This window comes from Tasmannia lanceolata, unplaced genomic scaffold (genome assembly GCF_043159265.1).
Source record: "Tasmannia lanceolata isolate RefF3 unplaced genomic scaffold, GAP_Taslan_0.1 ptg000013l, whole genome shotgun sequence".
Lineage (NCBI taxonomy): Eukaryota > Viridiplantae > Streptophyta > Magnoliopsida > Canellales > Winteraceae > Tasmannia > Tasmannia lanceolata.
In genome coordinates this window covers 15,280,822-15,352,910 of record NW_027518690.1, presented here as the reverse complement: position 1 = coordinate 15,352,910, position 72,089 = coordinate 15,280,822, and the positions used below count along the sequence as shown (strand labels likewise).

The 72,089-nt window shown below is 39.7% G+C and overlaps 3 protein-coding genes, 1 long non-coding RNA gene and 1 pseudogene across 4 annotated transcripts; 3 read left to right on the top strand and 2 right to left on the bottom strand.

The window, feature by feature from the left end:
- Positions 1–7,463: 7,463 nt before the first annotated feature.
- On the top strand, positions 7,464–8,911 carry LOC143891010 (uncharacterized). Its single transcript, XM_077395670.1, has 2 exons — positions 7,464–8,279; positions 8,372–8,911. The coding sequence occupies exons 1-2, from the start codon at positions 7,464–7,466 to the stop codon at positions 8,909–8,911; spliced, it is 1,356 nt and encodes a 451-aa protein (XP_077251785.1).
- A 30,180-nt stretch (positions 8,912–39,091) lies between these two features.
- LOC143891009 (uncharacterized) lies at positions 39,092–41,796 on the top strand (annotated as a pseudogene).
- A 7,350-nt stretch (positions 41,797–49,146) lies between these two features.
- LOC143891397 (MATH domain and coiled-coil domain-containing protein At1g31390-like) lies at positions 49,147–53,270 on the bottom strand. Its single transcript, XM_077395969.1, has 5 exons — positions 53,198–53,270; positions 53,056–53,103; positions 50,398–50,511; positions 50,124–50,317; positions 49,147–50,030 (listed from the first exon to the last, which is right to left on the bottom strand). Exons 3-5 carry the CDS (start codon positions 50,502–50,504, stop codon positions 49,525–49,527), a joined length of 807 nt encoding a protein of 268 aa, XP_077252084.1. The 5' UTR covers positions 50,505–50,511; positions 53,056–53,103; positions 53,198–53,270; the 3' UTR covers positions 49,147–49,524.
- Positions 53,271–63,335: 10,065 nt separating this feature from the next.
- LOC143891008 (uncharacterized) lies at positions 63,336–64,708 on the top strand. Its single transcript, XM_077395668.1, has 2 exons — positions 63,336–64,092; positions 64,206–64,708. The coding sequence occupies exons 1-2, from the start codon at positions 63,336–63,338 to the stop codon at positions 64,706–64,708; spliced, it is 1,260 nt and encodes a 419-aa protein (XP_077251783.1).
- Positions 64,709–67,717: 3,009 nt separating this feature from the next.
- LOC143890879 (uncharacterized) lies at positions 67,718–69,127 on the bottom strand. The gene is made up of 2 exons (XR_013255269.1): positions 68,393–69,127; positions 67,718–68,316 (listed from the first exon to the last, which is right to left on the bottom strand). It is a non-coding gene; the product is annotated as an uncharacterized LOC143890879 (long non-coding RNA).
- Between the last annotated feature and the right edge of the window lie 2,962 nt (positions 69,128–72,089).

The window sequence follows — 72,089 nt, the reverse complement described above, 5'->3', positions numbered from 1 at the left end:
TATGCCTTCGGGAGGTGTTGAGAGGGGTGAAGTTTTCCTCCCTCCTTTGGGGGGACTTGTCTCTTCTGACGGTCTTGTCATCCCTACGCTGCTTAGCAGGGTACCTGTCTGGGTTCTTGTCGTCAGAGGTTCTCCTCCGACTCGAATCCAGAGCTGCCAGTGTCTCTTCTACTGATATGTACTCCTCCGTCCCGGCCATTAGATCCGTTAGGGAGTGAGGATTCCGGCGGGCCACTGCTCGGCGGAAATCATTTGATCTAGCACCTGCGAGAAGCGCGTTCGTAGCAGCCGAGGGGTCTAAATTTGGCACTTGGAGTGCCTCCCTGTTGAAGCGGCTGACGAAGGCTTTGAGAGGTTCGTTATCCTCCTGCCGCAAGGTCATCAGGGATGCAGTTGTGTTCCTTGGCCTGCGGCTACTCATGAAGTGGCGAACCAGGTCTTCCCCGAAGTCGTCGAAGTTGCTGATGGAGTTCGGTCTGATCCTTGAGTACCAGTCCCTTGCCGCACCTGTCAGGGTCGTCGGGAATGCTCTGTAGAGGAAACCGTCTGACTCACCGTGGAGGAGCATCATTGTCCGAAACGTCTCCAAGTGGTCCACGGGGTCGGTGGTCCCATCATACTGCGGGATAGTTGGCATTTTAAATCCCCTGGGTGCTGGGGCACCCATCACGTCGTCGGTGAACGGTGTTCTGCTTGAGAACGCCCTAGACACAGGCCGGCTTTGATCCTTAGCCAGCTCTTCAATTATGTGGTCCATCTCTTCTATTCTCCGTAGCATAGGGTCAGTTCTGCGGTCTGGTGACCTGTTTCTTTTCACAAATTGGCTCGCCGCGGAGCCGGAGTGGCTCTCCGGACTCCTACGACGGGACCAGGATTTTGCCTGTGGTGCGCGCTCTTCATGAGCTCGGCGCCTTTGCGTGGAGTGAGACCGCGACCTCCGACGGCGGTGCGGATTTGTCTGTGCATGCCTGGCTGTGGGGTGACGGACTCGTCCGAGGGAATGGTGAATTCGGTCCTCACCATGGCGCGACGACTCTCCCCTGTGGATTTCTGGCCTTTCTTGGACAGGTCGTGGAGCTTCCGGAGGAGGTTGGGGAGGCGCCTGGAGTAGCTGCTGGTACTGACCAACGAGAGTTGTCATTTGCTGAAAGAGAGCTTGAACTTGATCTGGAGTGGGCATGGGGTTCAGGTGTTCCGAACGAGGTTGGCTCTGTTCGGCCGTAGCAGAAGCTGCCACCACCAGCGAGGCGACTCGCTCGCTCCGAGTCCTGCGAGGAAGGACGGCTCGGGTAGTCCGCGCGGTTGGCACCCGCGCACTCCTGCGCCCTGTCATTTTTGTGTGTGAGGTATCTGGGAACAGCTTTTAGTTCTGGGGTCCCACGGATGGCGCCAATCTGTTAGGCCCAAAATCGGTTAACAGATATGACAGTGACGTAAGAGCCGATCTGGAGGGCCCGAGGAGCTGAAGTGAAGGAAACAGAGTCCGGACGAACTGTGTTCTGCACATAAGAGAACGAGGTCAGTATGACCGACCCGGAGTGTACTCCGGACAGGCCCTTCGACACTCAAGTCAGTATGAGCCGGAGTGAAGAGGGAGTTATAAGAGTGGTGGGTGAGAATTCAATATCCTGAATTATGAGCTTTGGAAGCCCTTTTATAGAGGAAATTTGGGGTAGGTGGGGAGTTAATGCTCCAAGGCAGGTGTCCACCAGCTATAGGTTCGGGTTCACCTACTCTGTGGTAATTACCGAACTACCCTTGCTGACGCAGGGTCTGCAGTGGGTCCCTCTCAAGACACGTGTCGATAGCTAATAGGCTGGTCTGTAGGGGGCCCTCCTCTAGCCACGTGTCGGCAACGAACAGGCTGCTGTTTTTACACCCCATCAGGAACAAAATTAGAATTGGGGGCGGATAAAATTACCTTACCAGGAAGGAAATGAAAAGTGATGGAGAGACTGAAAGAAATAAAAACAAGGGAGAGAGATAAAAGACGAAGAGAGTTCAAATGAGGAGGGAAGCGTACTGCTCGATAAGCGGAGATTTTAAAGTTAATATTTGTTGTATAAAAATATGGGATTTGCTAGGGTCCATTGCAAAAGGCAATTCGCGCATAGTCTGTTGCGTGAGAGAGCAGCCACCTCATGAATAATGACAAAATCTATTAGAAAGTGAGCCCATGTGGCTGTTCTCTCATCCAACAGACATTCCACAAAATGCCTTTTGCGATATCAAATCCCTAAAAATATAAGAGATACAATAACAATAAATACTATACAGAAGAGCGCTAAAGTAAAGGGCACCCTTGCAGAAGCTTGCCCCGAGCTTGCCCCCATTGGATCCACGTCATCAAAGTGCATTTATCCTAGTAGTACTGAAAATGTAAACAGTAATGGAATAATTAATACACTTTCATGAGGTAGATACACTCGGGTGTCCCTGCAACTGGTTTTTGCAAGGTTACCCTTTACTTTAGCATTCCTCTACAATAAATATAGCTAAATATCTCTTTATGGAATCATGGGTGACCCTAGAATTGATCTAAATCCAAAGCAAACAGGGCCTATAAAAACCCGAGCCTGTTAGCTAGACTCCTAACAGCCACTCTCTAGGGTATATACACGATCGGAATCCGTTGATTCAACCGGGGACACCACATATCCTGCCAAATTCTGTCGAGAATACCTTGAGTATCTTGAGTATTATAGCAACCATGAAAAATGAAACTAAACAAGTAGTATCATTAGCAAAAGATGATAGGTCATACATCAGTTTTCTCTCTACAGTGAAAGAAATAAATGAGCACTTCTTGTTTTTATGATATAATGACCCTTCTATTTTAATATTTGTCTGTCCATGAAAGTTAAGACATTTTATTTTTGTTCCATTTATGTTAATGTTGAAATATATGAGTAAAAGGATAATAAGACGATTACGCTATGGGGGTTATACATTATGGGCCTTCAAGAACATCATGCATGGTTTTGTAACCAAGATCTTATGAATATGGTATATTGCATATTTTTACAAAATAAGGAAGAAATGATTTAAGGACTTAAGCATCGCAAAGCACTATGGAATGTCGTATAGCTATGAAAAGGGCGGGTTCATTCCGCGTCCTTAGGGTGGCACCCTTAAACCAAGGATATGAGGGCATGCGCAGTGTCCGCCTAAGTCGCTTCCGGTAAATCGGTTGGACTAGGCACCCATTTCGCACACCGGTAAATCTGGTGGACTGGGTTATGTATGATGAAAGTCGCTTCCAGTAAATCGGTTGGACTGAGCTCCTTTCGCACACCGGTAAATCGGGTGGATTGGGTATGTTATGGTGATTAGGGGGTATTGGCATTCATACCTCTCGACTAAGAAAATAAGTTTTCATGCATAAAAAGGAAATAAGTTTTCTTGTACGCATTGATCATGACATTTTAAAGTGAAACTGGTAAAAGAAGATACACTATACGATACTAGTAATGTTGCATAAAAGAAAATCCACCATAAGAAGTTAGTAATGATGTTGTGTAATTCAATTTCAATAAGTATTAGTAATACTAATATTTATAAAGAAGATGAATTGGATTATATATGTTATCACTTTTCTTCCATGTTTTTAGATGATATAAAACCTTCTTTTCTCTACTGGGTTTCTGTGGTTGAAACTCACACCAAAAATAAAAATTTCAGATGTGGATACTTGTTACATTCAAGAGGACCACAAAGAGGATAGGAACTAGCGAAGGAGCGACGCCTTAGTAATTTCTGGTTTAGTTTCCCTTTATTCATTATTGTACATTTCTACTTCCATGTTTTGTAAGTCTTAAATTATTTTATTCAATGATTGAGATTACTTTTATGTTGGTTTTTTTTTACTTCAAAAAAAAAATACTGATGTCTTTTAGTTAACGGGCCGTGTTTCGGGACTCCGAAATTCGGGTCGTTACATATCTACTATCTAGTCTACTAGTTCAATGGAAAACACTTGAAATTAACTAGTTATGCACTAACAAGTATGAAGATTTTATCTTCATAGCCATATCAAAGTATAGTAAATGCTTGTATGGAAAGAACAAGAAGGTAAGATAATCATTTTAATGAATCTAGGTTATAGATGTGGGTCATACAAGTACATCTTTATAGATTCACCTATATAAGTGAAGGAAGTGAGGCCGCTTCTGCAAGGTTAAGCTTTCCTCTAAGTCACTTATGAAATCCTAAGATGTAACACAAGGCCATAAATGTGTTGGTTTTCTTGAAACTATAGGAAGATATATTATATGTCCAATAGACCAGGTTGTTGTTGTATTAAAGAATACTTATTTCAAAGCTTCGGCTACTCTGGATTCTTACTTCTTGGAAAATAGACTACATAGAGGTTTGAAGTCGAAAGACACCTTTACTTAAGTATAATATATCAAAGTATAGAGAATGATTGTGAAAAATGGGGGGGAATTGTTAGGATTTTTCAAAATCTATAAAGCAATATTTCTGAAAAGTTGCAATCTTTAGTGAACAGTCATGATTCTATACCTAAGCATTGCAATCTTTGGTGAATAGTCATGGTTTTATACCAACAATCACAATTGTTCTGAAATGGTGCATCTATTCGAATGAACAGGCACATCTGTTCTAAAATGGTGCATTGATTCAAATGAACAGACACATCTGTTCTGAAATAATGCATTGATTCAAATAGACATGTCTATTCATTGATGATCTTTCGAAAAAGTCATGTCTGTAGAAAGTGAACAGACACATCTATTCCATAAAGATGTATTGATTCGAATAAAAAGACAATAGACATGTCTATTCATTGATGATGTTTAGAAAAGACATGTCTATAGAAAGTGACTATTGATTGGTTATAAATATGTGGGCTAGGATTCAATTCAAAATACTTTTTCAGATTTGTTCTCTCTTCTTTATTGCTTCTGTAGTTTTGCTTCAATTACAAAACTACAATTTGTAATTGAAACAGATTAATTTCTGGGCCTAAATTATCTTGGAAGGTAGATTTGCTGATTACCTATTGCAGATTTATAAGGGTAAATTCTATCTTAAGGAGAGAACGAATTACGTTCAATTTAGGCATTAATTTTCTTCATTCAATTTTCCAACACATCCTCTTTAATTCTTTTTAATTCATGCAAGTGACAATATATAGCATTACCCACGAGGACTCTTTCCCCTTATCAATTTTTTTTTCTTTTTCTACCTTTCCGATCACATTTCACACAATCCTAACCACATAATATAAAACATGGAAATAAGAAGAGGAAAATTATCAATCTTTTAAATGGTTCTCTTCCACAATAAGAAAAGGAGAAGTGGCCAAAACTAGTAACACTCGCGCTTTATCCCATTCCCTTGTTTTTTTTTGGGAAAATTACACTTACAACCCCTATAGTTTTTGACACATACACTTCTAACTCTGCATTTCAAAACATGACAAGAACACCCCCTGAAGTTTCTTTGGGCTTTTTTAATGGGACGGAGCTGACGGCGACAGTGAAATGACCAATTTGCCCTCCATTTTAATTCAAGCAAATGACGAAGAGAAAAACAGAGGTAAAAAGTAAGAAAGTAATTTCCCTTTTCTCGTTCTCCTCTTCATCCCCAACTCCCCATCCCTAAGAAATCTTCATCACTCACCTTGGTTTAACATCTTCAATCTTCAGGTACCTTTATTCTGCCCTAATTTCTATTTTTGTGGCATAGTTTATGGGTTTTTTCATGGAGTTGAGGTTTTTTGAACTGAAGATTTTTGGTGTTTTTTAATGTTTCTGTTGGGGATGTGGGTTTTGTTCCTTCGAAACCCTTTTATATCGGAAAAAGTTGTTTGTTTCTTGTTGTTTGAATAAATTAGGTTTTTTTGTTGCCGTTGTTTGAAAAAATTAGGGATTTCTATTCGAATAAATTAGGGGTTTCTGTTTTTTTAGAATGAGTATGGTCCCTTTCCCTGTTATTTTATATTTGATTTGCTGTTGTTAGTGGACTTTGTTGGGAATGTTGCTTCTTTTGTAGCAAAACCCTAATTTTTCCCCCAATTTCAACCCTTTATGCATAGAAAGCCCTTATAAATTAGGGGTTTCTGTTTGTTGTGTTTTTTTAAGGGCATATGTAACAACCATAGTGGGTTACTGTACCCACGGGGTGTGGTCCCCCTCTATAAATTCATATTATGTGGTCCCCCTCTGTAAAAGCAATGTTTTTCAATTCAAATTAGTGGGTTATTGTACCCATGGGGTGTGTTTTATATTCTTTTGTACCACTGTGTATTTTAATGACATTGGTGGGCAACATTTACCTCATTTAACTTCTGTATTTTAATGACATTGGTGGGCAACATTTACCTCATTTAACTTCTGTTGAGAGACAATATAAGCATAGTAGAGCAACATTTAATTACATTTAGCTTCTGTTGGCCCTTTGTGTCTATGTACAATCTAACTCCTACTTGTGTATGACAGTGATGGACTATGTTACTTTCGAAGTCCACTATGGTTGGAAATTTGAGAATTGTAAGAGGGCATATAAGGGGGGATCTGTTACCCACATTGATGATGTCGACCAAGACAAGCTCCCCCTTTTTGAAATGCAAGACATGATGTTGGAAATAGTAGGCACCCCTATCCACTTGTTCATGTATCATAGAATTGAAGGGAGGGGTAAGAAAGGTGGGTTTCTACTGATCAATTCTGATAGAGATGTGCTGCAAATGATGGAGCTTCATCGAGGGAAAAAACTATCCATATATTTGTTGACACCCTCCCATTGCCACCAGATGTAGTTGATGTCTTGGGAGTGAGCTCACAAACTGATGTCTTGGGTGGGAGCTCACAGAGTGTCTTAGGAGCTGATGTTGGTCTACATGGGCAAGTAGAGGTCCCCATTGAACATGTTGAAGTTGATGTATGGTTGGGTAGGTCAGTGGAGACCCCGACTGAACAGGTTGAAGTTAATGTAAGCTTGGGTAGGGTAGTGGAGACCCCCACTGAGCAGGTTCATGAAAGTTTGCCTAGGAGAGTGGAGAACCAAGGTGATGATAGTTTGGCTACGCCACGGGAATCCTCAATTCAACAGACTGAAGTTGATGATTGTTTTCTTCCCTCATTGGTGACCCAAATTCCTAGGAATATTGGTGAAGATTATGAAGGTTATGATGATTGTCTTGAAGATGACTATGATGTCTCTAGCTTTTATGATGATAGTGACAATAGTTGTAGACTCAACTCGGAAGTGAGTCTGATTATGATGATGATTTATTGGGGGGAGATGAAGATGTTGTTGAAGAACAACCTATAAATGAGAAGGATGATGTACCTGATGAATGTCCAGAGGAGGTTATATGTTCTGATCCTCTAAGGTCTAATGTGCATGAAGAAGATGAAGATGACTATTGCATAAGAAGTTCAAGGTCTTCCTCAGATGAGTGAGAACCTAGAGTAGAGTTTAATGAGAATGTGGATATGCAGAAGCCAGTGTTGGTTGTGGGGATGATATTTAGTTCCCCTCAAGTTTTTAGAGCTGCATTGAAGGATTATGCTATCCAGCATGGGTTCGACTATACTTTTGTGAAGAATGAGAGTTCAAGAGTGACTACAGTGTGCAAGAGTAAGTCTGGTTGTAGGATACACGCTTCTCCTATGCAGATGGGTGAATGTTTCCAAATCAAAAGCTATGTGGCCACTCATAAGTGCCCAAGATCATATCAAAACCACATGGTGACTTCTTCTTGGTTGTCTTCTAAGTATCTTGAGAAGATCAGGGATGACCCCAACTGGAATATACATGCAATAAGAAAGAGTGTGAAAAGGGATTTCAAAGTTGATGTTTCCAACTCAAAGATATATAGGGCGAAGAGGAAGTCTATGGTATGCATTGAGGGTGGGTATGTGGAGCAGTATGCTAGAGTCTGGGACTATTGTGACCTTGTTAGGTCTAGAAACCCAGGTAGTTCTGTTAAGCTGAAGGTCGAAAGGCCAACTTTAGTTGTGATGCCAACCTTCCAGAGGCTTTATGTTAATCTCCATGCTATGAGACAGGGTTTCTTGGCCGGTTGCAGGCCCTTCATTGGTTTGGATGGGTGCCATTTAAAAGGACCATGGGGACGACAAATTTTAAGTGCAGTTGGGAAGGACACAAATGAACAGATGTTCCCTATAGCCTATGCAGTGGTTGAGGCTGAATTGAAAGAGTCATGGACTTGGTTTTTGAGGACACTACTCAATGATATTGGGTCAGTTGAGACTTATGGGTGGACGTTTATTTCCGATAGACAAAATGTATAACTCATTAATTTACAGTTTACAATACTTATGTGACAATGTAGTTGTTATGTTATTATATAATTGTTCCTTATCACCTTCTTTTGTAGGAATTGGTTGAAACCTTTGAAGAAATATTACCAAATGCCGATCATAGATTTTGTGCGAGTCATATGTACAATAACTTTAAGGCGAAGTTCAAAAGGAAGCTTCTGAAAGACACAATGTGGTCAGCAGCCTATGCTACCACTCCCATTGAGTTTCAGAAGAAAATGGAAGAGATGGAGAAGCTAGATAAGAAGGCGTATGCATATTTGAAGAAAATTAATCCTACTTTGTGGTCACGATCGGCATTCAACCCAAAGCCGAAGTGCAACCTTCTTTTCAACAACTTGTCTAAGACATTCAATGGCTTCATTCTACCTGCTAGGGACAAACCTATTCTGACATTGTTGGAAACTATCAGAAGGCATCTAATGAGGAGGTTTCAAAACCAAAGGTCTAGGATGGATAAGTACGAAGGCCCAATTTGCCCAAAAATACAGGAGAAGTTGGAGAAAATGAAGATGGGAGCTTGTGATTTCCACATTGAGTGGTCGGGTGGGGAAGAATATGAGGTGCAGAGACATGGAAAGCAATATGTTTGTTAATTTAGCACAACAGTGTTGTGGGTGTAGGAGTTGGGATTTGATTGGCCTTCCATGCATACATGCGATTGCTGCCATCTTTTACCACAAGGAGAATGTTGAAAAATTTGTCCACCCATACTACCATACTGATGCCTTCCGAAGGAGTTACAGAGAAATAATTCACCCTATGCCGAGTATTGAGGAGTAGCCTCGAGTAGACATGGATCTTGTTCAGCCGCCTCCAGTGAGAAGGCCTCCAGAAAGGCGAAAGAAGTTGAGGAGGAGGGATGCAGATGAGCCCCGAAGAGCTGCTAATCCTTTCAAGTTGGTAAGAAGGCATAGCTCTCTAAAATGTGGTAAGTGTAGTCAATTTGGCCACAACACCCACACTTGTAAGGGGCCAATCAAAGAGGAAAGAAAGGCTCCTTTTAGAGGGACAAGGGCACCTACTTCCCTGGATGTTGGACATCGTAAAGGCAAAGAAGCAGTTATCAGGGATAGAGGAGGAAGAGGTGGGAGAGGTGGGAGAGGTGGAGCAGAGGCTAGTAGAGGTGGGGGAAGAGGTGGTAGAGGGGTTGGGAGTAGCACAGACCTGGTACTATTAGTTCAAGCAATACATGTTTTGTGCTTCTTTAGAACAATTACTATTATTTGTTTCCCTAATGTTTTTTGTTTCATTGTTACACATAGACTACTGTTTCTATTGGAGGAAGAGGTGGGAGTGGTGGAACAGAGGCTACTAGAGGTGGGGGAAGAGGTGGTAGAGGGGTTGGGAGTAGCACAGACCAGACACTATTAGTTCAATCAAATCACTGCTTGGTGCTTTTCTAGAATAATTACTATTATTTGTTTAGCTAATATTTTTTGTTTCATTATTACACAGGCTAATGTTGATATTGGAGGAAGACGTGGAGAGGTGGAGCAGAGGCTACTAGAGGTGGGGGAAGAGGACGAAGAGGAGGAAGAGGTGGCAGAGGTGGACCCTTATATCAAGGGCACTATTTCTCATATCCAACTAGACAAGTAAGTCACAAACTTTGTAGTTGTTATCTCACCTCAGTATATGAATTATAGTATATCACCTAACTTGTTTTTGTTGGAACATGTCTGGTCACCCTAGAAATCTAGTGGAACACAAGGTACTAGTACTTCGTGCGTGGGAAGTACTTTTGGTGTTCAGTTAGGGGGACCATATTTTTGGACTCAGCAATCTGCAGCTCCTGGTGGCAACTGATTGTGGTATTTGTAGACTCTTTGGTGTTGGAGCTGCTTGCTTGTGGAATTTGGAGGTGATTGGAGTTGGAGCTGCTTGCTTTGGTGCTTATTTGGTGCTTTTGCTGCACAGTTGCTTTTTTTGGACAATGTCATTTCAATTTTGAATGATGTATAGAGGTCTTCATGCTTTTGCACAGTGGGTTGTAATGAAACACGGAATGAATCAAGTGATGGTCATCAAGCCTTCGCAGGGAATACAACTGTTATGTAATGAATGTGGGATGTAATGAATGTGGTTGTAGACTTCAGGCTTTAGACTTTAGTAATTTGTCTCAATGGTAATGTTATGTAATGAATGTTGGATGTAATGAATGGGTTATAGGCTTCAGGCTTCAGTTGCAGGTTCATTTTGCAGGTTCAGTTTCAGTGCTTATGTTAGATTTTGCTGGTTCATTTGCAGGTTCAAACAGGTTGTATTCAAACTGGTTGAAAATGGAATAGATTTTGCTTGTGTTCGAAATAGGTTGTATTCGAAACAGGTTGTATTTGAAACATGTTTATTCAAACAGGTTTTCTAATGAGTGTGTAATCACAAATAGTTATATTCAAACAAATCTTGCTTGTAATTCACACTGGTTATCCAAACAACTCAATTGCCATTTACCCATCTACTAATGGGTTTGTAAAATATGGTCCCCAACTGAATTGCCATTATTCACACTGGTTATTCAATATAGTGCATGGGTTTGTAAAAATTCTCCCCAATTGCCATTTACCCCTACCAATGGGTTTGTAAAATATGGTCCCCAACTAAATTGCCATTACTCACACTGGTTATTCAATGTAGTGCATGGGTTTGTAAAATTCTCCCCAATTGCCATTTACCCATCTACCAATCCCTTTCTAAAAATTCTCCCCAATTGAAACCTGAAATGCTCAAACTAACATCACATAGAAAATCAAATGTCATAAACATAAGAATTGTAAATTGATAATAACATAACTCTCATTACTCAAAATGCACTACAATTGCCTCCTCAAACAGAACAATTGTAGCAGATTACAAAAGTACACCAATTCCACCATCACTTCCATTTCAGATTTCTTAAATTAGGTCAGATTACAAAATATTCCTAACATCACTACCATCTTCCTACATCCCATAAAGTACAACCACTAGAAAAACAGCAAAGAGGAGAGCTCCACCCCATGAAACTGCAAGTAAGGTCCGAAAAAACTTCTCCCATCAACGATACATTTCAACATCGGCCTGATACATTGCAATATCGGCCTCAACCAACTCCACCCTTTCAATCTCCTCCATCAATTTCAAAAACTTGTCCATAATCTTTGGTACAATAGCTCGTCCATGAAGACAAATTGGCGGATCGACCCATTCGAAGAACCCGCACGCAGCATCCATCTGAAAACAGAGAAGCTCATTTAGGGATGTCAAAAAATAAGAGGCAAAAAACACCGTTAACCACATTGATCACCTCAAACCCAGAGCACCCCAAAAACCTTCTCCCAAAATTATTGCTCATCCATGACGTTTTGAGTGGTGCTCGATGGCCGCAATGGCAAGTTGTAATTGCCTGACTCGAAGAGGAGCCTCTGGATGTGTAGACACCCCATTTTGACCGGACCCTAAATCCCGAAATCGAATAAGAGTCCCGAAATCGAATAAAGTTCCGAAACCGAAGCCCAAACTTTCTGAAGAATTGAGCCTTAAAATGCAAAAGAACCCGAAAGTGCCCCTTTGCATACCATTGTTGAAGCCTTTGTGGAGCCCGAGCGATCCCTGAACCTCAGTGATATCCTCCGATCAATTGCTCCAATCCTTCTCTTTCATTTGTGCAAAAATTAGAAAGCCTACAAAAATAGCCCTCTGTTTTGGTATCGGCACTCTATTTGAGACCTCCGAGTCCTAATGATTACCCGCACACCATATTTTGATAGCTACACTATCTCATCTTGTCTTAGTATTTAAAGAGCTATTAAAAGGTTATCACATTTTCCAAAATAGCTCTTGCAAGCTAATTAAAGAAAAAAATGACAGATGAGTTAGTGCTATTATCAACACATGACTGCTGAGATCATTTTAAAAAAAACCAGAGAAGATAGTATATTCCCACTGCCCTTGTACCAACCCCTTTTGCAAAGAAATAGTTATAAATATGCTACAAGGGGCTGTCCAAGGAAGACAAAGGGATTAAATATTTCATTTCTTTCTTTTTCTTATCCCTTTACTTTTACTTGGACCCCCTTGTAGATTAAAAGAGTAGTCACAAATGCAACATAGGGGCTGTCCATGGAATAGGAGGGGCGAAATATATCATTTCCCTTTTCACCATAGACCACCCCTTTTGCAAGGATAAATTGCATAAAATACACGCTGGGGGGCTGTCCAAGGAGCAAGGAGGGGGCAAAATTTATCACTCCCCTATCTAAAACCCAAACCGAACTAGGGCTTGAGAGAGGAGCCTATTTCATAGAAAAGCAGAGAGTTAAGGAGAGAGAGAGAGAGAGAGAGAGAGAGAGAGAGAGAGAGAGGGAGGACTCCGGTTATCTTCTCCGGAGCTCCCACCGGAGATCAAACCATCATCTTCCTCTCGCCCATTCGCCACCGCCACATCTTCAAGCTCAGCAACCCTCTCTCCTTCCCTTGCTACTAACCCACACCATTCTACCATCATCCCCATCGATTCCGGCAATCTTGCTGGAATCCGACCAAACCACACCGGAATCCGACCACCCTCCCACCAGTCAAGCACCACCATCACTACCTTCTTCTACCACCACCTCCAAAACCCAAACCCATGTCCACCATTCCCTCTTCTTCACAGCCACATCCACCACTTCTCCTCCATCAAACCCATTTCATTTTTTTTCCATTTGCCATCACAAATTCAACCCCATCCGACCCACACTTCTCCCTTTCCAACATATACATCTCTATCTCCATTTTCCCTACTCCATCTCTCAACCAACCCTCAACAGACCTCATTTTCTTGTTCTATTTCCTAGCCCCCATCAAACCCACCTTGCTATCAACTACGACCTCCATCAGTTTCTGCGATCAACTCCGGCGAGCTCCTCCGCCATCTTTGGGTCCAAATTTGGAAGACCTCCGTCCATCTTTTGTTAATGCCATCTCCTTCTTTCTCAGCCACTCTGGTAATTTTCTTATCTCTTCTTTTTATCTATGATTAATGTGAAAATCATGCTTGCCATGACAATTTGGGTTCTGTGATTAATCCTAATATCTGATCTGAACTTGATGAAATTGGTTTGCTATATCAGATTGTGTGTTGAGATGTAGTGAAAATTTAAAGGGATTGAATCACTCCCACAGTCTAGGTTCTCAAACATTCTCTAGGTTCATATTTGATTTTGATTTGATTTTCTAGGTGTATTATTGTTTGAACCAGCAGTCAACTCAAGATAATGCTTGTTTCTTTGATCAAATTGTAATGCCTAAATGCACTTTTGGGATGATGTCGCTCCCCTTCATGCAAGCTTTACATCCTTTTTATATATCAGATGGTTTTTGAATCTTTGGTATATGTGTTGAATGCATTTCTAATGTTTTGTTGGGTATCTGTCCTTCATGATGGTGACATCATAATCAAATAGAAAATGAGCTTAGTGTATTCCGTGTCATATCTTGCCTGGTGCAGAGTTCCTTCTAAATTGGGCAACATGGTCTAAGAGTCTAGCACTCAGTTTTGTCCCTCCATGATCTGTCTTTGAGATTTTGGGTGTGCATGTCCAAACAACGTAGAGGTGAATTTTGCCCCTCATGTCAATTGAACCTTAAGTTCTCATGAGCTTTTAATGTGCATTCATGTGTCTGAGTTGGCTTATTTGATATTAAATGTTGAACTCTTGTTTTCTTGTTAGCTTTGGGTTATGGGCATTTGAAGCTTTGATTGTGAAATCAATAAACCACCCTTAGGCAACTGTCTTGTTAGGAAGACCACTTCAAAATTTTGATTCTTTACTTAGGCCCAATCCATTTTGAAGTTATTTGACGATGTTGATCGAATTGGTTTTAATACAGTTGGATTCAGGCTTTTGTTTCTGCCGTTGAGCCTCATATTTCATCTGGACTTGGATTTGTATGTTTGAGTGGCATGAAGAGAGGACATGATGTGTACGTCTCACCCTTTGGATTTCTTTTCCTAAAACTGAGATCTTGGGTCGCCCTTGAGGCTCATTTTGAATACATTTTCCTCCTTCTCTTAGATTTTAAGCAGCGGGTTTCTTTTCAGTAGAATTGAGGAATTTATCCTTTCTGCCTTGCCATGATCCTTATCATTTGCTCTCTATGATTGATAGGAAACTAAAGAATGGCCTTATTCTCTCCTAATCCCAAGAGCATTCTACTGCGGTGTGTCTGTATCAAAGCGTAGGGCGTAGAGGGAATTTGGATACAGTTTCTTGTTATAGCTTTTCATCGTGGTTTGGGTTCCTTAATGCGAATCTTTGAATTGCATGGACTTTTGGGTTTGACCCTTTAGATTCTTGGCTCCCATGATTTGTGTTCTTATCAAGGTAATAAGATAAAAAGGAGCATTTGGCCTTGTAGCAATTTTCGCGTGGCCTGCAATCCTTAAGTACAGTTAGGTGTCTGAAGGTAATTATGATCTTTACAAGGTTAGGAATTCCAGCTTCCTGAGAGTCATTTCTGCATATAGGGTTTAGGGATTCTCCCCTCTTCGGGTTCTACTTTTCACATGTTCCTCGGGATTCTCTTTGCATTTCAAGATCCCATCGATTTTGGGAACGCCTCTTGTCGGGTTTAGGCGACGACAGACGGAAACCTCTTGAGCTAAACCCCCCTTTAATAAAAAAGGATAAACAAAAACACACAAAAATCAAATAACAAAAATCCAAAAACAACAAAAAACATAAAAAAACACTAAAAACATTTTCAAAAAAGCTGTTTCGAACTACGTTGACTTGATCCCCTCCCACGGGGTACGTAAGCAGCTTAGGATTCTTATCCTAAGTCCAGTCAAAGCTTCAAAAATAAACATTTCAAACCTTCCAAAAATCCTTTAAAATAATTAATAAATTCAAAACCCTAAAAAAAATGAAAAACTCTTTAAAACCTTTTCAAAAAGATCTTCCTCTAGAGTTAGGAGTATGTCCTACATGTTTAGGGTGTCTTAGAGTTAGGAGTCTGTCCTGGTTATGTTGATGCTTTGTGTGTCTTGTCGTGTAAGTGTCTCTAGAGTTATGAGGCCTCGAGTCGTGGTCGGTTAGACACTTAGTCTAGCCGATGGCTAGATTAGGATGCACTTAGTTAGCACATTATTTTCCTTAGGACATACAGCCTAGTTACACATAGGATGTAGGGCCCACCTGCATTAGACTAGGTTTATTTGCATTAGTTTAGGACCATATAGGCGTGTCTAAAATACTTAAACAACTTAAACATGAGTTGAGTCGTGCTGTGTCGAGTCTAGTGTCGTCTAGGCACATTTAGGCATTGTAGATTAGAATAGGCACCGAACTACATTGACTCTGATTCTTCCCGAGGCCGGGATACGTAGAGCAGCAAGGATGGCCATCCTGGTCCGAGTCAAACTTCACATTAGAGTCTAGGATTTGTCATGTTGTATCATGTGTGGTGTCGAGTCGTGTTGTGTGTTTTGTTATGTTTTCTTATTTTCCTGTATAAACATTATACCTTTAGATGTAGTATGCATGTGTTTGCCCACCAAAACTTAGACACCAATTAGGCATGACACTCATAACCTAGCTATGCTTAGGTGACACTTCTTTCATTTATTTTGTGTGTGCTTGTTATTCCCATCCCCGAGACTTGCATGCTTAGGTAGACGTTTTCTCAGGGATATTCATTCCCATTTCACATGATTTTCGCCCAAAACTCTTCAAGGTTAATAATAAATGGCATAAGAGACCTGGTGCTTGCACTTGGGCGAATTGGGGGCGCGGGGCGCCTAACACCTTCCTCATTCGTCATTAGGCACCGACTTTTGTATCTCTGGTTATCCGTTGTAATAGAGTATTTCATGGGATCCAAGGCCGTCTTCTTTGGATGGCGACTCTTCTTTGTTATATGTATGTCTTGGTTCCGGGCTAGTCCCGAATCAAGAGGTATCTCACTTATATCGCTACCCATCCTGTGAGTGGCATCTTTCGAGAGTTCCTTGGTAGAGCTCTCCTTCACGTGCGGAGATCTTAGAGGATTGACGGGGATCTCGTATCCTTCGCCGCCATCTTGGGATCGGTGTCCACAGGCTGGTGACTCTGCTAGGGATCTCTTGAAACACTGCCTAACTCTGTAATAAATGCCATTTTAATTAATTTTGAAGAAATTTGGGCCAAAATCAGGTTAAATGGGAACCTTTTCGTTTAGAAATCCAAGGGCACCAAATAGTTGGGTAAAACAAGGGAATCACACACCACATAGAATGCATTATCATACTCTTTATTTCTTTCCTTATTGTTTTCATTATTGGCCCCAGGGATAGATACAGCGCGTACCAGATGGGATGTCATTACCCTGATGGAACCGTTGAATCTATTTTCAAACTATGCGCCAGTGTTGCGGCCGTAAACGATAGGTGTACTTGAGTCTACAACAGCCAGTGAGCAATGAACATACTCTGTATAACGATAGGCGTACTTGAGTTATAACGCACGAGTATGGTCATATGCATAGTGCCTGATAGATTGAGTCTGGGGCCCTACTTTCATTTCATATATAATACGTACATAAATATATTTGTTGACTTAGAGAGACCCAATTAGGAGGTGCATGTGTTTATATATATATTGCATTCACATAGGGACGAACATGTGTTGCTTACACATGTAGAGCCTAGAGTTAGGAGTCTTGTCCCATTTATAGACTAGGGTAGTTCACCTTGTGTGGCTACAAATACGGTCCTAGTACACTCATCAGTCTGTCAAGAGTCGAGACTTCCATGAATCCGCTAGATTAGACTGGGACTGGTGCCCCTGGTTAGGATATATATATATATATATATATATATATATATATATATATGTATATAGATTTATTATTAGATTATGGCCTACTTCTTAGTTATATTTTCCTTCCTAATCTAATTAATTCTCCCCATCTATCCATCTTTTGGATTATGATCAGATCATTGGTTTCACATCATTATCTTTATAGCCATGATCTATCTTCCATGAGCCTGATCCTTTGATTGATCCTGATCAGATCATGTTCCATATGCCGATTGTAAGTCTATCTTGCAATTATCACTACTAGAGTGTGTACTTGCTGAGAAACCTGCTTCATCTTGACCTGGTCGACATATTTTCTAGATTTAGTTGTTTAGACCCTTTTTTTACCGTCGTCATGCTGCCGGATTTTCTCTAAAAATCTTGAGCGTAATCATTATCCTTATAGGCTTGTTGACAAACCATGTACTTACCTTACCACATCTCCTTATATAGTCGTTATGCTGCTAGATTTATCCAAGGGAATGATGTGTTTGTACTACCTTTTGCCTCAACTTGCTGTGGGACCCGATCCCGCGAGAGGGTCGTGAGCGCGCGAGGTGCTACGCTCTCTCTTGGTCTCTCGTACCCACGCGAATGGCATGTGCTTTTTATTATTGGTTTTAACTACTCAACCAAGCAGGCAACAACCAAGCCATAGGGTGCAAACAAACGTGCAACCCAGTACCCATAAGGGCAGGGGTAAGCGATCGAGCCTAGCAAGGTGTGATTTAATTCGTCTTTTTCGTGAACTTGAGATCACTAAGGCAATCTGAATTCCACGCAAAAGAGAGTGATAGAGTCGCCACCTAGATGAGGGATCTAGGACCCATAATTAACCAGAAATCTAGACTCGTTACCTGGTTACGAGAATGGAAGGTATGGGGAGTTACCACCACATGCACCATTCTTGCCTGATAATCGGTCTTCAATTCCAAAAGTTAACTCTTTTAAATTTCTTTTAAATGGCTCATTTAACTCTATATCAATATGCGAACTACATGACATGCATCCTAAGATCTAATTTCAGTATAATTCCTAAATGTGTATCTTGATTTTCTTAATTTGTTTGAATTCAATCTAAGTGAAAGTTCTCCTAAAATTCTAATTTCATGGAAAGTCCTAAGTGATTTAATTACTTTTAATTTAAGGATTAATATACAAAACCCCACCACTTACGTGTGGAGCCGACTCGGGCTTGGTATGCCACTCAAGTATCCAAGTTACCTACGTATCCCAGCCTCACTGGAATCAGAGTCGATCGTAGTTCGAGGCACCTGTACTAAGCTACTTATGTCTAACTCATCTAAGACACCGATCTAGACTAGATTGACTGTTTTACAGTTTAAGAGAAATTATTTAGTTCAAGTTGAGTAGATTTTACTATCGTAGGACTCCATCTAAGATGATATATGGTCCTATCTAAGTGCAAGACATCCCTTTGACTAATGCAGGTGAACCTACATCCTAGGTAACTAGGCTTGTCCTATGGGAAAAAAGGGTGACTAGTGTAACTAGATCTATTGGCATAGTTGCTATCCGTAGCAAACGACCGTGATGAGGCTGGACTCCTAACTCTAGGACTCCCTAAAACTTAGGACACAATGAGACGTAAGTGTTCCTAAGGGGCCCTAAAGGTTCCTACGATAGGAGACCGTAATCCAACGGTTCCTAAGACGCGGATCAAGTTAATTCCATTTGTTAAACTTAATGATTTTTAATTTTTGAGAATTTTTTATTCCTAAACATCTAAGGAATACCAAAGGCTCTATGGTTCGCAAGTTTCGGCCTCGAATCGCAACCATGGAAGGGAATCGTGCTCTCAACACTTGTATATTTTAGCACGTAAATTATAGTATCTTATTGCCTGGCATATTTCTCAGGATTTTCGTGGACAGTGGACCTTGGAGCCAATATCATACTATAATTTACGTACTCCAATTATGCAGGATTAATCGCAATTAGTATACGATTACGGTTGCGATCTCGGCAGTTAGACTATCGCGGTATAGCGAATTTACAATGGAGATCTACGAACCCTAAGGTTTCTGTTTCAAACAAGTTAGGGATTAAATTCATGATGTAAAGTTAAGATTTGTTGGAGGTTTTTATTGACTTTTGTGCTGATTTGCTATTAAATTATGATTTATTAACATTAAAACCAGATTGCTAAGATTACACAGAAACCAAAAGCAATCAAACCCCAAATCAGCTAAAAATTTTCCAGTAACAAGATATGGATGATTGTGGCTTACTAGAAAAATTGCATGAATTATCATTAAGATTTGATATCAATTTCTGATTTTCCAAAATTTAAATCAGATTATAGATTAACACAGAAACGTATAGCATATCAATTTCAATATAATCTAAACTTTCACAGAATAGAGATCTAGATTATTATAGCATATTGGAAAACTTATATGAATTTTCATTAAGATTTGATATCAATTTCTAATTTCTCAAAATTCAAATCAGTTCATAGATTAACACAGTAACTTATAGCATATCAATTTCAAATTAATCCAAACTTTCACACAATAAAGATAATCATGAGATTAAAATACGGTATGACTTCCATAGACTTTTATTACGATTTGATGTCAATTGAAATTCACACAAAAATTGGATGAAACCAAAGAATTACTTAAAAAGCAAACTTAATAGTATCCTAAAATCAAATAAAAAATTTCAGTAGATATATAGTAAATTATAAAATTTTCCATCAAAATTTCAAAACTTAAAAATTAAATCTCCTCTATAAAATCGATTTTTAAACAGAAAAGGGGAATTTGTTTCCTGGGAATTGAAACTCATTTATTAAAATAAATTACAAAACCATATTAAAACTTTGCAAAACCAATTGAAATTTTTTATCTAACATTCCAGTAACTAAAGTTACTGGTTTGTAAAGAAAAATTTCAAAAATTTACTAATTTAATACGAAAACGAATTACGGCACGTAAAACGAAGAAGTGATTAGAAAACAAATAAAAAAACCTTTTTTTGAAAAAACAATTTCATGAGAAATTCAATTTATTATTGACCATTAATTTTGGAGAGTTTCTAAATTTGTAAAACATTCTGATATTTATTAAAAATGGCCGAGATTTAAAATAATTTAAAACCAGATTAAAAAAATTAAAAAAAATCTGAAACTTTTTGGGTGTTCTGAAAATTAAAACATTGGTTTGGAAACAAGATTTCAAAAATTTTGGACATGGTTTGATATACTTTTGGATTCGTTCATCAAGAAATAACCCCTTTCGGGGTTATTGTTTGAAAAATAAAATAAAAATTAAAACGGCCAAACCGCGATTGCAAATTAAGTTTCCAGTAGTATTTTATTTTATAAAAATTCCAAAAAATATCAGTTTTTAAAGAAACCCACGTTTTCTAACACTTGCTTTGATAATCCGATTTAAATCCATATTGAATAAAAAACGAAAGAAAATCATTATTAAATGGAGAAAATTTAATTTTTTGGTGAAATTTTGAATTTTGAAAACTTATAATCTGTATTATAACATACTGGAATTTCAAGAAAAAATTCATTGATTTGATCTATCAAAAGTAAAACCCTAGCATGTTTTCTACTTTTGATATTACAAAGATAAAGATCCCACCGTTGATCGCGCTCCTTGTCTCTAGGGTGCGTAGATCCGAGGTATACGCTTTGTCGCACCCTTTTATATGATGAAGAAGACCCAAAGAACAACCCAAAGATCCTTGATGTGTGATGTGTTGAAGAAGAAAAGAGATTTTAAGAATCCCTTTTGTGAAGAACCCTTGAGAGATATGAACACACTTCAAGCGAGAAGAGGTTTTTTTTTTTTCATGGGAGGAGAGAGAAAAAGGACGAATTTTGATTTTTTTCCATCTCTTCTAGGATTGTTTGCTTTGATTTTTATACAAAAAGGTTAGGGTTAAGAGAGAAATAGTAATTTTCAATGTGAGAGCTCCCTTTTTGGCTTGTTTCCAATTTTCCCCTCTTGCTTTCTTTCTTTCTTGTTTCCAAATTGGATTTGATTCTAATCTTAATTTCTTGTTAATCAAGACATGCTATTCTCATTCCACATTGCTTCTTGGGAAGAAAACTTTTTTAATCAATCATTCATCTTTTCCTTCTTTCCTTCTTTTTATTTTTTATTCTTTTTATTTTTCTTTTAACAAATATGATAACATCATCAAGGTTGAGTGCTCAACTCATGTGGGTCAACCATGTGGGCCGCCCACCATGGTGGTTGACCCATATGGGTGAACCCACATGAGCTCCATCTTTGCGGGCTTTAGCCCAATGGGTCATTTCACACGGGTTTCGGATTTTTCCGTAAAAAATCAATAAAATCTTTCTAAATTCAACATTCTATATATGGACCCAACCCATTTGACATTTATGGTGCATCCCTCACACATGATCGGACCATCTTTTTTGGAAAATAACTTTTTGGACAAAAATGCCCCTATTTGACTGTTAGACATCCAAATGCGACCAAAATACCCTCAGATTGGTTCACCCCTAAAGGGAAAAATTAAAAATGGAAAGTCTTTGTGGTGAAACTTCAAAAATAGAAACTTTTAAAATTGGGTCCTTTCGGTGAGCAATATTAAACAGGATCATTTGGTATCCCCTGAAAATACCCAAAATGCCCTCAACACTTAGAATTTCCAAATTAAGCGAAACTCCTGAGAAATTCTAAATTTAGTAGGTTTTCCAAAATTCAGGAAATCATTCATAATCTCTCATACATATTTCGGGGATCAAAAGAATTACACAGGAAAAGACCAAATTACCCCGAGATGCTAGAATTTGGCGAGACTAGGGAAAACCCTGAGAAATTCTAAAAATAGTAGATTTTCGAAAATTTATGAACGGACTCAAGATTTCTTAGACACAACTTAGGGACCAAATGTGATATGTTTAGAAATGTCTAAAGTACCCTCGAAGTGCAAGACTAAGAGAAAATCTTGAGAGATCTAAATTTAGCAGGTTTCCCAAATCTTACGAAATTACTCCTAATCCATCAGCCGTACCCTCGAGATGGTTTTGGACATATGAGAAATGATTGAAATATGCATAAGATGGTGAAAATATGGAAGCCCCATGAGTTTATAAAAATAGCAGCCTTTTCAAAATTTGTAAAATCACTCAAGATTTCTCAAATATAACTCGGGGGTCAAACGAGACACATCGGGAATGACCAAAATACCCCTGCAGTGCAAAATAAGCAAAAATGAGGGAAACCCTGAAAATTCTAAAAATGGCAGGTTTTTTTATTTGCTTGAAAACTTGAACTTTCATCTTCCAGAGGCCAAAGGAACCCCCTAGAGACCTTTAGGATCGCGAATCAACTTCAAAACTCCCATAATGTACCCTAAAATGCATGGATGCCTAATCTAATGCTGAATACGGATTCAAAACTCGATGATACTACCGAATCTTTTGCTTTTTAAAGCGTAGCAAAATTGGGGTATCTACACTGGCGCATTACATTACCATGTGATTACTTCTCACTGAGCCTAGTGTTTATGGTGTCTATGACAGGAGTCTACCTCCTAAACAAGCTTCTATCTATAAACTCACTTGGTTTCACCAGTCCGCTGCACCTATTTCCTCTCACCTTGCCCAAATGGTTGAATCTACTGAGAGTCTTGTCCTGGCAGAAATGAGAGAGATGATGATGAAGTTCAGGACCTGATAGATGGGGATCCCCTTGTTCTTCTCGAACTCAAATGCTTCCGAGAACCCTGCACTTAACCATTTCACACCCCTTTAACCCATCATGAGAACCATTCCACCCATTCAACCCTTCATAGATCTTACCACGTTTACCTGTACCACCCCAAGCTGGGAAATAAATGGGAAGGAAAAGGAAAGATGTCATAGGTTGAACTCCTTGAAAACATCATGCCAGAGAAAATCCTACCAATGCCCATGGATCAGCTTAAGCCAAGTTGACAAATAAGGCCGCCCCTTCTGAGATTCCTATTCCAAGGTCGAACTCCATAATCATTTCCATCATTGAAGGAGACATGTTGTCCATGAACTTTCAGCGCTAGTCCATTGCCTCAAAAAAAAGTGTCACATCTCTGAAATTTGTCGTGTGTTGTTTGTATACTAACTCTCTTGTCAAAGTTGGTATGCCTAAATAATCATGTCAGTGTCAAGTCTGAGTATATTGCGTCTGTTGGTTTCCCTTATTGTGAGCCAGTGTCCAGTCCTTTGTTGAGTTGATGTAAAGCCCATCGTGGCATGTCAAAAAGCATTGATGAACTTCAAACTTTCAATGCAATGAACATTTGATTTCAGTGTTGTTAAAATTCTCGAGTATTCACTCTTGGATCTAATGTTAACAAACTAGGACACCCTCCTCGGAAGAGGATGCAGATGAAATTCCCCTCGAGATCTGAAAGATGGTCAAACGAGAGGAAGAGCGTCAATCATAGCCACTTGAAGACAAAATCAAAACTGTGGATAGTGGGAACGAAATCAAAGACTTGGGAAAATACGGATTGGCAAAACTTTATCTCCTGAAGAGCGTGAAGGATCGATAAACCTATTTAGAGGGTTCAAGGAAGTCTTGCTTGGTCCTACGAGGATAAACCGAGAGCATGCCTTGGCACTATTCAATGTAAGTCTCCCTCAGCTTTAGACATCAGGTTGGAGAAGCGAGAGAATTTCAGAAGGACAAATATCCATCATCAAGTGAAGATAATGAAAAGATTGAGAGAAGACTTTCGGAAAAAAAGTCAAAATCATAGAACACGAGTCCCACAAGAATACTTGGGCCGTGCATTCCGATGGAATTTGAAGTTTGAGCATTCAAAGAGTAGGGCCATTCCAGCATTCCAAGTGAAAAAAGAAGAAAAATGAACAAAGGAAAATAAAACAAAATCCAAAAGAGAAGAAAAAAAAAGATGGGAACATGCCCCTATGTCAACTCCTTAGAAGTATCGAAATCACAAGAAGCGGAGTTGATAAAACAAATTGAAGATTTGAATCATCTTCAGCATCCAAAGAAGACCCAGAGTCGTAGAATCCCGAATATCAGTTCTTGATCATGGAAACAAGTGTGAATTCAATCAGACGAGCTTGTGCATCATAGTTGAAGTCTTGCCTGGAAATGCCGCCAGACTCCTCGAAAAAAAAGAGAGAAAGAAAAGTTCAAAGCTATTGAACCTCAATCATTTGAGAAAATCTCACGCCAAAACACCAGAAGGCCATCCTTGGTCGTTTGAGCCTTAAAAGCCAAAATCCTAAGTCTAAAAAAATCCATTTGCAAACCCTTTTGAGGCGAAAGTTAAAACAAACATTTCTTTCATACACACAACAAACCAGGGGCACTTTTGCTCTGAACTACGCAGACCTGATCCCTTTCTACAGGGTACGTAGGCAACCTGGTCTTCCAGGTTCGGTCAACCTTTGAACTAAAAGCCAAATCATTCTTTTCCAAACCCCAAGCGACCTATGTGGACCTGATCCTCCATTTTTTGGGTACGTTGGCAACCCGGCCAATTATGGTTCAGTCGAAACCTTAAAATCTTAAAAACCAAAGAAATATCCAACCCTCTTGAACCCAAGCCCACCTAGAAAGTCCTTCTGGTGAACAAGCAAAGGTTTGAGGGAAATAAAAGAGAGAAAAAGAAAAGCGATGGAGTTTGAAGACCCACTTGGCTGAAAACCCAAAAGGGTTGTCTAGGCAAAAGTTAGGGTCATTTACCTACTAAGACGAAAACCAAAAGGTCATCTTAGGCAAAAGTTAGGGTATCAAGCCCGCTGGACCGAAAATCCGAAAGGACGATCCAGGCAAAAGTTAGGGCAAGCGGTCTGCTGGATTGAAAACCTAAAAAGGCAATCTGGTCAATGACAATGGCTACCCACAATGAGCGAATCTGAGACGGAGAAAGAATTTTCAGTCGAGGCAGAATCTCGGAGTCCATGTAGTACCGGCAAGCTTACTTTGACACTCCTCTAAACTAGGGGCATTGAAACTGAGCAATCCGAAAGGAGAAGGAGGAGATTGGTGCCTCTTGACATGGTATTCGAAATACTCTAAGCGTGGCTAGGTCCTACCCTTAACAAATAACACATAAGATCCAAGAGTGAGTCACAAAAAAAAAGAGTTAGTCGAGTCCCTAGAGAAATAGGAGTTTTCTTTGGTTGAGTCCTTTGAGATTTGTTCCTCCTTTTTGTTCATTTTTCCTTTCCTTCGAAATCAAAGTCACTGGCGTTGGAAGAATGACAACATGCCCTCAAAAAATATTCAGAGTAAGTCCTGGTTTAGGTATCAGAAGGGACAATAGACATCCTATTCCAACCTACGAGAGACCTTAAGCCTCCATAAGTGGGCAATGCAAGAAGGAGATTCTCAGACTCAACCATCATGGTGATTGTCCTACTCTCTCCATTCAAAAAAAAAACCTGTGCAACCTCAATCCTTCACAGAACGAGGCATCTTTTCTTCAACCATCATTGTTCTACTTCCCTAAGACTCTTGTCATGGAAGCACAAATACATTAAGGGCATCTTTTATGACTTGCGTCATAAAAGATGTCAAGCACATAAAGGCAATCAGTGCAAATATCCCAGCAAGTTGAGATAAGAGAGGTACAAACACATCTCGGGTCAAACCTCCAAATTTCTCACCTGTGTCAACTCTCCAAAAGAGTCAACTCTTCAAAAAAAAAATCTAGTCCCCAGTGGAATCTAGAGTCTACTTCCCAGAGAGTCCGTTGTCAACTGCTCAAAGCCTTCAATTCCTAGTAAAGCATTCAATTCCTAGCAAAAGCCAATTCTTTCAAAAAGGGTAAATAAATACCCAAAATCCCAGCAAATCACTTGAGTTCGGTCTTTAGCAAAGAACTCGCACTCCCATTTTTTCCGCAAGAGACAAAGCAATTCCCGAAGAAATCAATCAAACATATCATGTTAAAAAAAAGGTCCCCGCTTCTTTGGAGAGAGAAAATAATCTCCAAAGAAATCAATCCAAATCAATCATTCAATCAAAATTAAGAAATTATCAATCTTTTCAAAGAAATCGCCCACCTTCGTTAGCGCGTGATGGTTCCGCCTAACTAATCATGAATATTTTTTGAGTCACCTGTGACGTCCAATATTTTGAATCCCCTGTGGTATCCAGTCATTTTGAGTCCCCTGTGACATCTGATAGCTTTGAATCCCCTGTGGTATCCAGTCATTTTCAGTCCCCCGTGGCGTCCAATAATTTGACTCCCCTGTGGTATCCAATCATTTTGAGTCCCCTGTGGCATCCTCTAGTTTTGAGTCCCCCGTGGCATCCAATAATTTGAATCCCCTGTGATATCCAGTCATTTTGAGTTCCCTGTGGCATCCGCTAGTTTTGAGTCCCCCGTGGCGTCCAATAATTTGAATCCCCTGTGGTATCCAGTCATTTTGAGTCCCCTGTGGCATCCGATAATTTTGAGTCCCCCGTGGCATCCAATACTTTGAATCCCCTGCGGTATCCAGTCAATATTTTTGAGTCCCCTGTGGCATCTAATAGTCTTAAGTCCCCTGTGGCATGCAAAAAAAAAAGAGTTTCATGAACATTTTGAATCCTCCATGGTATCCATTCATTTTGAAACCCCTGTGGTATCCAATATTTTTGAATCCTCCATGGCATCCATTCATTTTTGAAACCCCTGTGGTATCCAATATTTTTTAATACCCATTTGTATTTATTCTTTTCAAATCTCCTGAGGCGTTCCGAACTTTTCGAATCCTCGAATTTTTTTTTTCAAAATCCAGTCTTTTCACACCCATCGTCCAATATCTTGGGCCGGTCAAAATGCGTTGTCTCTTCAGCTTTGGCATTCGTGTGACAAGCGCCCTCTTCCAAAGAGGGGCATCTGTAGACACCCCATTTTGACTGGACCCTAAATCTCAAAAGCGAATAAGAGTCCCGAAACCGAATAAAGTTCCGAAACCGAAGCCCAAAATTTCTGAAGAATTGAGACTTAAAATGCAAAAGAACTCGAAAGTGCCCATTTGCATACCATTGTTGAAGCCTTTGTGGAGCCTGAGTGATCCCTGAACCTCAGTGATATCTTCCGATCAATTGCCCCAATCCTTCTCTTTCATTTGTGCAAAAATTAGAAAGCCTACAAAAATACCCCTCTGTTTTGGTATCGACACTCTATTTGAGACCCCCGAGTCCTAATGATTACCCGCACACCATATTTTGATATCTACACTATCTCATATTGTCTTAGTATTTAAAGCGCTATTAAAAGGTTATCACATTTCCCAAAATAGCTCTTACAAGCTAATTAAAGAAAAAAAAGACAGATGAGCTAGTGCGATTATCAAAACATGACTCCTGATATCATTTAAAAAAAAGAGAAGATAGTATATTCCCCCTGCCCTTGTACCAACCCCTTTTGCAAAAGGAAGACAAAGGGATCAAATATTTCATTTCTTTCTTTTTCTTATCCCTTTACTTTTACTTGGACCCCCATTGTAGATTAAAAGAGTAGTCATAAATGCAACATAGGGGCAGTCCATGGAATAGGAGGGGCGAAATATATCATTTCCCTTTTCACCTTAGACCACCCCTTTTGCAAGGATAAAATGCATAAAATACACACTAGGGGGCTGTCCAAGGAGCAAGGAGGGGGCGAAATTTATCACTACCCTATCTAAAACCCAAACCGAACTAGGGCTTGAGAGAGAGAGGAGCCTATTTCGTGGAAAAGCGTAGAGTTAAGGCGGGGGAGAGAGAGAGAGAGAGAGAGAGAGAGAGAGAGAGAGAGAGAGAGAGAGAGAGAGGGAGGACTTTGGTCATCTTCTCTGCAGGTCCCGCCGGAGATCAAACCATCATCTTTCTGTCGCCCATTCGCCACCGCCACATCTTTAAGCTCAACAACCCTCTCTCCTTCCCTTGCTACTAACCCACACCATTCTACCATCATCTCCATTGATTCCGGCAATCTTACCGGAATCCGACCAAACCACACCGGAATCCGACCACCCTCCCACAGGTCAAGCACCACCATCACTACCTTCTTCTAACACCACCTCCAAAACCCAAACCCATTTCCACCATTCCCCATTCTTCACAGCCACATCCACCACTTCTCCTCCATCAAACCCATTTCGTTTTTTTTTTCATTTGCCATCACAGATTCAACCCCATCCGACCCACACTTCTCCCTTTCCAACATATACATCTCTATCTTTATTTACCCTACTCCATCTCTCAACCAACCCTCAACAGACCTCATTTTCTTGTTCTATTTCCTAGCCCTCATCAAACCCACCTTGCTATCAACTACGGCCTCCATCAGTTTTTGCGATCAACTCCGGCGAGCTCCTCCGCCATCTTGGGGTCCAAATTTGGAAGACCTCCGTCCATCATCTCCTTCTTTCTCAGCCACTCTAGTAATTTTCTTATCTCTTCTTTTTATCTATGATTAATGTGAAAATCATGCTTGCCATGACAATTTGGGTTCTGTGATTAATCCTAATATCTGATTTGAACTTGATGAAATTGGTTTGCTATATCAAATTGTGTGTTGAGATGTAGTGGAAATTTAAAGGGATTGAATCACTCCCATAGTCTAGGTTCTCAAACATTCTCTAGGTCCATATTTGATTTTGATTTGATTTTCTAGGTGTATTATTGTTTGAACCAGCAGCCAACTCAAGATAATGCTTGTTTCTTTGATCAAATTGTAATGCCTAAACGCACTTTTGGGATGATGTCGCTCCCCTTCATGCAAGCTTTACATCCTTTTTATATATCAGATGGTTTTTGAATCTTTGGTATATGTGTTGAATGCATTTCTAATGTTTTGTTGGGTATCTGTCCTTCATGATGGTGACATCATAATCAAATAGAAAATGAGCTTAGTGTATTCCGTGTCATATCTTGCCTGGTGCAGAGTTCCTTCTAAATTGGGCAACATGGTCTAAGAGTCTAGCACTCAGTTTTGTCCCTCCATGATCTGTCTTTGAGATTTTTGGTGTGCATGTCCAAACAACGTAGAGGTGAATTTTGCCCCTCATGTCAATTGAACCTTAAGTTCTCATGAGCTTTTAATGTGCATTCATGTGTCTGAGTTGGCTTATTTGATATTAAATGTTGAACTCTTGTTTTCTTGTTAGCTTTGGGTTATGGGCATTTGAAGCTTTGATTGTGAAATCAATAAACCACCCTTAGGCAACTGTCTTGTTAGGAAGACCACTTAAAAATTTTGATTCTTTACTTAGGCCCAATCCATTTTGAAGTTATTTGACGATGTTGATCGAATTGGTTTTAATACAGTTGGATTTAGGCTTTTGTTTCTGCCGTTGAGCCTCATATTTCGTCTGGACTTGGATTTGTATGTTTGAGTGGCATGAAGAGAGGACATGATGTGTACGTCTCACCCTTTGGATTTATTTTCCTAAAACTGAGATCTTGGGTCACCCTTGAGGTTAATAATAAATGGCATAAGAGACCGGGTGCTTCCACTTGGGTGAATTGGGGGCGCCTAACACCTTCCCCATTCGTCATCAGGCACGGACTTTTGTTTCTCTGGTTATCCGTTGCAACAGAGTATTTCATTGGATCCAGGGCCGACTTCCTTGGATGACGACTCTTCTTTGTTTTAGGTACGTCTTGGTTCCGGGCTAGTCCCCGAATCAAGAGGTATCTCACTTATATCGCTACCCATGCTGTGAGTGGCATCTTTCGAGAGTTCCTTGGTAGAGCTCTCCTTCACGTGTGAAGATCTTAGAGGAATGACAGGGATCTCGTATCCTTCACCGCCATCTCGGGATCGGGGTCCACAGGATGCCATCGTCTTGGAAGGAAGAAACGAAGTTGGGAAAAATGGAAACCCTAATCCTAAACAAATGCCCAAATGCCTCTTCGAATGAAGAAACCAAGTTAGGGAAAATGAAAAGCCTAAAATTACCCTAATCCGGCGAACGGAGTTACTGATTTTTTTTTTAAAACAAAGGGTTTGATCTCTTCAACGAAAAAACGAGACATTTCAATGAGGTTTGATCTCTATGGTAAAAACAACGTCTGTTTGATCTCTTCAACGCAGAGATGATGGAATTTTTGTCATCAAAATACCAACCATGGGTAGTTAGTGCAACTCCGTCGGGTTAAACAGACGGCTCATTGACAGAGAGGGTGCCCTTAAATCCAAAAAGAACTTCATGGGGTGTACTTGTCATGTTTTAAAATGTAGGGTTAGAAGTGTATGTGTCAAAAACTACACGGGGTGTAAGTGTAATTTTCCCTTTTTTTAATAATGGCTTACTTTATTAAAAAAATAATAATTTACCCATAGAATGTTTTCTTGAATTATAATGGCCTATAGAATCACATGAAAAAATGTGCGTAGACCTAGGGTTCTTTACAACCGTATAAATGTAAACTTTCCTTAGCTATTAACTGACTTATAATGTAAATTTCTTTAAGGAAGTGATATATCCGTCCCTTTTTTTTTACTCGGGACAACCATCTCTGGTATATCTATGACTATAGAGGGGCTGATGTACAACATGTGGGAATGAGTCAATGGGCCTGATTGCCAGGTGTAGACACCCCATTTTGACCGGCCCCCCAAAATTCCAAAATCAAATGAATTCCTGAAGTCAAATAAAGTCCCGGATCCGAATTCTGAAATGCTGAAACCAAATCCCCGAATTCCCGAATTCCCGAAGGAGTGGGCCCCAAATGCGAAGAAAAACCCGAAATGGTACCAACTTATTGTGCTTATTGGCAATTGTAGGCTTCCCTAAGGGGAGTTAATATTTTAAAGAGAATCGCTACAAAATTTTGGACAAATTGGATGAAAAGTGCTAGAAAAGGCAAACCGAGGTAGTGCGAATATCACATTCTCAAGGAAAAGGGGTGTGATTTATTGAGGCAAGGTGTGCCAATACCAGTTCCCATTTGCAACAAAAAAGAATTCATTTTCCTTGCCTAAACACCTCCCCTTTCCACCCATCTCCATCGTGGTCCCCTCCCTCCTCATTTTTCTTCGTTTCCCACCTCCTCTTTCCACCCATCATCATCATTGTCCCCCCTCCCCTCCTCATTTTTCTTCCTTTCCCACCACCTCTTTCAAAAAAGTCCAACCACAAAAAAAAAATAAAAAATAAAAAAATCAACCCAAACCCCTCATTAAAAACCCATTCCACCTTCTTCTTCGAGGGGGGGTCCTCGACCATCACTCTCCTATTTTTTGAGCCCTACCACCATCTCCCCCAGCTCACCTCCAACTTCTTCTTCTTCATTAAAAAAAAAAAGAAAAAAAGAAAAAAAGAGAGAAGTGGGCAGCTGCAAGAGAGAAAAAGGGAGAGGCATAGAGCCCATCTCCATGGCCATCACCTCTCCATGATAGCATCCTCACCACCATCCCTACCCAAACCCCAACTCCATCACTGCTAGCTCTCCCCTTTCTCTTTCCCATCCACCATTGATTCCGGCTATCTCGCCGGAATCCGACCGCCGGAATCCGGCACCGCCACCATCGGACCTCATTCAAGCCCTACTCGATCACCACCGCCACCCTCTTCCTTGCCTACCACCACCTCCGGCAAGGCGACTCCCCGGCGGCCATCACCACCAAACCCACTACCCACCTCCACTTCACAGCCAACTCCCACCTCCCTCACCTCTCCAGCCACCATCTTCGCCTCCTCCTCCGGCCGGAATCCGGCAAGCCCAACCCATCACCACCAAACCCACCACCCACCTACTTCATCTTCTTCACCCTCTAACCCCATCTCTACCCCAAACCCACCGATCTAATCCATCCAAACCCATTTTCATTTTCCCCCATCGATTCCGGCAAGAACCTTGCCGGAATCCGACCACCCTCATCATCTTCTCATTCCACCTTTATTCCAACCCCAATCAAACCCATCTACTTCTCCATTAGCCTAAACCCATTTAGTTAAACCCCATTTTATTATAATCCAAAACCCATATCAAACCCTCTTCATTTCCTTCCATTACCTAAACCATCTCTACCATTCCACCCACCACCACTAATTCCGGCCGGCCACCACGTCTTGCCTCCATCACCACCTACACCACCATTGAAAGAGAGAAAGAGGAGAGCCCCATTTGGCAGCCACAAGGACAGCAGCTAGAGAGAGAGAGAGAGAGAGAGAGAGAGAGAGAGAGAGCCCACTCCGGTCATCTTCTCCGGCGGTCTCGCCGGAGATCTAACCTCCATATTCGCCCAAACCCTCCTCCATTGCAAACTCCACCTCCAAGATCAAACCCATCTCTTCCCCAACTCTAATCCCATCCCACCTTCTTTTCCACCGACCACTTTTTTTCCCTTTGCCATTGATTCCGGCAAGCACCACTGGAATCCGGCGAGCTCCATTAAATCCGACCACCCTCATCATCTCACCCTCATCCCTCTCAATACAACCTCACAACCATTAAATCAAAACTCCTTTTTATCAAACCCCATCTCTGCAAACCCACTTTCTTCCTTTTCATTCCCGAAACCCACCTCACTCTAAAACCCATCTCCGGCCCCTATTCTTCTCGGCCATTTGCTCCGGCCGTGCCCCCCTCCACATTTCCACCATCCTCTCCTTCTTCACAACCTAATAAAACCCATCCCCATCCCAACCACCATTAAAACCCTCCATTACAGCCATCACCAAACCCTCCTCCATTTTCAGCCACCGTCCCACCATTGTCGCCTCTGTGCCGCTCGCGGCCTTCGCCTTTCATCATCCAATCCGCGGCCCCCCACCTCGCAGCTCGGATTCAAGAAGAGGATAGTAATATCTTGTTACTTCTTCGCACTACACGATGCACCACACAAGCGGGTCCCACAGCGGGCCCCACATCAGCATGTCCCACATCAGCGGATCCCACAGCGGGTCCCACGTCAGCGGGTCCCACGTCAGTGGGTCCCACGTCAGCGGTCCCACATCAGCAGGTCCCACATCAGCGGGCCCCACATAAGCGGGTCCTACCAGTAGCGGGACCCAACGCCAGCGGGCCCCACACAAGCACACCGACTCCGTCATGAGTCAAGCACACCTTTACTATTCAAGCAGCCCTCATGATGATAGGATTTGTCTTCTTGTGTCAAAAAAAAAAAAAAAAACCTTTCAAAAACACTTGAAAAACATCTAAAAACCAAAAACATTTCAAAAACATAAAAAAATTCAAAAACACTCAAAAGAGTTTTTTTCGAAAAGCTATTCCGAATTACGTTGGCTTGATCCCTTTCAACAGGGTACGTAGTGCAGCTTGGGATCCACATCCCAGGTCCAGTCAAACTTTTCAATAAAATCATTTAAATCCTTCAAAAAATCATTTCAGTATCAAAAAAATATCCTTCAAGCTTTTCTCAAAAATACAAAAAACCAAAATGGGCAAGGATGGTGATTGCCAGGTCACTCGGAGCCTTCTTTTCATTTCATTTCCGATTTTCATCGTGTTTTTCCGGTTTTATCGGTTTTCCGACGTTTTATCGAGTTTTGAGACGGGCGATGACGTAGCGTGGCCCCTTCACAGGGATGGTCCTCGCTGAGCCCAACGATAGGCTATGACGATCGTGAGACCTATCCGATCTTCAGCGGATCAGGATCACTGAGCTCGATTCCTTTGAATCGCTCCCTGAGTCCATCGTATGTCCCTTTTTTTTTTCCTGGCATTCTCGGTCCTCATGTACCGTCGATTTATCGATTCATTTCTTTCCTCGCATCTATTAGTTTATCGTGTGTTTGTCTTTGATTTCTTGTGTGTTTACTTTCACATGCTTAGCTTGTGCGCTATTTACTGCTTTTCTGCTTACCATATCTGATATTGCTTGCTTAGCTGTAGCTGTGCATGCGGATGTTACTGCTTTCCTAGATGTGATGGGTTAGGAGTAGATGCGATGAGTTAGGATTTGGATGTCTATTTTCTTTTGCCCATCCCCGGGTCATGCATGCTTAGATAGACGTTCTCTCGGGGATGCTCATTCCCATTTCACATGATTTTCACCCAAAATTCTTCAAAGTTAATAATAAATGGCATAAGAGACCAGGTGCTCGCACTTGGGCGAATTGGGGGCGCCTAACCCCTTCCCCATTCGTCATCAGGCACGAACTTTTGTATCTCTGGTTATCCGTTGCGACAGAGCACAGCATGGGATCCAGGGCCCACTTCCTTGGATGGCGACTCTTCTTTATTCGAGGTGCGTCTCGAATCCGGGCTGGTCCCCGAATCGAGAGGTATCTCACTTATATCGCCACCCATGCTGTGAGTGGCACCATTTCGAGAGTTCCTTGGTAGAGCTCTCCTTCACATTTGTGGAGATCTTAGAGGATCGGCGCGCGGGATCTCGTGTCCCTCGCCCAAGCCGCCCTCGGGATCGGGGTCCACACCAGGTACACTGCAGGTGGCTGTCCCAAAGTAAAGAGGCGAATTTATGATTTCCCTTTCTTCATATGTAACTTTCTTCGTAGGGATTTGCTAGGTAATTTGGAGAATCTGTAGCTGTTCTCTCCTGCAAAAGTAAGGAGCAAAATGGGTTTCTTTGTATCAGTCAAATACCTTACTTAACATGCAAGTTTATTAGGAAGTGATAAATGTGCCCCTATTTATTACTCGGGCCACCCAGCTGCAAGTGTGCCTATGACTGCAGAGGGGTTGATGTACTTCAAATGAGAAGGATTTAACTGACCTGATTGCCACGTACATTGCATCTGGGTGTCCGAAGTAATGAAAAGGAGCGCATTTATCATTTCCCTTCTATTAAAGGAATCTATATATTAGAATAGGGATTTGCTAGGGACCATCGCACAAGGCATTTCCTGGAACAGCTGCTGCACTAGAGTACAGCCTCATATGCTCAGATTTTGTCTTATTCATTTAATTCATCCGAGGTGGCTGCACTCTCAGGCAACAGCCGTTCTGCCAGATGCCTTCTGGGATGTCTCTAGCAAATTCCATTATAATATGCTATTTTATAATAAGGATTAAATATATGCACACATTCAAAATCTACTGAAAATGAAGAAAATTTAGTTAGATAAAAACTTAAATTACATACAAACCTAACTATCTCATAATCTAAAGCCAAGGGTGCTGATATTGTTTTCCATAAAAAAGGCCTAAAGCATAATTTCTTTCACTCATACGGGTGATCGCCAATCGTGGCGGTACACGTGGCTGCACACTCTGATGATCTTCACCATGTTTATGGTAAACCCTATACCTTTAGGCGTGCAAGATACCTGTAAAATAATGCTATTGATATTGGCACTACAATGTTTTGATAATTTCACAAAGTCAGCTTGTCCTCTTTCTTTTTCAATTGGCTTCTTAGAGCTTTTTGGGAACTGTAATCACCTTTGACAGGTGTTTAAATAATAAAAGACAAGCTGATTTTTCGCAGTTATCAAAACATGGTAGTGCCAAAAGCAGTAGCCTAAAAATCCATTGAAATCATTTAAACAAAAATACCCCAAAATAATCCTAGTGTCGAAGCTGCTTTGATTTGTTGAATGTCAACTAAATTCACCATTTTAAAAATTTTAAAACCCAAAAATTACATGGCTAAGATTGTACTATTGGTTTATTTTTTGTATGGTGGCCCTTCTAACTCGATGTAATGGATGGTTCAGATCATAGGGCGGTAAAATTACGTACACTGTTGAATGTCGATTAATCACTGTGGATGAATCATATTTTGTTAGGGAGACCGCTGCTAAAAAGCTTGTACAGAGCTATCTTCCCTAGAAATCCAGATTTTGGTCTAAACTGAAATTTCTAACCAAAACTGCTCACACAACTTGGATTTTGATCTTGGTAGTGCCGAGGACATCCCTCTTAGCATCATCGCAAGAAAAACAGGTAATGGCAAGCTTCTAAAACAACCATAACTATATCTTATTTTTAAAGGTTTTGGTAGGCCAATGGACCACTCTGTTTGGTGGTAGCTCAGTCTCACACTTGGCTTTTAAGTTCATATGGTAGTCCGTTCACAATATAGGGCTCAATATAAAAGGGGAAATGATTTCAACGCTCCAATGTTTTGATAAACATGTGTGCCACATGTTTGTCATATTGAGACGAGTCTTCTTCTACCGAAGGAGCTCAAACTTGACTCCAAAAAAGAACTGAGATGGAATGTTAGGCAACGCTTCTCATTCTCGCCCAATTTAACGGGCTAGAAACGGATTGATGAGAAACTTAGAAACGACTATTAGTTGTTACCCAGAATCCTTGCTTTTAGCCTAAAAAGAAGGCAAAAGTTTAGAAACGAGCATAGTGGCCGGATTGCCGAACATCACTTTTTGAGATACTTTTGCGTTTTCTCATTCTTGACGCCTAAAAAAGGGGAGAATGCGGTTACTTAATGGTTGTCGAACACACCCTTAGTAGTTAGTAGTTGGCCGAGTCATCTTGTTTCTACGGAATATGCCCAAAATAACTGAGATAGAAGGATCATAGTATTTGTTACATATAGTCAAGGTGCGGCCTATAACTATACCGAACCCTAGTGGTGATGGATGTACTGGCTTCAATTCTGGATGAATTGATCGCGGAGCGCATGTTTATCAAAACATTGGAGCGCAGAAATCATTTCCCTATAAAAGCCAAGAAAGATTCTAACTATCCGATAAATAGTCTGCAAACAAACATGCAAAAATAAGTGCTTGATGGTCCACTTTTTCCCTCCAATGGGCCCACTAGTAAATTTTGGGCATCGTATGAAAATTTTACCAATTAAGGGAGATCTGATGGATGGTAAATTAGGGGTGTGTTTGGCAACAATTCTAATTCTTGTGGAAGAAGCAACTCCGCCAAGCTTCATTTTATAATGGGCGGAAATCTGATTATCCCACGCGATTTTGACAAGATTTGGAGAATCAAGTTTTGTGGACACCCAAAGCAAATGATAAGGCCCTATTTGGATTGCAGGGATTATCTGGAAAACTTGGGAAAAGAAAATTTTTTCTCAACTTTCATACTTTTCCATTGTTTAATTACATATGAAAAAAGTAACTTAAGCCACTGGAGTTCAAGTTTTATATACAGAGACCTTTATTGTGGTTTAATTCACAATGATATCTCTAATATTTATTACTTCCCTCTAAGTCGGGGTAATTAAAAAAATTCATCAAGAAATGTTTTTCTTGCAATCCAAACAAGTTAACGAGCCTAAGGCCCTGTTTGGATTCTAAGAATTTTTGGGAAAAGTTTGGAATAGAAAAATATTTTTAGACATGAAAAGTAACTGGAACCAACCATATTCAATTTTTACTTGGAAGGGCTTTGAATCATATCCCTCTAAATAAACCATAATCATAGCATATCCATTTAATTTGTGGAAAGTTAAAAAAAACCTAGGATAATTTTTTCCTTCAGAAATGTTTTTATTGCAATCCAAATAGGAAAGGACAAAAAAAATCAACGGTTTAATTTCTCTTGTTGGCCCCAAATATAGAGGACCACAATTTAAGGTGACGCGGCAATCTATAGCTTCTTTGTTTTCAGTGAAAAAATATTCGTGGGGACCACCAATGTTTTTCCTTGAAAGGTTAAAAATGGATTTTTTTTTTTTTTTTGTGTGTGGCAGAAGAAGCAGTTTGAAAGTTTGTCCTTCTTTGTCCTCCCAAAAAATGCTGCTGATGTGTGAAAATCCTATCGGTTGGCTTTGAAGTTTTCGATTAGATGAATTTCAACCTTTCACTAGGGTTTGGGTCGGAAATTAAATGGATATCGGATTCTCTTCGCTGATATTGAAATTTCTGATCAAAATCCCCTCGAAAATAGCTGAATTCTCTTCACACCAGCTGCGGACCCGATCGATTTGCCGGATTTGAGTAGAAATCTATCAATTATTTTGTTAATTTGGTTGCATATCGCTGGTTTTGAGAAATTTTGTTTAATATGCGTGAATCTGCGTGAGGATTAATCGATCAGAGGAGGAGAATCGTTAATCTAGGGTTTTGGTTGGAAATAAACGAGCGATTTGATTCTCTTCGCCGATACTGAAATTTCCGATCGAAATCCCTTAGGCTCTGTTTGGTTGCAAAAAGTAGGGAAGACGGCTGAGCATTTCTAGGAATATGAAATACCAAATGTTGTTTCGTTGTCATTTTTTAGCTCAAATCCCATTGGACTACTAGACATGGAAGAGACATCATTATTAGCTTTTTGCTTAGGTGGCGCCTATGTGGCGGGATTGTCCCCTCCCCTACTTTTCCAATGCCAAACCTTGTTTTTGGTAAATTTTAGAGGGGAGAAGAGTAGAATATGATATACCATGTGTAATCATTACTTTTTTCTCTCTTTCTCTCTCCTCTTTCTCTCTGTTCTACTATTTATTTTGTTAATGACACCCCTTCATTCTCCCACATGCTTTGACATCGAACCAAACACACTACCAAAATTCCCCAAAATTCCCTCTAATCTTCTCTTGACAAGTCTACACATATCCCATCCTTGTCACCTCCTTGTTGACTACTACTTCCACTAAAATCTCATCTAACCAAACAGAGCCTTACAAAATCGTTGAATTCCATTCACACCAGCTGTAAATCCGATCAATTTGCTAGATTTTAGCTAAAATTGGCGTTTTTAGGGTTTTCAGGGCAAGCTGGTAGAACTTCAATTTTTTGTCGAAATTCCTGCATAATTCTATTCGATTTTTTGTTAATTTGGCGGATTATCGTTGGTTTTCATTGGGAATCCTTCTGCAATTTAGAATTTTTTGTGTTTATGAGCCGTGAATTTGCTTGAGGATTGATCAATCGATCGAAAGATAATCGATATTGTAGGGTTTGAAGTAACGGAAATCGGTAAATTGCTTTCATCGACGGAGATTTTTTGTAATTCCTGTATAAATCTATTCAAATTTTGGTTAATTTGGCGCTGGTTTTCACTGGAAATCCTTCTTCTCTTGAGAATTTTTTGTTTAAGACGTGGAGAATTGATATTCTAGGGTTTTGAAGTAACAGAAATCGGAGATCTCCTTTGGTCAACGGAGATGAGAGGCCAAGGAGGTTCTTCTAGGAAGAGCCTGACGCTGAATAATGCTTCAACACTGCGGAAGCAGAAATCTCTGGAGAACGGAAGCAACGATGCCGTACTGAGGTCTTCCGCGCCTTCTCGTTCCTTGTAAGCTTTCGGTTGCACTTTCTTTGTCTTATACCTAGGGCTTGGCACTTTCAACATTTTGTGCTAATCCTAATAATTCAAATGTGTTGAATAAAAGCCTCGGATAGAAACAGTGGGGCAAGACTTGATAGCTAGGAACATAACATAGAACATGACCTTGGATAGGATAGAATGGAAGAAAATTATCCACGTAGAAGAACCCAACTAGAGCCAGGATTAGCGTCGGGTAGATTCCTTCACCTTCTTCGTGAATTTTTTCTAAAGGATTCATTTAGCTGACCCCAACTAGTTTGGGACAAAGGCTTTGTTGTGTTGTAGATGTTTGCTTTAGTGCTCTTGTATGAAACTTGCCATCTGTGAGTTAGGATAGATTGATGACACATTCCTGTTTTAGGTTGTTTACTAGTCCAAGATTGGAACTTGTTGCTTCTGCTCATTGTTGTACTAATCTCTTCATTCAGAATTTTTGGCTGTTTTACTGTTACATGTTTGAAACTATACCAGTTTTGAACATTATTATTGTTATTCTCAGTGCACTATGAATAAATGCATCGCAGAGTCACCACCAAACAAAATGAAAAGAGAAAACACTGAGTAGGTTATTTTCAGCTACTCATGACACATGAGAGTTCATATTTGTTCTATTTTATGGATACTTTATGTATTTAGTTCTCTTTATGCATTTAAAGTAATGGGTTTTGGTCTTCATTATTTATATATAAAAGAAAATTAATTAAATAAATATAATTGCTTTCCTTTTTGTTGCTTCACGTTTGTACGAGTTGGTATTTTTTGGAAACCACAGGCATAGTTTTAAATTCCGACTGAAATCCGAAACTTTGACTGAAATATTTTGTTTTGGTTTGGACTGAAACCGAAAGTATATTGAATCAGATTTTTACATGATTTCTCCGAAATTTCCCCGAAATCAGAAATTTCAACCAAATTTTCATTTTCCATCCTTATTTACAAAATTTCTTCCGAAATGTTAATGATTTCCACCGAATTTGAAGATTTTCACCCACATTACCGAAATTTTATACATTGTGGAGATTTTAAAAAATGAAAATTTTGTAATTTTACATGGTTTCAGCCGAAATTTCCACCAAAACCGAAATATTTCGGTTTTGTTGGTGGCCGCAACCGACATCAAAATCATAACCTTTAACCCTAACCCTAACCATAACCATAATCCTACCTATAACCTACATAACCAATGGGTTGGATGACTCAACCAACTATGGGAGATGGGGTATTTAGAGGGCTGCTCAGGGTGAGCGATGCCTCATAAACCTTTTCCTGTATTCATCAAGTTCAACTTATTGGCATGAGGCATTAAGGTATACAGGTATTGAAGTTCACACATGTTTATACAAAAAAGTAGGTTTGTATCTTGAATGGAACCTTTAAGCATAAAATGATCGGGATTCACCAACTCCACTGCACGAATCATTCTGAAACTTTCCAACGCTGGGATTGACTTAGATTAATGTTTGAGACACATCTTTGTTGATCCCACACATTTGCCAACTGTACACATACCAACTGCTCATGGTTGCACTTTTGCACTTGCTATGTACTATTGGCTTATGGTCAAATGCATAACATTGTTGAGTGCATGTCTCTTCCTTGATTAACACTATCTTCATAAGTTGTTACTACAATTGAAAGCAGCTTTCTATTCCAGTCTCGTGTGCCAATATCATATATATAAGAATAATTTCACAATATTGTGTTTTGACTCTCAATTGGGTTTTTTCTCATTAGGGAGGATTTTGAAAGAATCGGATTGAGCAGCTTAGTTACAGCTTGTGTTAGAGATATTCAAGGTGAAGGATTTCCTGATGAATTTTGTGGGTCAGCAGATTCAGTGTTCCTTGACCTCCGTCAACCTTGGTTGGCCATACCATCTGCCTGTAAAATGTTGAAGCCCGATGGAGTTATATGCTCATTTTCGCCTTGCATCGAGCAAGTGCAACGCTCGTGTGAGACACTAAGGTCAGATTTTACAGGTAAGCTTCTTCAGAGCTCCGTGTCTCAATGGATGATATTAATGTTTAAAATCTTGCTGGTCATACTAAGAACTCAAAAGTGTCTTCTTGGTTTGGCCCGGCTCCTGAGAGTGGGGACCACTTTCATAGATAACCAACCTCAAGTTGGCCGTTTTGGTTTATAAATTGAGCCAAATTTTCTTTGGCCCCCTCCATGGTCAACTCTAACTGGTTATTTTTTTAGGTTTTTAGCATGGATCATCTGGAATACTCAACTAAGGTTTCACTATAACTGACACAGACTAGTAAACATTTTTCTGTAACTAATGCTTTCGTTCATGCAGATATTAGGACATTCAAGGTTCTCCTCCGTGCATATGAAGTGCGAGAGTAGAGGATGGGTTATGGTGGCGGCAATGAAGATGGGTCTTTGGGGTCACTTCCTTGCAAGAGGAGGCAGTTTTCTTCCAGCGAAGTTAGTAATGGAAGGGACAATTCGAGTTGCTCTGTTATGGCGAGACCATGCAGTGAGACGAGAAGTCACCCGGGTTATTTAACATTTGCAAGGCTCATATGTCTTTGAATAGGGGCAGAACTTTACTATTTTATTGTCCATTTACTTAAGATTTACATGTAAATAACGGAATACCCCCCATTTGGATTTATTAAAAATAATTTTAAGACCCAAATCTAAAAGGAAAAAAAGTCAACTCTCCTGTTTTAGTACAAAATTCAAAGAAAAAGGATCGGGTCAAAATTTAAACTTTCTTAACTTCCAAATAGTGGGGTATTTTTCAAATTTTAAAAATTTATAAAATCTATCATGTCCAAACATTATTAAATCCCAAAAGTCCGGTAAAAAAAATCTCATAATTTGGTCTCTAAAAATTATTCATCTTGTCATACACTGGTCAACACATTGGCGACAGACTTTTTTTTTCTAATGAATGATGTATTGATGCCTCATGTTATGAAATATGGAACTTAATCACTTATGAAATGAAGAGTAATATTAGAATTTTCCATTTTGGTGATGTTATTTTTATTTGATTGCTCTACAATTATTATTTTTAATTTTCCATTTTCCATTTTCCAAGTGTGTGAGAGGAAAAAGTCAAGAGAAGATAGTGGGTTCTTTTCTTTGAGTTTCTCATGTGGTCAGAAATTGAGAGGGGATTTTTCTCTCTGTTATACATAGTGTACGGTCTTGGTTGAACACAAGGAAAGGATCGCAGGTTTCAGCTTAGTTACTATATAGTTTCTCTTTTAATTTATACAACTTTGAAATAAGGGATTTGCTAGCATCCATCGCAGAAGGCATTTCGAGGATGGGCTGTTGCATGTGAGAGCAGCCACATCATGAATGAAGAGAACATGTGCTGAAAAGATGTGGCTGCTCTCCCATGCAACAGCCCATCCGCGAAATGCCTTATGCGCTAGCAAATCCCAAGAAATATTACACAAGGTCAATTTCTAGTAAGAAAATCTATTCAATACTGGGGAAACACAAGTCCTTCATCATGGAAGCGTTACCACGCATAAAGCCTAATGTCAAGTCGAGTGGGACAAAATGAAGTGTGTACGGTAATATAGGAAAATGTCAATCAAATCACTAAGAGGAATCAATACATTATACTAGGGGTGCAACTCAGGTCGGGTTGAGGCCAACCCGAGGAACCCATTTTTCCAACCCAACCCGATTTCCAAGGTTCAACATGACCCAACCCGATTTGCAATTTCCTCAACCCGACCCAACCCGATTTGCAATTCGGGTTGGGTTGACCCGATTTGATATGGTATCAACAGTTGACCACCTCAACTCAAGCCGGGTCGGGTCGGGTTGGGTCGGGTTGACCCGATTTGATATTGTACCAATAGTTGACCACCTCAACTCAAGCCGGATTGTTTTGGATTTTGAGAACCGATTGTTCTCAAAATCCAAAACAAACAGGGACTACCAATTAACAATGGGAAATGCTATCTGCACTACTATATTTTGATTATCTATTAAAGTACGGTATGGCCCACACCATAGGATTATCCAAACTGTCCATTGTAGACTGTGAAGACTATTTCAATGTTGAAAAAGAAAAACAAGAGAATTTATACAATGGGTGGCTGTGAAAACACGTGAAGTGTGGAAAGTATGGTACGGCCCACTCCATATGATGATCCAAACCGTCCATCTATTAGGTTTGAACTTAAATAGGTTGTGCCCCAAAAATCATTTCCATGGGATGATCCTAACCCTCCGATTTGTAGAAGAATCCATAAATGACTTTTGGGGTAGTACATATACAGATCGGAGGGTTAGGATCATCCTATGGAAATGATTTTTGGGGCAGTACATATACAGATCGGAGGGTTAGGATCATCCTATGGAAATGATTTTTGGGGCACAACCTATTTAAGTTCTGGCCTAACAGATGGACTGTTTGGATCATCATATGGAGTGGGTCGTACCATACGTTCTAGACTTCACGTGTTTTCACGGCCACCCACAGAAAAACGCATACAGAATTTCTTCATATGGAACCCAAATTCGGGTTTCGGGTCAGGTTGCCCGACACCCCAACCCGACCCAACCCGATTTTCAATTCGGGTTGATCTTTCCCAACCCAACCCAATCCGATTTGCGAAAAAGCTTAACCCGACCCGACCTAACCCAAATTTGGGTTGAACCCATCAGGTTCGGGTTGAACCAGACCTGAGTTGCACCCCTACATTATACACGTTCCTATGCTCTACATTAACGCATTATAGAGACTTTGTTGTAGAAAATTGACGATGCTAACTTGCTTATCAATCCAAGAACATTTAGGCCCTGTTTGTTTTAGATTATGACAATCTATTGTGGAGTCCCCCAACCGATTTTTGGACAGAATATTGCACTAAATTTGATTGTTGGGGTACTCCGCAATTGGTTGTCATAATCTCAAGCAAACAGACCCTTAGAAGTACTATCATTGCTCAATTCAAGAGAGATACAGAGAGGGGATTCTGCCACGTGGATGCTCTTGAATTTTGATCTTTTAAGTTGTAAGCGTTGAGCGTCTAAGGGTAAGGTTAAGGCATTGGTGATTATTTCTACATTATTTCTTATTTCCTTGGCATATCGGCGGTGTAGATCATGGTAGGTCAAAGAATTTTACTTTCAATGATGTCCTGTATTTTTTGAGGAACATTGAACTTATCATAACTAGTGGAATATTTTTTTGGTATTGGTATTGTGTTTAAGGATTATCTGAAGGGAAATGATATTTACTCCCCTTTCATCACCAGGGACACGCATTTGCTAGTGTACTTTGCAATCAAAGCCACTGGATTTTTCTGACATAAAGTACATCAGCTCCCTTTTTGCCATTGATACACTGACGTTGGGTGTCCCTGGTGATCAAAAGAGGCGTAAATATCACTTCCCTTATCTGAAACAGTTAAAATTTTGGCAAGGTAGGAAAAGAGAAAGCTCCTAACCCTAATATTAGAGTGTTCGGCATAGCTACTTTCAAGATCTCCGTGGGAAGATCACAAAGGTTAGAAATGGTCGTTGCTTTTTGGAATTAGTAGAAGACGGACATGTATTTTATGTCTATAGCAGTGGAAGCATCTCTTGGTGACTCACAGGTGTTCTTGGTTCATTGTGTTGCTGGAGCTTTTGGGGTGGAGTTTTTGTATTGTATAAAGAAAAAGTCAATCTATAGTTTCTATAGCTAAGAGGGGTTTTGTGGGTATTTTTTGTTTTGTTCTTTTGGTTTAGGGTTCACCCTGACCTATCATACTATATAATAGCAAGTGGGGACTCCTGGTCCCCGGTGCCCAATGTAATTCTCATGGTATGAATATAATTGTCATATTTCAAAAAATATATATTAGAGGGGATGAAAATCTTTCAATTTTGAGTTTATTTTTTATTGGTCCCACTTAAGCGTATTCTTAGTTTAGCATTTTGAGTTTATTTTTTATTGGTCCCACTCGAGCCTATTCATAGTTTAGCATCTCTCTCTCTCTCTCTCTCTCTCTCTCTCTTGTCTTGTTATCTGCTTCCTTTTAAGTAGCATTCGATTGCATTAAATGATAGAAAGGAAGCCAAACGGATCAAAAGGTGAAAAGCCAATATAGAGGGTGAATCACTCGCCAAACCAAGAACATACCAAAAGGTCTATAGCTGTTTGTGTATGACCTTTCTCAAGGAAAAAGGTCTATCAAGTTTGTGGCCCATATGTAATAAAGACCTGAAACCCTCTCTCTCTCTCTCTCTCTCTCTCTCTCTCTCTCTCTTGTGGCATCTTTAACCAACATGGAGGCACGCTGGGTAAGAGAATGACCATACTCCGTGATCCATGGTGGAGTGTCAACACTAGAGGATAGAATCCCTAGAGCCTAAAGGGGAATCTCTAAATGAATGATCTAGTGTCCCAAGGTAAATGAAATGATCCCAAGATAGGTAAACTCTAACATGACTGAGCTAGTCTCTATGAGAAAGAGAGATATGCTATAGGACAAACTCCTAATACTAAAGGATCGATTCCTATAACTCTATAAAGGTAGGACAGATTCCTATAACCCTATGATGATAGGATATAATCCTATGACTGTGAAGATAGGACTGAATCCTATATCACTACGGAGGTAGGACTGAATCCTATAACTCTATGGCGGTAGGGCAGAATCCTATGACTATATGAAAGTATGACAAAATCCTAACTGTCTATGACAGTAGAACAAACTCCTAAAGTGAATGACTGACTCATAACTAGAGGGCAGACTCCTATCTAGAGGAAAGACTCCTAACAAAAGGGTAGACTCCTAGTCTATGGGACTGACTCATAATCTATAGGGCTAACCTCTAAACCAACAACTCTACAAAGGAGGTACTGATAAGACAAATCCTATCTAACAGCTTTATAAAGGGGTGCTAATAAGTCAAAACATATCTAACACAGAAGAGGACAACTAAAAATAAATGAGACAAAGCATGTCTCCTATGGGAAAAAATCTAACTCTAACGAGACAAAGCATGTCTCCTATGGGAGCTCCAAGTAACCTTATCATTGCCCTTACAACGATAAATAGGGTTAGGGTAAGTATCAAAAAGGCTAAATTAATTTTTAACTTAGAAGGGGTAACACTCTAGCATGAGACTGAATTAGTCTCCTAGGGGTGTAACTTTCTAAATGAGACCAAGGTGGACTATTAAAGGGGTGACTATCTAATGAGACATAGCTTGTCTGCTAAAGATGGAAACTTTTCTACCGAGACATAGCTTGTCTCATAAAAGGGGAGGCTCCGGCTATCTCCATAGCTATGACAGACAACTAATCTAAAGTACTTGGTCAGTCCCCAATAAAAGGGAATAATCTGTGAAAATATTTTACTAATCAAAACTCAACAAATCTCAAGAGAAGGGACAAATAGAATATAATTTAGAAATGGGACTAAGCAAGTCCCCTAAATACAACAGAAGGATAGGGGAGTGCTATAAGGACTAAGCAAGTCCCCTAAAGATGGGCTTGGGATGACTCCTTCGTTGCCCTTACAATGATAGAGGGAACTACCATCTAAGGTTCATGTCTAAAACACTAAAAAAAACTTTTAAAAGAAAGAGAGGATTGCTATTAGGACTTGGCAAATCCCCTAAAGGATGGGCTTGGGATGACTCCTTCATTGATTAAAGAAGCCAAGTGAATATGCAATATCCTCAAATTGAAAATTGAAATAGGATGTAAATATAACTGGCGAGTGTTTGACATGATGTCATCTCCATGTCTCTGATAAATGTGAAATTGTATATACTTAGAGATGGGTGTTGGAGATGATGATCTCATACAAACACCCTGATCATCTAAAAATTATCATGACTATTCATGCAATCAAATATGTATTTATCCCACATAATTATGATGACCCACCCCATACTGTACTGATATTGAAATCCCTTGCTTAAACAATTATTCAAACCAGATTTTTCATTCAGCTAAAGCCATAACAGCCACCCACTTAAATTCGTATTACCAAGTGATCATTTCTATAATATGCCTGACAGTTACCATGAAAGTGATGACCACAGAAAATAAAAGTGAGCAACCTATCGTCATCATAAATGAGAATGAAAACACAACTTCAAACAACCCGGAATTAACATGAGAGAATACAAAAGCCTCCAATGACAATCATATCACAGCGCATCTAAATTTAGAGCTCCAAAGAATATGGACTTTACAAAACTTGTTTGAAAAGCACAATAAGACTGCGATAAACATAGTGATGGCAAACATGAATGAATATAAACATTTGGGTTTTTCAAAGTAATAATCAATTACAAAATATGATATGCAGGAACACCAGACCTTAAAGTCTACTTCTAAGCCATATCATGACCTTCACTAAGATCTTTGAGAAAATATTTAGGAAACAGAAACAATTTTAGACGATAAAATCAATTTTTGTCCATAAGGGTAAAACATGTCTAAGGTAATTAACTGCTGTCATTTATCTATGTGCTCCTAATAATTTCTCCAAACATCCAAATTTCTTCTATACAAAGAAAAGATTTCTCCGAATTAAATCAACTAAAAAGCTCTTAAACACTTCCTTGCATAGAACACTCAACCATGCACAAGAAGCAAATAATTAAAGCCCAAAGATATCACAGCAACACCATTATGTCCAATGGTACATGACCAAAATCATCTTCATTGAGCTAATGAGATAACTCTTACCAATTTGTATAACAACACCCTTGATTCTATACAAAAATACTGGGTCAAAACAAGAAAGTTATTAATGAACTCCAGTGAGCTACAAATGTGAATATTTCGACCCAACTAATAAATATAACACAACCAAGGGGAGACAAAGCCTATCATGAAGATTCACATGCAGAGTAGATATTTGGAACCCAACAAGTGTTTATCAAAGAATATATCAATTACAACAGCACTCTTATTTGAAACAGACGAAAATGGATACATTTAACCAACTCTCTCCAAAACATGATGAAGGCAAGATGATCTGCTGCCACCCTAAATGCTATCAAACTGATTTTTAGTAAAACAGTAAGCCCATGGCAACATAAACTAGCACATAACCATTTGGATCATTAGAGCTTCACCATAGACTCACCAGGTAGATCAAATCAATAGTAATGTGAAAACTGGTTATGGGAAATCAGTTGCAAATCCCCCTTCTCTCCTCTTCTTCTTTGATCACAAACACCAAAGTCCAAAGCAATTACAGGTTGGGATAATGGAAACCAAATAATGGAGACTAGAGATCAATAAATGTGAGACCGATAGAAACACAAAATCAGAAATAGCAAAGAGATTTAAAGCAACTCCAAAAGAAGTGCAAAAATGCCTAAAGTGGAGGAAATACATTGATGAGAGTTTAAAATGACAACACAGATGAAGGTGGAGAATCAAATAACACTACACCCCATTCTCTCTCCAGATTCGAGTCTTTTGTACTGCCAGAACTGCCCAAAGGTTATTTCAGTTTCCAAAGGATTTGCAAGCCTATTGAAACAAAAAGACAAGATAAAACTGTGCAATTATTAATACATGGCTGAACTAATACCATTCCCTACTAAATGCGAAGACAAGCTAGAGCTGGATAGGTTGCAAGACATGGCTGGACTAATGTTATTCCCCACTAATTATAAAACTAACTAAAACAGGGGAAAATCAGCCAACAGGTGCAAAAACCAGTAGAGACAGCAGCTAAGTGCCTGAAATCTTAGCGACCAATGTTTTCCGGTCTTCATTTGTTCCAAAGTGTGCAAGCTTATTGAGAAATCATCCCTTGGGTGAACTGATACTGGCAGATGACTTCTCCCGTGTAACAAAAGATAAGAATTAAGGCTAAGAATAACATCAGCAGTAAGAGCAGCTACAACAGACAAAGTTATAACAAAAGAAAGTAATATTCATGGTCATACTGTCAGATTGGATTTTTATTATCAAATTTTCCTGTACATGGATTGTCCATTCTACATAGTTTCGAGGTTTACATTGATAGACAAGGAACAATAGTAGTGTTGTGATGTATGTTGTTGGATAAACAAGAGTAGTGTTAGGTAATGAGTGTTTATACAGAACACTTGAGATATCGCATAAACACAGTCAGGAACATATGTAATTAGTCCCAAGAAATTATTTGTCTGTTTCCACTTGCGTTCGAGATTTTTGCTTTTCTCCCCACTCCACCAAAGATACAGACAATTCCCCATGTCCCCAAAAGACAGTGGTGTGTGTGAAACAAGACAAAGCCAGTCAATGGAATACAGGAAAAACATCAAAACAACCATACTATACTATGGAGTCACTGGAGAGGAAAAGCGTTTGACATCGATTGTCTTGGGATGCTTCTGTTTCAGTTTATTGATGATGACATTCAGTAAACCTTCTTTGTATGCTGCTGAAATCATGTTGACATCCATGTCCTCTGTAATTAAAAATTTCCGTACCAGCTCTCCACAAATCCTCTCCGCACACATATAACGGATCGTGTTTTCATCTTTTTTTTCTTGTGTGCATGATACTAATAAGGCTTTTTCGTTATCTACCAACTTTAATGTTATCTCTTCAATCCTTGTTCCGGGCATGTTGACAACTATTTCGTACCAATCTACGTACTCTTTGATATCTGCGTGCAACAGTAATGACAGACCTTCATCTTTCTGCATGACGGCAAAAGTTAACTCGATGACACATCTGTCATTAAGGACATAACCTGATCCTGGGTCATTAAACTTTCGGACCGGCATAAATGCTGCAAATCCTTGTGCACGGCTTTTAGTTCCAAATTCATGATCCAGTCCTACATAAAAAGTCATAAAGTTTGAAAAGAGTAACAGAAAAGCAAAAGATATATATAGAGAGAGAGGGGAAGGGGGGGGGGGGGGGGAAGCACCTTTCACTACAGCTAAATTGGATAGCTGATCTATGATTGAAAAGGTGAGCTTTATTGATTGACTCCATCCATTCGGCTTGACAGCACTCTTCAAAGTACCAATGCTGAGAAAAGGCTTCTTAGGAACAGCCAGTGCCAAATACAGTGATACGTATTCCTCATTTGCAGCCCCATTCGGATACAACTGTAACTTCCTTTTAGGAAATAAAAAAGATTAAATTAAACTCTACCATTGCCGAAGGTGGTTCCTAATAAATGGGGGAGGGACTCGTACCATTGTTGATCACCTATCGGGAAGGAATCCGACTCATACTTTTTCCTTGATGGGGAAAACTCGGTGATAATCCATCTGATCCGCCCATTCAATACCTCGGTAACCATTGCCACTCTAAATAAACGATAAGTCCAAATTATTGCTTTCCTTAAATTCAAATAAATAAAAAAACTAGATGTAATCACCTCTTTTGCAGAACTCTAGGAAAAAAAACTGACTTTAATTTAGAATTGTGATAAGTGAGTTTCACAAATTTTATTGAGAAAAATACCAGCAGAAAATTTTGGAACGGTCCCATATATAGACTTCAAAAACCCCCTAAATTTGACTCCTACAAATAAAATTCTTTACCAACCTTATATCAACTTCTAAAAAGAGTAGAACTCAAATAACAATTTACTAAAACACCGATAATGACTAAAACATGGACTGTTAGGAACAGAGTCCTGGATTCTGAGATTATACTAGTCTGAAAACCAGTAAAGGTCCCTAAAAATAACTTTTCCAACTCCAAACCCTTATGCTTCCCTGTTACTCATAATAACTTCCCCTCACAAGCAATTGAGCCATCGGAACTACGCAGTGCTTTGTCCGTGATCTCATCAGAGCCCTACAAACCACTTGACGACTAGCAAAAAAAAAAAATTAAATTTTCGGAAATGACGTGTAACCAAAAAAGCATTTTAGAGAAAAATAATTGAAGTTTAGCATTGCCCCAATTAATGATGTGATTTCATTTAGAGACTGGAAAGGAAGAAAAATCGTTGAGAAATGAACCAAAGGCCCTGATAACAAGAACACCAACAAGCTAGTGTAACTTGTAACATAAATCAGCTCCTACTGTCCCATGATTGATACATCTGTCTCCTACAGAATTGCCTCTCAGAACATGACCTTAAAACACATTGATACCAAAAAAAAGATTGGATATGGAAGTTGATAAACAAGGGAATCTGATTCGGAGGTTAAGCTTGTTAATTTTTAAAGTGTATTTATTGGGTTGCTTTATTTTATTTTTATTTTGAGAGAAGTAGTGAGGACAAAAATTGTATTTTGTGTCCATGGGCATGGTGGTCATTTTACCTAGCTTGCACATGTGTGAGCCACACCTGTTTCCTATAACTTTTCCCACTACCCACCTATTTCAAATTCAAACCCTTACTTGGAACTCGAAACCGACCACTTCCCTAAGCATTAAAGACTCCACTTTCCCACACCCACTTAGCTAAACCATTCACTCTCTATTTTCATTTGACTAAGCCTATTCTTATTTACTCACTTTTGTAGAGATTCTCCACTAAGCAAAAGACCTCCATTGAAGCTTTCTTGTGTGCAAGCTAGTGTTTGAAGAAAAGGCCGACTTTCCCATATTTTCTTTAAGTGTTGAAGCTTTCCTCTTGAAGCTTTCTACTTGTAGTTTTGTTCTTCTCTCATATATATTGGATTACATCTTGTGGGATTGTTCTTCTTCTCTTTTGGTTGTGGATATTGGGCTAGTGTAAACTTCGGTTTCACTATTTGAGAAGTGGATTTTCGGTGTTGTGAATTCCGTCTTTTTCTATAAAGCTTGATGAGCATGGTAAAGAAATCTCTTCTAGTCATGGTGGATTCTGTCCACTCAACAGATCAGCATGTTAAACATCCAAAAACCTACATCCATGGAGCAGGTATAGTAGAGTTGTTTCCGGTACTTTTATTTGCTCATTTAATTGTGCAAAGTAAGACTTAAACTGTTGTTTCTTGCAGTTGGAGAAACATATTGGGAAGTTGAAGACGGAAAAGTATGGGAGTAGAATTCTTGAACAAATTCAGCAGTATACTGAGTCTGAACAGGATGATAACTCAGGCGCCAGCGAAAGCAGAGTTAAGAAAAGATTGAAGACTAAAACGTGTTAACTTACCAACTTCTCCAAAAGCTTAAACTGTTGGAGAAAGGCGTTATTTATCTTTTATACTTTAACAAAAAGGATTTGGTTCTTAGGGAAAGCAGGGGAGAAGAACAAGAATAGTTCATTTACGTTCAGTTTTCCATTGCACCAATTTTGTCTCTTTAGGTGTGTTTGGACTTAGTTAGAGTTCATCAATTGTGACCACATTTGAAGTGTTAGTCAAATTTGTGTTTTCTTTTTCTATTTCTACAATGTCTCTTCAATCAACGCAACAATCTTCTAGAGTGACTGATCTATCAACAATACACCGATATATTGTCTGTTTTATTGGCCCTAAGAAGTGTAATCGGATGAATTTTGTTATGAGGTTTCTTGCATTTCATTTCACAATCTCTTCATGCGGAGATTTTTTATCTTTTCATTTTCAAAAGATCAGGAGCAAGATAATCAGGAACTGTCATATTGTCCTGCTTTCGTATGTTGACGTCAAAGATGTAGGAGTTGTAGTAACTTTAGGATAATTTTGGTCTCTGGATGGTTTTCCTTGAATATCTTATATGACATCAAAACAAGAAAAGAAAGAAGAGAGAAAACTGAAATTGTACATCAAAACAAGAACAGAAAGAAGAGAGAAAATTGAAATTGTACATCAAAACAAGAAAAGACAGAAGAGAGTTGAAATTGTACATCAAAACAGGAAAAGAAAGAAGGGAGAAAATTGAAATTGTACATCAAAACAAGAAAAGAAAGAAGAGAGAGAGAGATATACCTTTCGAAATCAAGAATAATGTGAGTTCTTAGAGAGAACAGCGAATCCCTGCCAAAAAAAAAAAAAATCTTCGCTTGAATTTTGACATCGAAACTAATTAAATAATGGGAACAAAATTGAAATTGGGGGCGGATAAAATTACCTTACCAGGAAGGAAATGAAAAGTGATGGAGAGACTGAAAGAAATAAAAACAAGGGAGAGAGATAAAAGACGAAGAGAGTTCAAATGAGGAGGGAAGCGTATTGCTCGATAAACGGAGATTTTAATTTTATGGTGTGGGGCCTACGCCACTCTGTGATCTATATATGTTTCCATACTGTGCAGATCCTCTATAGATCGGAGGGTTAGGATCATCCTAAATGGACGGTTTGGATTATCTCATGGAGTGGCTTGTACAGTATTTATAGCATCTAAATGCACAAGCGAATCAAACTCATGTTTTAAAGTTAATATTTGTTGAACAATGACAAAATCTATTAGAAAGTGAGCCTATGTCAAGTCGAGTGGAACAAAATGAAGTGTGTCCAGTAATATAGGAAAATGTCAGTCAAATCACTAATAGGAGGAGGACGAATCAATACATTATAGTAGGGGTGCAACTCGGGTCGGGTTGAGGCCAACCCGACCCAACCTGAGGAAGCCATTTTTCCAACCCAACCCAACGCAACCCGATTTCCAAGCCGGCTGGGTTCAACCCGACCCAACCCTATTTGCAATTTCCTCAACCCGACCCAACCCGATTTGCAATTCGGGTTGGGTTGACCCGATTTTATATGGTACCAACAGTTGACCACCTCAACTCAAGCTGGGTTGGATCGGGTTCACCCGATTTGATATGGTACCAATAGTTGACCACCTCAACTCAAGCCGGATTGTTTTGGATTTTGAGAACCGATTGTTCTTAAAATCCAAACAAACAAGGACTACCAGTATGGCCCGCACCATAGGATTATCCAAACTGTCCATTGAAGACTGTGGAGACTATTCCAATGTTGAAAAAGATAAACACGAGAATTTATACGATGGGTGGCTGTGAAAACACGTGAAGTGTGGAAAGTATGGTACGGTCCACTCCATGTGATGATCCAAACCGTCCATCTATTAGGTTAGAACTTAAATAGGTTGTGCCCCAAAAATCATTTCCATGGGATGATCCTAACCCTCCGATTTGTAGAAGATTCCATAAATGATTTTTGGGGCAGTACATATGCAGATCGGAGGGTTAGGATCATCCTATGGAAATGATTTTTGGGGCACAACCTATTTAAGTTCTGACCTAACAGATGGACGGTTTGGATCATCATATGGAGTGGGTCGTACCATACGTTCCAGACTTCACGTGTTTTCACGGCCACTTATGATATAATTTCTCAGACAAACACATACAGAACTTCTTCAGATAGAACCCAAATTCGGGTTTCGGGTCGGGTTGCCCGACACCCCAACCCGATTTCCAATTCGGGTTGATTTTTCCCAACCCAACCCAATCCGATTTGCGAAAAAGCTTAACCCGACCCGACCCAAATTCGGGTTGAACCCTACCCGAGTTGCACCCCTACATTATACACGTTCCTATGCTCTACATTAACGCATTTTAGAGACTTTGTTGTAGAAAATTGACAATGCTAACTTGCTTATCAATCTAAGAACATTTAGGCCCTGTTTGTCTTAGATTATGACAATCTATTGTGGAGTCCCCAACCGATTATTGGACAGAATATTGCACTAAATTTGATTGTTGGGGACTCCGCAATTCGTTGTCATAATCTCAAGCAAACAGACCCTTAGAACTACTGTCATTGCTCAATTCAAGAGAGATACAGAAAGGGGATTCTGCCACATGGATGCTCTTGAATTTTGATCTTTTAAGTTGTACGCGTTGAGCGTGTAAGGGTAAGGTTAAGGCATTGGTGATTATTTCTACATTATTTATTATTTCCATGGCATATCGGCAGTAGATCATGGTAGGTCAAATAATTTTATTTTCAATGATGTCCTGTATTTTTTTAGGAACATTGAACTTATCATAACCAGTGGAATATTTTTTTGGTATTGGTATTGTGTTTAAGGATTATCCGAAGGGAAATGATATTTACGCCCCTTTCATCACTAGGGACACCCATTTGCCAGTGTACTTTGCAATCAAAGCCACTGGATTTTTCTGACATAAAGTACATCAGCTCCCATTTTGCCATTGATACACTGACGTTGGGTGTCCCTGGTGATCAAAAGGGGCGGAAATATCACTTCCCTTATCTGAAACAGTTAAAATTTTGCAAAGTAGGAAAAGAGAAAGCTCTTAACCCTAATATTAGAGTGTTCAGCATAGTTATTTTCAAGATCTCCGTGGGAAGATCACAAAGGTTAGAAATGGTCGTTTCTTTTTGGAATTAGTAGAAGACGGACATGTAGCAGTGGAAGCATCTCTTGGTGACTCAGGTGTTCTTGGTTCATGGTGCTGCTGGAGCTTTTGGGGTGGAGTTTTTGTATTGTATAAAGAAAAAGTCAATCTATAGTATCTATAGCTAAGAGGGGTTCTGTGGGTATTTTTTGTTTTGTTCTTTTGGTTTAGGGTTCACCCTAACCTATCATACTATATAAAAGCAAGTGGGGACTCCTGGTCCCCGGTGCCCAATGTAATTCTCATGGTATGAATATAATTGTCATATTTCAAAAAAAATATATTAGAGGTGATGAAAATCTTTCAATTTTGAGTTTATTTTTTATTGGTCCCACTCAAGCCTATTCATAGTTTAGCATTTTGAGTTTATTTTTTATTGGTCCCACTCGAGCCTATTCATAGTTTATTTTTTATTGGTCCAACAGACATTCCGCAAAATGCCTTTTGCGATAGCAAATCCCTAAAAATATAAGAGATACAATAACAATAAATACTATACAGAAGAACGCTAAAGTAAAGGGCACCCTTGCATAAGCTTGCCCCGAGCACGCCCCATTGGATCCACGTCATCAAAGGGAATTTATCCTAGTACTGAAAAATGTAAAAAGTAATGGAATAATTAATGCACTTTCATGAGGTAGATACAATGAGGTGTCCCTGCTACTGGTTTTTGCAAGGGTACCCTTTACTTTACCATTCCTCTACTATAAATATAGCTAAATCTCTTTATGGAATCATGGGTGACCCTAGAATTGATCATCTTACATTGATCTCAACAGTACTGTCTTCCTAAGCAACACCTTGATTAGATGATTGTATCCCCTTGATCCAAACCTTGTTTACAGATCCGCCACAAAAGGCTAAACCATTGACTTTGTGTGGTCCTTTACCATATGTGTAGGATTAGACCTGGAAAACGGCAGGTTGGGTCAGGTTAACCGTGGGTGCGGGTCAAACAGGTTGGGTAAAAAATGACCCGAATTCCTACGGTCAGCAACTAGGTGACCCGCACCCAGTGTGGGGGGCATGGGTCAACCCGTGGGTTACCCGCATTTTTTTGCCAAACAGTGTTTTGTTTTTTGGGCGGTGATAAATTCACCCCCTTACATGTATGAATTCACCTCCTAATTTTCAAAATGGACTGTACGACCCACACCATAGGATGATCCAAACCGTCCATTTGCTGGGCCACAACGTAAATAGGTTGTGCCCCAAAAATCATTTCCATAGGATGATCCCAACCGTCCGATCTATAGAATTTTCCATGATGTGAGTCGCTCTTTAGATTGGAGGTTCAGAATCATCCTATGTTAATGATTTTTTGGGCACAACCTATTTACATTGCGGCCCATCAAATGGACGGTTTGGATCATCCTATAGTGTGGGATGTACTGTCTTTTTCAGTTTTTTTACCGAGAGAGAGCCCCCTTTTGGGTCCTTTAATACTATATACTAATATACTTAGGGTTTTTCCAATGATTCAATCTCAACCATTGGTTCTTTTCTAATTTTAATTCAACTATTCCAGATACTTGATGACTTGAACAAAAAAAAAAAACAAATTGCGGGTACCCGCTGGTTCACCTGACCCAACCCCTGTTTTTGCGGGTTGGGTGACCCGCGGGTCAATTTTGATGGGTCACTCAAATGTCGACCCGTACCCCCAAATTCACGGGTGGGTTGGGTCGACCCGCGGGCACGGTCGATTTTGCCAGGCCTATGTAGGATGAACATTTGGGTCGCCAAGGTGTAACTTTGGTCGGGTTGAGTTGAGCTTTTGCTAAAAAAATGAATTGGATTCAACCCGAACCTGAGCCCATTTTATGTTAAAAGCATAACCCGAATTCCAAAAAATCGACCCGAGTTGTACCACCTCATGATGCTCTACAGGATCAACAGTATCAATTGCACACACATGTCCTGATGTGGGACTTAAAATACCCGCATATTAGTTCTCTTTATATTATGTTATATATTAGAGAAAATGACTAAAAAAAAGGGCTTTGATATGACAATGACCTGTCAAGGGGGGAGACATGGAAATAACCAATCTAGAGTGATGGTGACTGGTTTGCAAGGGTTTACCTCATTTTTTAAATACTGTCACCTCTCTCTCTCTCTCTCTCTCTCTCTCATGGGATGATCCCAACCATCAATTAGAGGGCAACAATTCCTCTCTCTTTCTCTCTCATGGGATGATCTCAACAGTCCATTAGAGGGCCACAATGCCCCCTCTCTCTCTCTCTCGTGGGATGATCCCAACCGTCCATTAGAGGGCCCCAATACCCCCCTCTCTCTCTCTCATGGGATGATCCCAACCGTCCATTAAAGGGCCACAATGCTCCCCTCTCTCTCATGGGATGATCCCAACCGTCCATTAGAGGGCCACAATGCCCCTCTCTCTCATGAGATGATCCCAACCGTCCATTAGAGTGCCACAATGCCCTCTTTCTCTCATGGGATGATCCCAACCGTCCATTAGAGGGTCACAATGCCCCGCAGGTTCATGCACCTCTCTCCGGTATCCTCTGATTCTGAGTGAACCTCCTCTCACAGGTTGGTAGTCTCTCCCTCTCAGTTGTTTAAACCCCTAATTTTTTTAGAAATCTATGGTTTCAAGCCCTAAAGTTTGGTTTAAACCCCTAATTTTTCCCAAAATTTTCACAGATTATTGGTTTAAACCTCCAAGTTTGGTTTAGAAATTCAGTTTAGAAAACCCTCTATTTTCCCAAATCAATTGAGAAAACCATATATTTTGGAAAATCAGTTTAGAAAACTCTATAATTTTCCCAAATCAGTTTAGACTCAAACCAATAAGTTAGGGTTGGTACTCTCTCTCTCTCTCTTTCAGTTTGGAAAATCAGCAACTAAAACCCTAATTTTTTAAAAAAATCTATGGTTTAAAGCCCTAAAGTTTGGTTATGTTTTTTAGAAATATATGGTTTAAAGTCCTAAAGTTTTGTTTGAACCCCTAATTTCTTAGAATTGTATGGTTTAGAGCCCTAAAGTTTGGTTTAAACCTCTAATTGCTTCCAATTTTTTCACAAATTATGTGTTTAAACCCCCAAAGTTTGGTTTAAACCAATAATTTGTTAGAAATCATTGGTTTAAAATTGAGAAAATGAGTTTAGGAAACCCTATATTTTCCCAAATCAGTTGAGAAAATCCTATATTTTCGAAATCAGCCCCTAAGTTTTGAAAAACAATGGTTTCAACCAATATTTGATAGAAATATTTTGTTACCCTATTCAATTTAGAGAACCCCTAATTTTTTAGAATTGTATGGTTTGAACCAATAATTCTCACACATTATTGGTTTAAACCCTTAAATGTTGAATAATAAATGGTTTAAACTAATAATGTTTGAAAAATCATTGGTTTGAATCCCTTCTATTTCGAAAAACAGCTTGAATCCCTTCTATTACGGAAAACAGCCCTTAAGTTTTGAAAAATGATGGTTTAAACCAATATTTCTTATAAATCATTGGTTAAAACCTCTATTTTTCAAAAATCAGTTGGGAAAACCTGTAATTTTTCAAAAATATATGGTTTAAACCAATAGTTTCTCACACCTTATTGGTTTAAACCCCTAAATCTTGAATAATAAATGGTTTAAATCAATAATTTATGACAAATCATTTGTTTAAACCTCTTCAATTTCAGAAATCAGCCCCTAAGTTTTAAAAAATAATGGTTTAAACCAATATTTGATATAAATAATTGGTTTAAACCCCTAAATCTTGAAAAATGGTTTAAACCAATAATTTATGAGAAATCATTAGTTTAAACCCCTAATATTTGAGAAATCAGTTGGTTTAAATCAGTTGTTAACATTTTTTCATCACATTCGATCTGAACAGGTCCAAATCTAATTTATTGGATTTGATTCCATCTTTTCCACCTAGTGACCATCTCATCAAACCATGGTAATTCCTCCGTTATTCTTTTAAGCCTTGTATTTTTTAAAATGTTGTATATATATATCTGATAATGGTTTGTTTTGCAGGCGTCTTATGCTACGTCGAGATGCTGCCCCTCTAAGTTTCACGACTTCTTCAGATCCCTTAAGTTCAGGAAAGCACATACTGATATGTTAGAGTGCAGCCCATTTGGGGCCTTGCTTAATCTAGAAGGTCTGAAATTGCACAAGGCAATAGTGACCGTCCTCGTACGATCTTGGATACCAAAGTTGAGGGCATTTAAAATAGGTGGCATATTAGTCCCCTTTGAGGTCAGGGATTTAGCATTGGCACTGAGCCTAAGCCTTATAGGGGATAAAATATAGGTAGACTGGCATTCGACAGAAGAGGTCGAAGGTTGGAGGTTTTCCGGTGCTTGGGCGAGATTTGGTGAGATTGCAGATGTTATCAGGGCAGAGTCCAGATCGGATGAGATTGCATCGGTCCAGGCAACAGTGAAACATGTGTTGCTGCTCTTGTGCTGCTCTGTGCTTTTTGCCCGGGCTGACCCGGTGGATCACAGGACGAAATCCTGCCTCTTCCCCTACTTAAAAGTAGAGACCGTGGGGAGAATTGTGTGGGCATACCCCGTCTACGACTTCCTGGTAAAGTCATTGGATTCATATTCCAAAAATGGGAAGACGGGATATATCACCAGATGCGCTATTGTGCTACAGGTAAAGAGTGCATATATTATATACATGATTACTCTTTTGTTAGTTTGGTTTTTTGTTCTCTAAAGACTGACTGTCTGTCTTCATTCCAGGTGTGGCTCTTTGAGCATACTACCTTGTGGGCACCTTCAGCTCCAGATGCACATCCACGCCTATTAAAGTGGATCACAGGGATCGATACATCGAGGAGTGACCATGCAGCCCTTATCAGACAGATCCGTGATGGGAGGCTAAAGAAGACCCAGGTTAGACCTAAAGCTTATGTACTCCCCTAGTACTCACTTCTTCTAACCGAGATTAACTATTCAATTTCAGGTTGTGAGGTGCCTACGACCTCTTCCTCGAGAAGAGGGACTCCTATCAGTCGCCGTTTTCTAAAAATTTGTGGTTTAGAAAATCAATTGGAAAATTCCTAATTTCTACAAAATCAATGGTTTAAACCTACAGTTTGTGAGAAGTTATTGATTTAAACCACTAAGTTTTGAACTATTAATGGTTTAAACCAATACTTTGGGTGAAATATCTGCTTTAAAACCTAAAATCTGTTGAGAAAACTCCAAATTGTTAAACAATTAATGGTTTAGACCAACAATTGATAACAAATTATTGGTTTAAACCCCAAGTATTTTGTAAATTTATTGATAAAGACCTACATTTTCACAAATCAATGGTTTAAACATATAAGTTCACAGACATTATTGGTTGAAACCCCTAAATTGGGAGAAATCATTGGTTTAAATCCCTGATATTTCTGAAACCACTTAAGAAAACCTCTGATTTTTAAAAAATCAATGGTTTAAAACCTATAGTTTCTAACCCATTATTAGTTTAAACCCCTACAGTTTGAGAAATAAATGGTTTGAAGCAATAATTTGTTAAAGATCAATGGTTTATACAAATAATTTCTCACAGGTTATTGATTTAAACCACTAAAGTTTGAAAAATCAATGGTTTAAACCAATAATGTGTGAGATGTCATTGGTTTAAACACCTAATATTTTAGAACTCAGTTGAGAAAACCACTAATTTTTCAAATATCAATGGTTTAAATCAATAATTTCTCACAGATTATTAGTTTACACCCCTAAAGTTTGAAAAATCAATTGTTTAAACCAATAATGTGTGAGATATCATTGGTTTAAACCCCTAATATTTTAGAACTCAGTTGAGAAAACCCCTAATTTTTCAAATATCAATGGTTTAAATCAATAATTTCTCACAGATTATTTGTTCAGACCCCTAAAGTTTAAAAAATTAATTGTTTAAACCAATAATGTGTGAGATATCATTGGTTTAAACCCCTAATATTTTAGAACTCAGATGAGAAAACCCTAATGTTTCAAATATCAATGGTTTAAATCAATAATTGCTCACAGATTAATGATTTAAACTAATATTTGTGAGAAATCATTGTTTAAAACCCCTAATATATTTAAAATCAGTTGTAATGTTTCAAAGATCAGTGGTTTAAACCAATAGTTTCTTAGAAATTATTGGTTTAAACCCATAAACTGTTGAAAATCAATGGTTTAAACCAATAGTTGTTAAGAAATCATTCGTTCAAACCCTTAGTATTTGGGAAATCAATTGAGAGAACCCTTAAACTTTGAAAGGTCAATGGTTTAAACCAATAATTTGTCAGAAATTATATGTTTAAAAACATAATATTTCTGAAATCAGTTGAGATAACCTCTATTTTTTGAGAAATCAATGGTTTAAACCTATAATTTGTGACACATTATCGGTTTAAATCCCAAAAGTTTGGAAAAAAACAAAAAAATAATGGTTTAAACCAATATTTTTTGAGAAATCAGTTGTTTTAAACACAGAACTTTGAGAAATCAGTTGAGAAAGCCCATAATTGTTAAAAAAATCACTGGTTTAAACCACTATTCCATTGCTTCCTTTGTAGGGGCATAAACCACCATTCGATTGGTTCACTCCAAAGTACCATTCCATTGCATTGCACCAATACTAACCTCCCTTCCATGGAAATGTATGTAGTTCCCTATCCATTCTCCTCTCTTTCCATATTTAGCACGTTTAAATTACTTTAAACAACTTCTAATCAGTGTTTAATTTTGTCTTTACAGGAGAGAGGAACGAAGGGCTTCTTTTGTTTTACACATCGACAGCATTCTAAAGGATGTGGTATCATTTGAATACGTCGGCGGGAAGATGTTGCCTCTTATTGTGGGTCGGATAACAAAATATAGAGATTTTGACAATCTAATTCATAGCAAAATTGGGACCAATCGAAGTGAGGTTTCTCTATCTATAAAGTGTCGATATGTTTTCGACTCATCTCAGATCATCTTTTATGATATTCGAGATGACGACGACCTTGATCTAGTAATGATGCTCTTTGATAGTACGATCATTAACACTTTGAGCCTATATGTAACTAAAGAGTTCAGATTCGGAGGAAACAATTCTCCGGAGCCTACGATTCCTTCCTCATTTGCAGAGGCTTCGAGGAAGAATATTAGTACTGTCCCCGTGGTTCCTGCATCACCGATTCTAACGGCTGTTGCTCGAAAAGATAAAAGAAAGTTTGGCGGTATTCATACAATACATCGGTAAATTATAGTATTGAACAATTGTTGGGTGCAATTAATATTCATTCGTTTCATTTGTAAATCAATTACTTTAACTTTAATTGGCTACCGATCTGCAGGTATGAAGTGGACTTGAATCAGGATTTTGAAGATCCTACTTTGAATGAGACCGACGCGATTGAGACCGAGTTTGAGAAAACCCAACCAGGCAGAAATGATTGGAACTTGTATAGGGATTTTGGAGGTGATATTCATGCTATTGATTTGGTTCGACCGAACGATGGCAGTAATAATGACGATGAAGAGGACTTCGGTGACGATGATGAGATGGGTGATGAGGAGGAGGATGAACCTACTAATTATCTAGGCGATGCTTTGGGAAATACCAATATAAGGCAGCCGATGGAAGCAGATGAAATGGTTGTAGGGGGTGATGAAGTAAATGTGATCGTGGGACCTGAGGATTTCACGGTCGGGGCGATGTTCTCAAATTTTAAAGTCTTTCAGAAGAAAGTCACATAGTACGCAATCCGGCATCGGTTTGTGTTTGTCCCACAAGAGACAAATCCCACAAAATACGGCGTTAGATGCAAGGATCGTACATGCCCATGGCGTATCACAGGGACCACTTATACATATTATGTTAAGGTAAAAACATTTATCCCTCAGGACACATGCTCAAGCACAATGAAAGGGAACGATCATCCCATGGCCACTGCAAAGTGGGCTGTTGAGTGCTCTCTAGCCTTATTCGAAAGCCCAGAAGATGTTAGGGCTCCAATGATAAGACAGTACATCAAGGCCCACTGGAGTATAACAATGTCGTATCGAAAAGCCCACATGGCAAAGATGATCATACAAGAAATTATGTGTGGGAATGCCGAGGCGTCATATCGCATCCTGCCTGCATATGCTGATGAGTTGGTAAGAAGGAATCCTGGCACAGTAGTGCGGTTGTGCCGAACTCGAGAGCTGCGGCCAAGAGGGGATGATACATTTGGGCGTTTCTTTTGGTCATTTGGCCCAAGCATTAGTAAGTTCAACCGAACAGTTAGACCCCTCGCCCTAGTTGATGGGACCCATCTGCGGGGGAAGTACAGGGGGACTCTATTAGCCGCAACTGCGATAGATGGCAACAATGGGTTATTCCCGCTGGCACTTGCAGTAGTCGAGGCCGAGACGTATGATAGCTGGGTATGGTTCCTGCATTTGTTCCGTCAGAATTTTATTTCGGCAGGACGAGATGTCATCACGATTGGGTCCGACAGGATGAAGGGGTTGCCTAGAGCCGTAGCGGAAGGTCTGCCAGGGTCGCACCATTTCTATTGCATCCACCACCTCAGTGCCAACTTCCATGGAAAATTTAAGAGTGAAGATCTGCGGAAACTTTTTATGAATGCTGCTTATTCCCTAAGGGAGGGTGCTTTTAAGGATGCAATAGAGAGTATTAAAAGCATGAGTAAAAGCGCAGAGAAATGGATATCGGAGATTCCTAAACGAATTGAGCCAGAGCTTATTTTGAAGGTTCTAGATATAACGTGCTGACAACTAACGCAGCTGAGAGCTTCAATGCACTTTTAAAGGGCACAAGGGAGCTGCCTATTGCAGCACTTGTCGAACAGACAAGATGGAGACTATCTGACTTCTTTCAGTACCGTCAGAAGGCAGGTAGCAAGTGGACGACTCGTTTGACCCCAAACGCGGAAGACTGGTTGGCCGATGAACGTATTCTAGCAGGTGCTTATATGGCGCACCAGTGTGGTTGGACCGTATATGAGGTCAAGTCCAAGTACCACGTTGATGAGGTGGACTTAGAAAAGAAAACATGTACGTGTCGTTTGTTCCAAACGATGGGAATGCCGTGCTCCCATGCGATAGCAGCCATGGGACTAGCCCAACGAGACTCATACAGTTACTGCGAGGAATGGTATCATGCCGATACGTATCGGAGGACTTACGATGGAGCAATTTATCCCACGTTAGACCGATCGCAATGGCCGGAGCCTACCCATCCTTTGTCGTTGGTATTGCCGCCAAAATCAAGACGACAGCCAGGCTGACTGAAAAAAGTGAGAAGGAGAGAGGGATGCAAAGAGGAGTGCATCATAAGTGCGGTACTTGCGGTCAACTTGGACATAACAAGAGATCGTGCAAGAATCCGCCCATCGTAAGTCCTCAGCCAAACGCGGTCCCAATCGGGCCTTCCGCACCAATGGGAAACCGGTATGTAATTTTTTAACTTGTGTTTTCTCTTATATTATGATCCTCGATACAATCCATGCCCCAGCTTTAAAATATTCTTGTAAATTTTATTGCAGGCCCGTCCTATCCCGGCCGCCTCCATTCTTTTAAGTATGATTCTTTTTTTGTATTTTTGGGATCATTTTAATTGAAGGGACTTGGATTTCGTTGATAGAAACTGTTTCGAGGGTCGTCATCTAGACGCAGCTCCAAAACTTCTGGTCTAAGGACCAATGAACCACTGCTTAATTCAACCTGTGAGGATTCATCTGAAGATTATGAAGTTATATGGGAATGGCCTAGCATTATGTGTAGATATGTTTTTTGAGAAATTTTACTGTTTTATACCCTATAATGTACAGCCTTCAATTTGTACCTAGAAAATGGTTGATTATATAACAGCTCCGGCGTTGGATTTGCGCGTAAGAAAATTGTTTACTCTCTATATTTCTCTCCATGAATGAAGTTTGCAACACAGGTTTCATTTTAGATGTTACTTTCATGCCATTTGCAAATGGGGTATCCTTGATCTTAATTGCACTGGGGGCAATTATGAAGCCAAGTTTTTTCTACCTAAAATGGGTATCCTTGATCAAACACACTCACTGTCAAAAAGTATAAAGCTATAGAAATATAAAGCTCAAAAAGTATCCAACCATCATATAGCAGCTATAGAAATATAAAGCTAATACAGCCCAAAATATCCACAAAGAGACTCTGAATATAGCAAAGGAGTCGGACCCAAAAAAGAGAGCCATCAGCAAATAACTGTATCCATCTGCTGCCCTGGAGGAGGTGGTGGCGGATAAGAAGAGGAACTGCCCGGGTGCTGACTCAACGAACCACCGGAGAGGTACTGATAAAGGGTAGAGAACTGGGCGTCAACGTGAGTGGAGAGCGACTGGAAACGAGTAGACATCTCTGTGTCAACATGGGTAGTGAGCCGCTCAAACTGTGTGGTCATAGATCGCTCAAGGGCCTCCTGCATGACTGCGAAACCCTGAGAGAAATCCAAAGAGGCATATGGTGCCGCAGGGGCCTCAGTGTCCGGAGCCTCCTTGTCTTCTTCTTCATCAAGGTCTACGGCAACTTCTTCATCAGGGTCAACGGCAACAACTTCTTTCGCAAGTGCCATGCACCGGAAGGTCCGATCATCAAAAGGAGCGGTGGGAGTGTCGGTGGCCTCACCCTCCAGAGTGATACCGAAGTGGCAAAATACACAGGTAAGGAGCATGCCATACGGCAGTGAGGCACGGTATCTAGAAAAAGTTTGGAACATGAAGCGAAAGATGATGTATGGTAGACAAAGCCGACGACCCTCAAGGATGCAATATATGAGGTATGCCTCAAGGGGTCGGATGGCATCGGTCATGCCACCGCGTGAGGTGAAGTTGTTGAACATGAAGTTATGAAGCATTTTGGCCACGGGTATGAGGTCAGAAGTTTGCACAAGCATGTTGGGCCGATAGCGCTTGGTAATTCGGCCAAACACAGTGTCGTGATTAAGATCTGGGAGGGAATGGATCCCATTGCCTGGCCAAAAGTAATGGTCAAAGCCGTCGGAACTAATTGCGAGAATCTTAGCAAGTTGATTAATATTGAGTTTGATGGGGGTGTTCTTGACACGAGATTCAATTTGGAAGTAAGAGGGAGTGATAGTGAGATTGGTATAGAAAAGACGAACTAACCGAGGGTAGACAAGCTCGTGGAGATGAAGAAATTGGGTCCAGCCAAGGGCATCAAATCACGCTTGAAGGTCGAATTGTTGGAGAACGTCGGGCTCAATGAATCGGCCGGTGAGGATGCCCCGATCAGCCAATTTTGGTCATGTCTTCTTGGCTTGGGCGGAGGATAAATATGAATTAGAAATAACCTCAGTTTCCAGAATTGGAGCTTTAGCCTTGGCTTTCTTTCTTGATGGTCCTTCATCGTCTCACCCATTGGAGGAACCGCCAGGATTTGGATTTTTCGTTCTAGGCATGGTTGGAAAATTAGGGTTTGAAGAGAAGGAACAAAAAGAGAGAAAAAGAGGGATTTGAAGATTTGAAGCCCTAAATGGAAGAATATGATGAAAGAAGGGGAGAGAAGGAAGAAAAAATGGTTGGATGTAGGATGGAGAGGAGAGATTGGGGAAAAGAAGAGGAAGAGACACCTAAAATATGAAAAATGAGGAAAAGAGGAAAGGGTTTCAAGAAAAATGGTGTGGGTAGGTTTAGGAGAGAAATGTAGGGTTTGCTAAGGAAGAAGAAGATCGAGGATGGAGGGAGGATGGATAGGTGGATTTAGGGAAAAAAAAACATAAACAAAGGAGGTTTTTGAGATGGAGGAGAAAAAGGGAGAAAGAAATAAAATGAGAAAAACGAGTAGGTCCAGGCATAATACGCGCCTGGGCCAACTCTCGGAGTTCCGAGAAAATAAGTCGGAATTCCGAGACCTTTTTTGGGTTTTTGGGATACTGCAGAATTCTGAGAATTTCTCGGAGTTCCGAGCAATGTTTTTGTATGTTGGGGTTTTTTATATGGCTACTGTGGAATTCCGACCAATTTCTCGGAGTTCCGCAGATTTTTTTTTTGTTGGTTGGTTTTTGTCATGGCTACTGCAGAATTCCGACGAAATTCTCGGAATTCCGCAGTAGCGTTTGTAGGTTGGTTTTTTTTTTTTTATGAATGTTGCCAACCGAGTCTAGGTTCAAAACTGATTATTGGCTACAAATTTACTTTTACAAGTTCGACTGAAGTAATCAACTTTCGGCTTACATTGGTTCTCAAAATCTAAAACAAATTTACAGAGTACAAACCATCATCCATGTATTTGATAAGATCCACATATAAAAGAACAGAGATGTTTTCGTGTTGGAATGTGTACCACTTACATATCCGAGTAAAGCCTATCTTATTTACAACAGCATTTTCTGCTTGTTGATACAGAAAGACAAACCAAATACAATGTTGATATGAAAAACGATTTTTGGCATCTTTCCAGCCATTAGCCACATATAAACATTACAAGGAGATTGTTTCTTATATCAAACTTAACATACACACCTACATTTGAAATGGAATTCAACCTCGCCAAGCCTGCCTGTTCATCAACTCCTACAAGTTCAGAACCGTGCCACACCGGCCTTCTAAGAAATCCTCCAACAATTGTCCTCTCATCAGCTCTATATTTGTCTGACTGAACTCTGGCGGAACATCACGTGCCAGGCAGTCCATCTCCTTAAGCACAAACAGCCCGCAATCATTGCTGCAAAACAACAACACATCATCGACCACGCTCTTCCACAATTAATTTAAACTTCCAAACTAATTTTAAGTGAAATTTAATACCTGTTGAGTTATAAGGGTTTCTTCTCGACTTCCACCACTCTAAACTTGCTTACATCCAACTCCCACGTACTTAAGTATAGCCCTTCAAGGTATCGTATCTATAAAACAATCCATACAAGCTAAGGATTTTATATACATTAAAATATAACCAAGGAAAGTGGGACCCGAACTCACCAATGGTACAACATCTCTATAGTAGACCTGCTCTCTCAAGGAGTTGAAGATGTAGAACTTCTCATCCACCATATCGAGGACCAGGAGAATCCAATGCTGAGGGACATGCACCGGGAATAAGACTCTTTTTAGGGTATCCGGCGGGTACTCGTTTAAGCGTTTCACAAACTTCTTAACACTATCGGAGCCACTGTAGTCTTTGCTAGTTACACAATCCTACAAAAACAATACAAGAGAAGTTAATGGAGTGAGCAAAACAAATTCGAACCTTGTGAACAACTTATAACGAAAATGATTGGAAATGAAAAACTATCTATTCTTACATAGAGGAAGGTAGTAATGGACACACAGGCTCTTTCTCCAGGCTTTCTGTTATTTTCGTCCTGGACGTTTAGATATTCAGCGTATACATTCATAACCTACGTAAAATAACATATAGAGATTTGAGACAAATATCGATGGTGAAAGAATTCAGCTCTAGAATAAATAACCAAATTATTTACCGGAGAACTTAACCACTCTATGGGGTTGTTAAGGATAAGCAAGCCCTCGGCACACAGAAACTCGTCGTTGAGCTGTATAACTCGTTCGCTGCAAAACACCTGATAGTTTAGGATTTACAAAGGCTAGATAACTATATTGCAAAAGGGCTTCAATCCGATTTACCTTGGGAGAAGCGCAAGAAGCTTTGGGAGCAACCGATGGCATTGCGGCTCTGCCACCACCAATGCTTTATCATTGACCTTCTTAGTCCCCAAAGCCATATACGGTGAACTAGTGTATTGAGAGGGTTTCCTTTTCCTCAAACGCAGCTTCTCTCCTCTCAATACTCCAAATCACTTTTGTCACGGGTTTCAGTGGACTGTCGGGGATGGAAATCACATTCCGCTTTATTCCCTCCTCCAAGGAATCCTGGCTGGGGATGACTACCACCCCTCGGTCATCCCCTCCCATCATCTCCCCCTCTCCTTCATCCTCCCATTTGGCCTCCATTCCACCCGAGGCAATGATCCTCTTAAGCTCGGCTATTTCATTTTCATGTCATAATGACCTCCCTTCAAGTTCTCTAACCCTCTCCACTAATAAATCAAAATCAGCCTTGCTTATAAACACATGCTCTTCCTTCACTTCCCTATCAACATCTCTTTTTCTCCCTGTCCTCCCCTTAAAAGGTATGCTCCTCTGAAAAGTGGAAATGGAAAATTAGTAACATATCACTCAGATAATGGACTCTATAGTAATTGAAAATAGACTTAAAATTCAGTACCTTTAGTAACATATCAATCAGAGAAGCTATCGTTTCTTCCTCTAAAATTCGGAATGTCTTGGAACCATTCCTCATTTGTTGGGGCGGTCGCAGAAGCTTCTTTGTTATAAAGCTATGAACAATAGAGAAAATTTAGATAACTTAAATATGACGAGCTTATGTAAGAAAGACCGGGGTTGTTCCTTACCACTGTGATCGGAGTAGCAATCTCTTTGTCCTCATCTGCTGCAGCGGATACGAGACCCTCTGAAATGGGAATGTCGTGGACATGTCCTGTCTTACCAACCTACAAACAATTAATTAAATTTAGATAATCTGAATATAACGACCCTATGCAAGAAAGAGAGTGATGTTCGTTACCTCTCCCATCAGAGTATCAACCTCATCAACCTCATCTGTCGTGACAGATACCAGGCCCTCTTCTCGAGGAAGAGGTCATAGGCACCTCACAACCTGAAATCGAATAGTTAATCTCGGTTAGAAGAAGTGAGTACTAGGGGAGTACAGAAGCTCTAGGTCTAACCTGGGTCTTCTTTAGCCTCCCATCACGGATCTGTCTGATGAGGGCTGCATGGTCACTCCTCCGTGTATCGATCCCTGTGATCCACTTTAATAGGCGTGGATGTGCATCTGGAGCTGAAGGTGCGCACAAGGTAGTATGCTCAAAGAGCCACACCTGGAATGAAGACAGACAGTCAGCCTTTAGAGAACAAAAAACCAAACTTACAAAAGAGTAATCATCTATATAATATATGTACTCTTTACTTGTAGCACAATAGCGCATCTGGTGATATATCCTGTCTTTCCGTTTTTTGGAATATGAATCCAATGACTCTACCAGGAAGTCGTAGACAGGGTATGCCCAAGCAATTCTTCCCACGGTCTCTGCTCCTAAGTAGGGGAAGAGGCAGGATTTCATCCTGTGATCCACAGGGTCAGCCCGGGCAAAAAGCACAGAGCAGCACAGAAGCAGCAACACATGTCTCACTGTTGCATGGACCGATGCAATCTCATCTGATCTGGACTCTGCCCTTATAACATCTGCAATCTCACCAAATCTCGCCCAAGCACCAGAAAACCTCCAACCTTCGACCTCCTCTGTCGAATGTCAGTCTATTCGTATTCTATCTCCTATAAGGCTTAGGCTCAATGCCAATGCTAAATCCCTAACCTCAAAGGGGACTAATATGCCACCTATTTTAAATGTCCTAGACTTGGGTATCCAAGATCGCACGAGGACGGTCACTATTGCCTTATGCAATTTCAGACCTTCCAAATTAAGCAAGGCCCCAAATGGGCCGCTCTCTAGCATATCGGTATGTGCTTGCCTCAACTCAAGAGACCTGAAGAAGTCGTCAAACTTAGAGGGGCAGCTTCTCGACGTAGCATAAGACGCCTGCAAAACAAACCATTATAATATATATACAACATTTTAAAAAATACAAGGCTTAAAAGAATAACGGAGGCATTACCATGGTTTGATGAGATGATCATTAGGGGGGAAAGATGGAATCAAATCCACTAAATCAGATTTGGACCTGTTCAAACATAATGTGATGAAAAAAAGTTAACAACTGATTTAAACCAACTAATTTCTCAAATATTTCGGGTTTAAACCAATGATTTCTGATAAATTTTTGGTTTAAACTATTGATTTTTCAAGATTTTGGGATTTAAACCAATGATTTATATCAAATATTGGTTTAAACCATTGTTTTTCAAAACTTGGAGACTGATTTCCGAAATAGAAAGGGTTTAAACAAATGATTTCTCATAAATTATTGATTTAAACAATTTATTATTCAAGATTTAGGGGTTTAAACCAATGATTTCTCATAAATTATTGGTTTAAACTATTGCTTTTTCAAGATTTAGGGGTTTAAACCAATGCTTTCTATCAAATATTGGTTTAAACCGTTGTTTTTCAAAACTTAGGAGCTGATTTTCAAAATAGAAAGGGTTTAAACAAATGATTTGTCATAAATTATTGATTTAAGCCATTTATTATTCAAGATTTAGGTGTTTAAACCAATGATTTCTCATAAATTATTGGTCTAAACTATTGATTTTTCAAGATTTATGGGTTTAAACCAATGTTTTATATCAAATATTGGTTTAAACCATTATTTTTCAAAACTTAGGGGCTGATTTCCGAAATAAATGGGGTTTAAACAAATGATTTCTCATAAATTATTGATTTAAGCCATTTATTATTCAAGATTTAGGGGTTTAAACCAATGATTTCTCATAAATTATTGGTTTAAACTATTGATTTTTCAAGATTTAGGGGTTTAAACCAATGATTTATATCAAATATTGGTTTAAACCATTGTTTTTCAAAACTTAGGGGCTGATTTCTGAAATATAAAGGGTTTAAACAAATGATTTCTCATAAATTATTGATTTAAACAATTTATTATTCAAGATTTA

Bases quoted from the DNA above. Each gene is read 5' to 3' on its own strand.
- LOC143891008 (XM_077395668.1), top strand. From the start codon at position 63,336: ATGAAAGGGAACGATCATCCCATGGCCACTGCAAAGTGGGCTGTTGAG. The intron at 64,093-64,205 runs GTATTAAAAGCA...CAACTAACGCAG, and splicing joins TTTTAAGGATGCAATAGAGA to CTGAGAGCTTCAATGCACTT.
- LOC143891397 (XM_077395969.1), bottom strand. From the start codon at position 50,504: ATGGTTACCGAGGTATTGAATGGGCGGATCAGATGGATTATCACCGAG. The intron at 50,318-50,397 runs GTACGAGTCCCT...ATTTCCTAAAAG, and splicing joins CCGATAGGTGATCAACAATG to GAAGTTACAGTTGTATCCGA. The intron at 50,031-50,123 runs GTGCTTCCCCCC...CTTTTTATGTAG, and splicing joins CAATTTAGCTGTAGTGAAAG to GACTGGATCATGAATTTGGA.
- LOC143891010 (XM_077395670.1), top strand. From the start codon at position 7,464: ATGCAGAAGCCAGTGTTGGTTGTGGGGATGATATTTAGTTCCCCTCAA. The intron at 8,280-8,371 runs GTATAACTCATT...CTTCTTTTGTAG, and splicing joins TTATTTCCGATAGACAAAAT to GAATTGGTTGAAACCTTTGA.